The sequence below is a fragment of the Lichenostomus cassidix genome, chromosome 2 (genome assembly GCF_008360975.1).
Source record: "Lichenostomus cassidix isolate B80296 chromosome 2, HeHo_3.0, whole genome shotgun sequence".
NCBI lineage: Eukaryota > Metazoa > Chordata > Aves > Passeriformes > Meliphagidae > Lichenostomus > Lichenostomus cassidix.
Genome location: NC_139482.1, coordinates 103,683,343 through 103,755,431, shown reverse-complemented (window position 1 = coordinate 103,755,431; position 72,089 = coordinate 103,683,343).

The window sequence follows — 72,089 nt, the reverse complement described above, 5'->3', positions numbered from 1 at the left end:
TTTACATCCAAGAAAGGGCAAGATCCTTTCTATGTGCCACTTCCTGCGGCTCTGTTTTCTAATTAAAGAAAAAGCTAACACGAGTGAAGCCACATGCTCACGGTGCATAATTTTTGGAAAGACAGCAGCATTTTAAACGTAAATTTCACACTAGCTCTGAGACTCATGTCAGATGCTGCCTGCTCGCTCTAGTTCATGAAGGCCATTTATATTCTAAATTTAAAAATAACTTGGTGCTGGTACATTCCATTAATAAATTAGGACTAGAATTTTATGTTTTCAAAGGATATGGTGAGGTATAAATAGACTTGCTAAAAACGGCTGAAACTCTGAGTGTTTCTCTTTCACCTGCATTTATTTCAAGCTTGTGTTCCACTATCTGCCTTCCCATTTCTGAATGAGGGTCTAACTCTGAAATTCCTTCTGCATGGTGATGGAAATTTTGAAGACATTATCACCTCAGAGGAGATATTTGGTGAACAGGACCACCAATAAATCCACTCTCCACCTCATTCAATGACAGAGAGGTGCTGCTGTGGTCTCAGGATGATTGATAGTTAATTGCCTTGTGCAGTCATGGTGTTTAAATGGCCAACTGGAACAGCTTTGCATGCCAGTGGCTTGAAGTGCACACTTCTACTTGCAGTACTTTTAATCAATGCAGCTCCTTGCTTTTTGGACATATGCCTACACCACAGTGAACATTTCAATGCTCTGCTTTCTATTTTTAGGTGAAAAATTGTAGATATCTGGTCTAACCTAACAGATGCCAGGGAACTTTTCTGTACTTAGAGGATGGTTTCAATTTCATTCATTTCAGTCATGAGAGCTGGGGATCTAATGTTGGGACAAAACCCAAAGTCCTCAAAAACTCAAAACAAATACAAAAATTAACTATCCCTGCATAAAACAAATAGAAAAAAATTCTTTTCAATAAATCACCTCATTTTGATTTTTGAAATATTTCCTTTGAATCTCGACATTTTCAAAAGACACCCTCTTTTTTGTCCCAGTGGAATTAAAATATCTCACAAAGTTTCTTCAGACCAGAAATCCCATAACATAGTCCAATATTCTGACAATTTCTAAATGCTGAAAACTATGAGCAGGGAATTTTTCCACAGGCCACCCATTTTCCCAAAATGTTTTTCCTGTTTGAGATGTATGCCTCCACCTATCACAAGATGCTTTTATTCAGACTTGTGGTAGTGCACACAGGTTTTATGGATGTGAGTATGGACTTTGCACATCTACCTGGTCAGACATGTGTGTTCTTTGATGTTACAGGATTTTCCTTTAGAGAACAATTTCCTTTGAAAAGTATCCTCTTACATCTTAAAATCTACAGAGAAGAGATTAAAGTCAGCACAGAGATACTAATAAAAGGATAGTGATCAGAAATTATAAACCACCAATTAATATAATCACTACTTCACTCAAAATTCCTCACAATATTTCCAAGAAAACATGTTAAATTGGGTGCCTGGGTTTTTGACTTTTTGCCAACCTTTCCCTTTCATAATCTGAAGGAACATGACTACTTTCAATGAATAGGGTGAGACAAGGTATAGGGGCAATGAAAAGAGCAGGTTCCAATTTGGGACTTTATCTTTTGTTTTCTACATTCTGGGTGGTGCCAAGATCCCAGGAGGATTTCTAGCAATGTATCCTGTACCAGAAGTCATAACTACTTTGTCTGCACATATTTGTGAATGGAAGCATTTTAATGAGTACCAATGAAAGAAAAACAATGTCCTGTGTTGGCTGACATAAGTAAGACATAAGAAAGCCAAAATGGCCTTCTCCCTCTTCATAAAAAAATCTGAATCTTTGTTCTGCTCATGCTTGGAAAACTAAAAAACCCCAATATGCTGTTCATGGTGCCATTGAGCAGAAATACATATAAATGCCTTTATTGGTGAAAATTATTAAGTTCTGCATGGCAGTGAGTCAACACAGCCTGTGCATCCAATGGCAGATATTAGCTTTCCCTTGAGTTTTTCCCCAGACATTACCTGTAGTTGGGATTTAATGAGTATTGTTTAGGTTAGTGCTCTGACACTTTGAATGACTACACCATGGTAGATCCTAGAGTAGTTTACACTCTGTTCATGATTAAAGCTTCACATCAAAGGCTACTTCCCTTTTAAGAAAGGTTACAATTGAGGTGTCCAAGTTATTTTAGGATCTATTTAGGAAACTAGAACAATATGTTCTTTATACAACCAATTTATAGAACGGCCACTCATTTTCCAATTAGTGAAAACATAGAAGTCTCTATGGAGCAAATAATTACTTTAAAAGCAGTCCACATGAGACATTTAAATGCATCTATTTGTGTCTCTAGGGCATATATAGATCTCTGAGTCTCCAACTTGCATGTCTGTTTTGTGGATGTAGCAGTGAGACTGCAGTTGTGGATAGAGTGCTGGATCTCAGGTCTTACTCCCTATTTGGGTTTAATCACAAGTGTGATGACTTGCTTGCACTTTTGCAGTTACATGCCTTGCTACTACTGGGTGTCTTGCTGAGCAGCACACAGGAAGTGTCTGATCAGCCACTGCCATAGTTCCTCTGCTTAAATTCAGCTTGGAGCTCTTACGCCCCCACATGCAGATTGTATCCCAGATACTCTGTCTGGCTTTTGTTACAGCAGTTTGGGCTATAAACAGCTTCCTTTACTCTGTATGATGTCATGAACAGAGTTGAAGGGTGTGAGAGGAAGATAAAAACTGCTTTGGCTGGTTTTGTGTACAATCTGTTTGTCCTGAATAAGAGTAGAGAGCTGACCAAATCACATCTCTAAGGTTTTTAAAAGTGAAGTGTTACTTTTAATTTGTGCCATGAAAAAAGGGTGAGTTCAGCAGTATAGCACTCTGTGTGCCCATTTATCTGTAAAGATAAACAAATAGTGAAAATTTCCAATTTTTCTTTTAAGCAATGTTTTCTTTTTCCTGTAAGTTGAATGAGGGGATGTCATTTCCTTCGAAAGAAAAAAGCCAGTTTAAATTCATATTTTGACCCATTTTATGTGTCTGGTAAAATGTACTTTTATGTAAGAGCTCTTCTTTAATATTTTTCTGACATGCACCCTTTTAAGAACAGACCAAAGTTGCCTGAATTCTGATGGGTGGTCATCCAGGCCTTTCCTGTGCCTACAACCTGTTCCCACTAGCTGCAGAACAAGAAAACTGCAAGACTGGCACAAAACCCCTGCTAAAAAATAGTTAGGACCTCTGTAGGGAAGAGGAGAGGAAGATAAAAGGAGAAGAAGATGAAGGAATATTTTTATTCTGTAGTACATAAAGAACATCATTACCCTTTATCTCAGGAGCTGATCCACAGGCCCTTAAATCTCTAAATTAGGGAAAACTGTTACCTCTAATCAAACTATTTCTGGATCTGCATGGAGATGTTATGCAATATGCAAAAGAGAAATCAGCAAAACAGGGACCTGCAAGTCTGTCATACATTCTCTTTTGTTTGTTTATTGAGGAAAACAGAGAAAGATGAAAAAATCAGAAGAAAACTTTTGGTTTTTCCAAACATTTAATGGCAAAAATCACAGGACTATTTGAATTTGCCTTTTCTATAGGGTAAATGCATGGTATTTTATTTCACACCTTCTGTTGTGTGGAAATCTATGAGTATAAATATTATACATGATTTTCAGAACTAAACATACAACATCCCTTTAAATCCCACCCTTTTGACTATTCTTTCATGTTGCCAGGCCCGTTTTCAAAAGAAAAGCAAAAAGTTTGTTTTGAAGGAGTATAACTGGAAGCTGGTGAACAAGCAAACTGCTGGCTTTTGTTTTGCTCCACACTGTTTAGCAGATGCCATATACTGAAACTGGCTCTGCATGAAATTCACCCAGGTCAAGTCCCACGCTTACCTCAGTCCAAGGCAGATGTAACAGCAGTTGTGCTGTAGCTGACTAACTGTGATGTAAAAAGCATCATCAACTTGTCAGCTTATCTGGGATGTAGACTCAGTACACAGAGAGTGCTTTATTTCAGAGGCACCTATCAAATTTGGTCTTGGTAGGCTCCTGCTTAGGTTTTGGTTACTGGTTTTGCTAGCAAACACCAACAGTGTGTGTCATTTCCTCATGGTCAGAAAACTCTTCGCTGGAGCCAGATCTGAAGAGCCTGGGCCAGAAGAATTTCATCAAGTTAAGGAAGACAGTAATTTTTATGGACTGCTACTTTTAATAGAAATACAATATAGTGTAGTAGTAATGGTGGTAATAGTGACACTGGCAATAATTTATAATCATGAGAAAAAGAGCCTCTTGCAGAATCATAGTGGTGTGGATTACTTTAAAAGGGAAATTTGAATAATTTTTGACCTTGTCAAGATTTTGCAAAATTCCTAAGATTTATGCTTAGAAGACATTGCATATAGCCCTGTGTGGATCAGGCAGGGATGGACTCTCTCTTTCCTGAGCTTTTAGTGGGAAGCATATTAGTGCGTTTTAAAGAAGTGCATTATTTAGTGCTCCCCTTTCTCTCTACTCTCTGGAGTAAAGAGCTGAACCATTTCAGTGAGGGGAACTATTTCCTTTCTCTTTGCCAGACTGTGAGGGTGTTAGACATGCCCTGTGTATGAGAAATGTAATTTGAGTCAGAAATCAACATTTGCCAGGTCTTTGCAAGGTGTGGCTCTCTTTTCAGCCCCTACTCCAGCATCCTGAGTGGCTCTCCAACTGCTGGAGGGAATGGGCACAGCATTGCTTGCTACAGAGTGGATGAGAGATGATGAGGAAGAGGAAATGGAACAATTTATTACATTTTCATTGAAAATATACTGTTTCAATTTTCCCAGAAAAGCTGTTCTGCCAATTCAGTGGTGACCAGCAAAAAAATAAAAAGTAAACAGTGTAATGAAAATGTCATTAAGGGGAATATAGTCTAAAATATGCATAGGAATTTATTCATTGTTACTTCTGCTTAACAAGCGGCACGTCTGAAGACATATTACAAAGTTTAAGCCACATCCTTCTGAGTCCTTGGTAGAGCAACATTCTCTGATGAAGTCAATGGTTCCTTTTGCCAGACTCCAGAATAAGGATCTGTCAAATGTTGTCAGCTTCTAATTTGTTGTTTGATACCATTGTATGTATTTGCATGTCTGGAGAGCTCGTTTATTCTGTGCCATTGCTACAGAGTTGTAACACCAGTCAGCTCTCTGCTCACAGCCTTTATCAGTTCAGTGACAACCTGGGAACCCACTCTGTAATGTCTCTGATTTCTAAGCAGGAATGTTCAGGTGATTGGGAGCACAGAGTAACATAAATGAATTTTTCACCTGAAGAAATTGTAAAAGCAGCATGAAGTTCTCTAGTCTGAAGTTGAATTATTTTTTGCAAACAAACAAGTCTTCAATTAATTTGCTCATAGAAGCAAAAAAGCATATGCTTAATCGTTTCTACATGTGATTAAGGTGCTTTGAAGAGAAAGATTGCTCAATATTGAAATATTTTAAAACTTTATGTTGCCTTCAATATTTTCCCTATGTTAGAGAGTATGTGAAGAGACAATATGTTTGTTAGAGCAAATAATATGATGTATTTGGAAAAAAACTGGCAAACCTCTGACATTTTGTCCTTCTTCAGTTCAATGAGGCTCCTGAAGAATTTTGAAGGACTTCAAAAACAGCTCATGTCAATCAGCCATTTCAATGGTTCTTGTTACACTTTGCTTATATGTTCTTAAGAATTGATCAAAAATTTAGACAAAAAAAATGGAATGGGACTAAAAACCTTGGAAAACTATTAATCATGTCCCAACATCATATTTGTTTTTATGCCTCTCTTTTCTTAGTCTCTACTATTCCTTTCCTCTCTATGGCCTTCTTTATGCACTGACTAGCCCACTCCCCTCTATGCACATGCAGAGCAGAGGACCACATATCATTTATATCCAAAGAATGAGATTTCATTCTTCTTGTCAGAGAAAATGTCCCTTCTGTTGAGGAAACATAAGCTTTATAACCTGCAACTGAAGAGCTGTAGCTGACAGGTACATGCTGCTGTATGGGGGAAAAACTAATCAGTATTTTGTTTCTCAGTAGAACAGGAAACTTGTAACAAGTGTTGGAAGTTGCCCAGGGCACAAATTAGTGTTTGGATATAAGGCAAAAGATCTAAATCTGTTCCCTTGCACACATCAAATTATGCTTAAAGCAAAGTAACCTGTCTTTGTTTAAGGTGAGATGTTGCTTGCACAGGTATCATGTGTAAGAGTTTGAAATCCCACACCAATTCTCCTTCTAGTAATATAGAAATACAGGTGCAATTTCTAGTGATTTAAGCATTACATCTGGACAAAATGCTACAGACAGACAAGATAAGTTGGTGCAAGAGGTGGAGTGGCCATGAAAGGTTCATGTACAACTGCTCATGCATAGCCATACCTGCTCCTGCACCTACGTGCACTCCCAATCTTCAGGAAAAAAAAAATCTTCCTTCCAACAAAAGAGGTATTTAAGGGGTTCAGATGATCACCTGGTGAGAGGTAAGGCTGTTTCTGCAGGTCCTCTTTATTTATAGTCTCTTGAAGCTAAGCTTTTCCTGCTGTGGACTGCAGTCATGTTGATTCTCCAGTAAAACTCACAGGGTTAAATATCCTTGTGTTTACCAAGTGCTAAATTTCACCCAGGAAAAGTAGATCAAATATGCTAACTTCTGGTGGAGCAGCACCTATTAGTGATTGAAACAGATCCAAAGAAATTATTTCCTCTGTGTAACTGGTTACTATGCCCCAGAATTTTCCATTTTATAGGCTTCAGGAGGAAAAGGATGATTATTTTTTTTATCTCTAATAAAGATGTAATCCTAGGAATTTCGTGGTAGTATGCACAACACTCTTAAATGAAGCAGGGTTGCATTTTATTAAAAACAGCATAGTATCAAAATCAGTCATTAAAAGTGGGCCTTTAAATAGTTCAGAAATAAATGAGAAAACAATTTTAAGACATAAAATAAAGTATGAGATGCAGTACCACCATTATCCCTGACATTCTGACTTTATCATAATGGCTGATGTATTTCTTAATGCTTCAACTGCTGAAATCAGAATTGAAAAAGCAAATATTAATATATTTAGTAAAAAGTGAACACTCAGGTTTATTTTTAAAACAAAATTGTTCCTGAACTCTGCCCTTGAGGATAAAAAGTGCAATTCAGAAGCACCTTGCAATTTCAAAAGTAGAGAAGACAAATAAATAGTTATAAACAAAAAAATATTGAAGTGCTTGAAGCATTGCTAAATTATTAAATTAAAATGAATTTTGTTTTGCTACTCTGTGAGTACTGAGGTTGCTAAAACTGGATTTTGGTTGATATCCTAACTTCCCCACATATAACCTTTGTGACCTTTAGTATTTTGCACCATTTCTCTGCAACTTGGAGATCTGTAAAACTGGATTATGCTTCCTTACTTCATAGAATTGTAAGATCAAATCGTACACTCACACTCTTAATATATTTGATAGACAACTATTGCAGTGTAGATGGGTGAAGAAGAATCCAGATAGACCATGCTAGTTTTTAAATTTAAAATTTTGAAACATGTTAATATATTCTCTCATATGTATTTAAAGAGTTTCTAAGCTTCTCTTTATGAACTTTCTTTTCTTTGCTTTGTGCTAAGCTCTGGTTTCATCTAGTATTGCATTTTTGCTAAGAAAATTGTTCTACAATCTAACCCAAATAGCCAAGGCTAGGAAAAGGCCCATTTTTAATGCTGTGTATGAAGAATCATGCCACTTTGGTTTGTTTGGCAGGTGTTTGTTGTTTCTTAGGCCTGACAATCATACTGGAAATGATTTCTTCAGTAGTTGTCCTTTAGAATTTTATTTATGGTAATCCAGAAAACACCTAATTTGGACACTTGACATACTTTGAGAATAAGGTTGTTTACAAGTTGTTCTGCATTTGCATGAAAGAATTCTATAGTTTTGATAATTGTCTGGAAGAGCATTAATTTTTGGGGGTCCACATTAAGAGGGTACTAAGAGTCTAATGACTCTTAGTCACATTGTTTCCTCCTGTGTGTGTTTTAACTGGAGTTGAACATCCATAATTTTTCAGTCATAACTGAAATTGTAATTTTAAAATGTTAATTTTTGAAGATTGAAAATTATGTGAAAATGTTAGTTAAAAGTCAATTTTATGAGTCCTTAATTTCTGCTCTAGTGCCTGATGAAACCTGGAGTTTCTAATAAATTCATCATGCTCTGCCTCTTTGTAGCTTGCCTTCAATTCTGCTCCATTACTGTTGTTCATACTGATATCCATTCCTAAATAATTAATTCCTACCCTCACTTATTGCAATGTACAGCTGTCTTGGAGAGAGCTCTGTGTGTTTAGCCTTTCCTTGGGCATACATCTGCATGGTGCCAGCCACACCCAGGACTTAGAGGTTCAACTTTGCAAAAAATCATTGCAGGCTGACTGAAGCTGGGGGTTCTTCCCCAGCTGTCCATCCCTCTTCCTTCTAACAGACCTTACCTCCTTCTGAGACAGAAATGCTCAATATATGCACACCTCTTTGTCAATCCAGCAATTTTAGGATGCCAGGCTGCCACTTTACCCTCTGATCCCTTGTCTCAGGGGTTGAACCAGCTGGCTTTCTAATATTATTTCCCTAGTACCAGATATCATGCACTATCTCAACTAGGAGTTTGAGGAGTCAGGCTGATCTTCCTCTGAAAGTAAAATTAAGTGGAGTCAATCAAAACTCTTAATGCAGGGATAGAGTGGATACTGGCTTTATTTCTCACTAACACATTGCCTGACACTGTTGATCAAATCAATAGGTGGGCTAGACAATATAAAATAAATTCAATTTCTGAAAATTATTTTTTGGAGCTGAATAATTTCTATAACATAGACATGAAAGAAAGATCTTTTCTTGTCAGTATTGGCTCAGTTTGAACACTATTTAAAGACACATAAGTCCTGGAAAGACTCCAGGATAAATTTTCAGAGTTTAAGAGCTGCTTAGTGGTCTTATTTCCTTAGTAGATTTGTTTCTTATTTAAAAACCAAACTTTTTATTACTCATGTACAATATTTGACAGAACAAGACAAAATTTTAAAAATCTGCCTAACAGAATAATGTACAAGTGCAGAAAATTTTATGCTAGTAAACATTTTATTTTATTAAAGGTGTTGAGCTGATATTTTACATTAAATTCTACCAAAGATGTTTCTCCCCGGGAGATGGCCATTTGAATTAATTAGAAAAATTGACTACTGTCATCTATAAAAAGTATTTTGCAGAAGACTATTGGTTTTCCTTTTTTTTTTTTTTTTTTTTTTTTTTTTTTTAAGAAAGCTGGAAGGCAGATTTAAATCCTGCTGTATTATTGCCATTCTTTTTGGTTCTTAAATAATGGTATGTGTTTAGCAGGAAAAAAAAATCAAGGTCTGCCATTGTACATTCTCTGATGTGTATAAAGTGCTCCACAGAAAGGGAAAACTTAATTAAAATTGCAAATAAATCTAAGCACATTTAATACCTGAACTAAATAGTTGCATTATGCCATTATTATAATGCTTCTTTTCCAGTTATCCTGTACCTGATGTAGATGAGCATTTGTGAAACAGTCTGTAGATACAATGTGAATGTGCTTAGCAGCTAGTAAATTGACATTTCTTTATTTGAAACTGAGATTCAAATACTTGATATGAAACATTCCTATTTGAAATATGAAATTCATGTCGATGTGATTTTGTTTTCATGAAGTAATCTATGTGATTTCAAGTTCTGATGATTTTTATTATTTATATTATAATTTAAAAACCACAGCTCTGTATCACTGTATTCAAGGATATAATTAAGCTTTAGGTCAGCCTGGTGGTTTCAGAAAGAGTTTGAAAATAAACATTGCTGCAACAGTTGAAACAATATGGAGTAATGTGTGAATATTTATGTGCAAGTCAGTGCTTTCTGATATTGTTGCTCTAATATTTTAATGTTTCTGAAACTGTAATTCTAACACCATTCCTTTGCAATTAATATTTTTTGCTAACTTTAGTGAGGAATATATACATGTAGTGTATATATCTGTGTGAATAAATGTGTAAATTCAAACAAAGGCATTTTCTTGCTATTTAAGCCAATTTTGCTTATGCATGACTTTATTGAACTTCAACGGAGTTCACAGCACTTACAAATGTCCAAAATGTAGTCATGAAGTGGCTATTAAGGGTACCGTAATTATGTATTTCCTTGTATTTACTATGGTTGAAGGTAAATTCAAAATGATAATGTTGTATTAGTCTACAGTTTTGAGTTTAATTTGCTTTGTAAAAGAATTGTACAAATGTATTGGTTAGAATTTTCAACCTCTTTTGAACCTGATAAATTCAGTGCCTACTTCCCCTCTTTGCTGTGGCTGTGGAAAGGAATGATAAATTGCTCTCATTCTCACTTGGTAGTGTTTTCCATTCACTTTGCACAGGTGTAAATGACTACATGGGGACAGAGACAATGATGAAGCAGGAACTGAGCTAAAAGAGGAAACACAATTTTTCTGGCAGTCACCATGCAATTGGGCTAGATTGCCTTATGTCTTTCAGAGCAAGATTTTGGCAATTGTAGTTAGACTTCCATATATTCTCCTGTCCTGCAGAATTACGGAATTAGACCTTAGTTCTTCATTTGGTCAATTAACTGGCCCTTGGAGTATATGTGTAAACTGCTTTCTGAAATTCAGAGGTCACATCTGAATGCTTGTTCTAAGAGTGTTAAAAGAAATGCTGCCATGTGTCTTTCCCTGTGCAACTAGGTGGGGTTTCCAGAAGGCTGTGCAGTATTTATTTAAAAGCTTCTGGAGGTGATGATCCATTGTGTGTGTGTGTGAATGTGTAACTGAAAAAAGGTACCAAATGTACATAAAATTTTTTTCTACCCTAAAGGCAAAGGAAATGCCTTTATCCTGTAGAACAGCTAATCCTAACTTGTATTAATCTGAAAGAGGGTTTTTTTCCTGCACAGTTTTCCTTCAAATGTTTAAAAATTAAGTCACTGCTACTAAACCCAAATATTGAGAAGTGTTTTGGTAGGAAGGCTCAGCTACTTTCTCATGAGTTCATTTTTCTTTATTACCTTCTCTCATTTGATTATAAAACATAATGCTCTTTCTTTCTCCTTTTCTTTCTTCCTCCCAATAATTTTTGAGGGTCTTTTTCCTAGTTACTTCAGAATGGATTATCTTTCTTTTTCCATCTCAAATCAGGATGTTTGAGGCTTCATCTGACAGTAAAGTGCATTAGGATGTGGAAATGCTGTCTTGGCTGGTGAGGGAGAAAAGACCCAGAGGTGGGACAGCATGGTCTGTTCTGCAGAAAAGGTCTTTTGCATAGTTACTCAGGCTGAGCATATGAGTCCCTGAACTCAAATCCACCTCTATTTGCTAAGCCATGTTATTCTAAAATAATTACAATGCTGATTGTGTTGATTGCCTGTATTGGGGTTGATCCACTTTGTCTTTCCTGGCTTTGATCCAGGATTATCCTTTGGCTTCAGTGGCCACTCAGGCTTAATTTTATAATTAAAATAGGGCATCCCAAATGCCTTCTGAAATTGCTGTCAGACCCCAAGGACCATCCGCATGCCACGCTGTGTTGGTGGAGCCCAGGAGTGCACCTTTGTGGGCAGTCCATATGCCAGGCATGGGATGGTGCCAGGCATGGGATGGTGCCAGGCTGCTGTCCCTGGAGCCCAGGGCAGCCGTGGGGCCAGGCACTGGCACAGCCCTGCTGTGCTCATGGCAGTGCTCAATAGCAGGTGCTGCCAGCTCCTCTCCCCCAGCACTACTGCCAGCACAGCTAACCAGCTCCCTGCCCTGCACTGCAGAGCCACTGCCAGAGAGCCACATTCCTTATGAAATCCTGGTTTATAGCTCTCTTGCTAGAGAGAAAGATGGACTTGGCTTTGTAAGGTTAGTGTTTACACACGCTTGTAAAGCCAGTATAGCTTGTGTTCAGTTTGTAATGGTTTAGCAGGAGCTTTGAATAGCTCCACTTAATGTCTGTTGTACTGAAGATTTCACCTAATTGGGACAACTGGTAGATCTGTAGCCAGGCCAACTAAGTGGTCCTAAAGTGTCATGAAGATAAGAGAGATAATATTGTTATGAGTAAAAATATCAGGGTAGAAATGTGACAGTGAATGTAATCTATTATGCTCCTTATTTCTTCTTTTAATCTTTACTTGGATACAGTCTTTATTAAAAGACTGCAGAGCAGAATTTCATCACCTAGTGAAAGCATCAGTTTTCACTGTCCAGCTGCACCCTCAGTATGTGTAATTCAATAAATGCCTTGATCAAGAAGCTGTCCTAGCCACTCACCATTACTGTGCAATATCTTCTCCTCGTTAGATGTTGCAATAGAATCACCATCTAAATGAAGGATAACGTAATTAAGTGGAGTGTTGGGTAGCATCAGAGGCAGAGGCTTTCTTTTCTGGAGAGGGAGTTACTCTGCCAGAGCTGTACATTTTAGTTGCCAGTAATCGAAACCGCAGCCAAAGGCTTATAACTTTATTCCAGGCTATTAAGTAATTAAAGCACCTATTAAAAAGAGTTTCTTAACACCAAGGCAGTGTGTGTGTTAGTAACCAGCTGTTCAATGTTCTTTTTCTTCCCTTTGAAGTTGTAGGGAAGAAGACCTTATGCATTAAAGAAACCCAAACAAAACATAAAATATCTAAATTTCAGTTGAGCAAATAGACTAAAAATATTGTTTAATCCACTTAGATGAAACTGTCTGTAAACAGCACTAGAGGTCAGGGTTTCTACCCTAACATATTGCAGGTACACATAAACCCTAATAACCAAAAAAGAAAGAAATGGCAGTGCTTTTATTAGAGCACAAATGCACCATTTATTCACTGGGAAACCTTGACCCACTACTAAGTCTTCTTATTATAAGCTTCATACCTTGGTTCTCTGGAGGGCTCCTGGTGTGTTCAACAGCCTCACTTCTGCTGGTGGTCTCTTAAGAACCGTGCTGCCACTGTGACTTGAATGTGAATCAAAGCAGAGATCTTTCCCAAGAAAGGCTTTATATTTTCATTAAAACTTCAAGCTTTTAATTAGGGTGAATCTCTATTAACTCAATCTGTTGGAAAAACCAGTTATTCTATTGCTGGCATATGCAGTGCTAGCTAGTTCTAATTATGCTCCTTGAAAAGATGGAGTTGCTTTTCAATATTATAATGCCAGTAGTTAGCTGGTCATATTCTAACTTTGAAGAATTAGCAATCTAACATTAAAAATTTAACAAAAACAATTAGTGATATGATATATTGGACTACCAGATCTGTAAGATAAAATCCAGTAAGTAGTACTGAGTAAATAGGTATGGCACAGGAAAAACAGGGGTGAAATTATAAAGAAGATAGATGGAATTATAACCAAAAAATACCATGGCACTCTGCAGGGAAGGAAGATGAGGACAGAAAGATGTGCCCAGAATTTTAATCTGTTATTTGAGTTCTTCCACTATTCAACTATTATGTTTAATATTATATAATGTATATGGCATATACTATAGTATAACATACTCTCTCTGAACTAAGGGCCTCACACTTCAGGCTAAATACAAAACTTCCCAGTGTCCTCTCTTTGCTCTCAGCAGCACTGTGTTCATGACCAAAAAAAAAGACCTTTCTTCAAGAAGAAGAGTAAGTGGTATTCTTGAGACCAATCTCAGTTTCCAGCAGTGGTTAGCCTAGCAATTGGGACATTGTGGGAAATGGGTACTGTGGGTTCCCTGTTCCTGAGATTTAGGAATGCTCTGAATATAGGTTTCCAATTTCCTGGACAAATGACCCAATAACTAGACAACAATATTAAAAGCAAAGCATCCTCCAGTCCTGACATTCATATCCCCCTAATAATTTGAAAGTAGGATTCTTCACTTTAGCAAACAAAGGTGTAAGATATTAACTAAAATTAAAGCTCATAGCACAAAAATTCAAATGAAATTTGAGATCTGGTGTGTGGGGTTTTTTTAGATATACTTTTTTTCTTCTTTTTAACAAGCAGCACAGTCAGCCCATAGAATAACCTAAATGAGAATTGTAGTGGATTTTCCATTACTTGAAACCTGAAAATTGACGTTGGATGTTTTAGCAAAAAAAAGGCTTGAGGTATATTGCAGCTATTGAGATTTGAAGCAATAATTAATTCAGGGAAGTCCCATGACCTGTCAGACTAGATGATTACAATGGTCACTTCTGGCTTTAAAGTCTATGGAGTTCCAGGCTTCTGTGCTGTGAATGCCAATGAGACTGCCAATTAGTGGGCTTTTTTTTTTTTTTTTTTTTTGATGTGGACACGTGTTCACTGGGAGCTAGGCTGAGACTACTAAATTAATTTTAAAGTCATTAAAATGCTTCATTCCCTGAATAATGATTGCCACAAAGCACAATAAGAATGTAAAAGAGAAAGCATCTTATTCTTGGAACAAAAAAGTAAGCATAAGGAAGCAGTATAAATATAATGCAGCTTTTCTACTATCTCATTCTTTCCCATCACTGAATGCCATATATAACATGTCTAATCATTCATTTCATTGTTATTTTTATTCCTTTAAATATAAAGCACATTACTAAGACAGTGCTTGAAGGGGGTAGGGTTTTAATGCCAAAGGCAAGGATGAAATATCTAAGTAGAGGTTGATCCCTGATCTCTTGGGAGACAGAATGTGTATTCAAAAGGCAGAGACAAACATGAATAGTTAATCATCTTTAGTATAGATGTTTTCTCCATTCCAGGTGCATAATTTTGCTTTCACTAAAATCAGTACACCCATAATTTATAAATTAATGGCAAGTTTGTAATTTAAATAAAAAGGCGTGAAATACTGTTCCTTGTCTGGAATTAAAGATGGCAAATAGGGGAAATATGTTCCAAGTAACTGGAGGTCTTAGACATTAATTTATATGCATGTTTAGAAACATGAGATCAGTGCATGCATTTGTGTCTCTTGGTGGGGCAAGCATGGCTCTGTTGCAAGCAGTGAGGGTGACAGCATACCTCAGGTGCAGCACAGGGCTGTGAGCTTTCTTTACACATTTGTTTTTATTTTAGCTCTACCAGAGAGTGCTGCTGTGCTTGATACCACTGGGAATTCATAGCAGCATTTAAGCTGCTGTGGGGTGGAGCTTCACATAAAGCACCCTGAGATGTTGAGGTGAAAAGGTCCAATCCTTTGCACAATGAAATTAAAGTTCATACTATTTTTTTAACAGTAAGAGCCTTGAGCTCTGGGGTCCCCAGCACAAGAAGGATACAGATCTGCTCTGCTGAGTCCAGAGGAGGGCCATGAAGATGATCAGAGGGCAGGAGCACCTCTCCTATGAAGACAAATGGAGGGAACTGGGGTAGCTCAGCCTGGAGAAGAGACAGCTCTGGAAAGACCTGGGAGAACCTTTTGGTACCTAAAGGGGGCCTATGAGAGGTGGGGAGGGACTTATTACAAGGACACATAGGGACAGGACAGAGAGGAACTATTTAAACTGACAGTGGGTAGCTTTGGGTCAGATATCAGATAAAGAAATTCTTTACTGTGAGGGTGATGAGGCACTGGAACAGATTGCCCAGAGAAGCTGGGGATGCTGCATCCCTGGAGGTGTTCAAGGACAGGTTGGAAGGGGCTTTGAGAAAACTGGTTTAGTGGAAGGTGCTCCTGCCTATGGCAGGGCGCTTGGGACTAGATGGTCTTTAAGGACCCTTCAACCCAAATCATTCTATGATCTATGGATTAGATTCTATAAACATAGTGTGGTTGTAAAATCTAATTTTACAACCCTTCTTTTCATTATTAATTTTACTCTTTCTCTCTGTGTTTGACATCCTGTAAACAGCACAGTAGAAAAGACACATTAAATGAGAATACCAGGTTTTCTGTATTTGATGGCAGTTTAAACTCTGCCATGGTACAATGCAAGTTTAGATTTTCTGTATATTTGTAAGTGGATGCTATCTCTGGGGCTCAGTTTCTGCAATGCAATCTCTCCTCTTTAATGAAGTCTAATATTATTGAGTGACCAGAGAAATAAAGAGCACTTGTGATTGCCTTGAACTTGGCAAACTCCAGCTTGCAATACGCTTGCTCCTCGAAGCCTGTTGACATTCAGTGTACTAAAATTGAATTTGCAATTACTGGCTAAGAAAAGCATCCCTGGTATTTTTAAAATTATGCTCCCTTAGCATAATGGGGCCATTCACTTTTGTTTCCTGCTGGACCAGTTTCTGAGGGACCTTGAAGAAATGAGACAGCTATTTCCCTGTTACCAACCATCTGAATGGGGAATAAGAAAGGAGAAAAGTCTATGCTTTCAGTCAAAGAGATTTCCAAATATACTATCAACAGCTTGTCTTTTCTCTGTGCTAGATTCTAAAAGTTCAGAGAAGGAGAGAAGGCCAGTGCAGGGATGCTGCTTGGAAGAAGCCTGTCTCCGTCAGTTTGCAAAATCTCTGCTGTGTTGTAACTGTGTGCCACAGATCTCACTTCAGAAATCCCAACATAAAATCCTACTGCAGGCCTTAAGAGGGCTACCTTAATCCAAACTTCTCAGTGTTTTTATCTCAGGGCTGTGTTGTCTAGGGATATGAAAAATGGGATGATCTTGTGCAGCATTCCTGCAATATGTCCCATTTTCATTTGACTTGAAAGAGCTATTTTGAACATTCATTTTTGAACATTCATTACTTCCATTACTGTTTTCTTTACCTGCTTACATGTTTGGGAATGGTGTAGAGGAATTATGCTTCATTTTCAGATTTTCTGAAGATCATTTTCTGGTGTTTTTAAACCACATTACTTTATTATTATTCACTCTAATAAAACAACAACAGAGGTAGCTTAGTGGTAAGGGTTACCAAAGATGCAGCATGACAAAGTTTGATGGGCTGCATCAAGCAAAAGTTAGCAATGGAATAGATCCCAATAAAATATATGAAAATAACCCCTGGTTTCAGTGAAATAAAAATTTTTCTCTGAGTTAAAATAAATCATCAGGAATAATGTCTAGCAAATTAGCACTTTGCATTGAAGATGGGTTGATATCTTTCACACACTTGACAGATCAAAAGTTTTCATCAATCTGCTTTACGCATGTACCTGCACACACTTGGACTATCCAGAGTTGTAGGGATGTGTGTGTGTAAGAAGCTATATATTAAAAAAATTAAAATATCAATTTTCCAGCATAGTCAGAGATTCTCTTTTGCATGGATACTGTGAAAAGCTTAGTGTCAGCTCAAAGAATTCTGAAATATCTTTTATTTCCATGTACTCTTTGAGAGGACAGGCTTTGACCCAAGAAGACATATGAGGTGGTTTTATTCATGTTGTTCTGGAATGGTATGTCAGGTCTGTTTCAAAGGATGGAGGACTGGTTATATTGCCTGTATGGATCCTCCATTTCCATTTCAGCTGCTTCTAACTCCTTTTTTTCTTTAGAAGACTGATCTGTGTTCCAAATGCTATCTCTGTAATAATTTCAATCTCTTGGGATGTGTGATAATCTTGTTTAAAATTGACATCTGTCAACTAACTCATTGTCAAGAGGCTTGTTTCTTTTGTCTGAAGAGTATGCTGTACTAAAATACTCCTATGTGACTTGCCTAGGTTAGACAATTCTAGTGAAAATAAATCAGAATATTTGTCTCCTTACTAGAGATGAGGGAATACCTCATATTACAAAATACAGTTGTTCTTTGACCATACTTGGTTAATAAGTCTAAAATATAGAAGCAAAAAACTATTGTTACCCACAAATAGAAATGGAAATGCAGGCACTCCTTTATTCTGTGAAACTCATGGGTCCCATCATACGCAAAATGGGTTGTGAAGAAAGTGCACTTCAATATTTCAGTCTTTTCTAATACAAAGAAATACCACAACCCCATTCAAAAGAAATTTAAAATTAACTTATGCCCAGCTGCTTTTTTTCTAACCCATTCAGTTTTCAGTGTGGTAAACTATAAGTGGAATGTCGGCAACTGAGCTCCTGGTTAACCAGGCCCAAATCACCCTGGTGTTCTTGAGCAGCCACTTATTTGGGCATTGGAGGAAATTTAGCCATTTTATGAACAGAATTGTTTACATCCCTGAAAAAGCCTTTTAACCCCCAAAAGGCGTAGAAAATTGACACCACTTGCTCTGTTACAGCATCAAAATTGGCAATTCAAATTTTATGTTTGCAAAGAAAAAGTGCAAAGTACAAAGTTTTACCACCTAATAAAAGTCCTACTCAAATACAAACTGTAGTTATAATTAAGGGGAACAAGTAATTTCCTTCTTGTTTCTGGCCTGCATAACCCCACACATCTGAAAACATTTGGACTACTCATGGGATTATCTTTCTACCCAGAAGGAACTAAAGTTGATCTAAACAGAGAAGACAACACATTTTTGATTAGTGGATACCTGTCAGATGGTGGTAGGTGGTATTAATTTAATAGCACCTGCCTGAAAGGCATTAGCTTTAATCTGGGATGCATCAGGAAGATGACCTAATGACAATTTACCATTTATAACAGTAGTTACAGTCCCTAAGTAAGTATAAGTATTTAAAGCCATCATATAAATACACCCATGAAAAACACTTTCCCACACACACCAATAAACAAACAGCAGAAGTTCTGGATTCCACAAGTAGTACTGGTTCCCCAGGTACCCACTTATTCCACCAATATCTTGAAAGAAAATTACAGCAACGAGATTAGTGAATTCATTAGATTCAGATGAGAGAACTATTCTGCTTGCTGCATTTTCAATGTTCTACTTTATCACTGCGTTGGAGTGCTCTGAGAAGCCTCCAATCATCCTAATGCCACCCCTCAACTTTGCAACATAACCTGATAAAAGGTAATTTGGGTTTATCTTTTACGTCTGTATCTTCTCAGTGGAGATCACAGCAGGTATGAGTACATCTGCCAGTGTGATTTAATTCAGCTAAGATGATCCTCAGGTCCACCCTCTCTCCTTGCACAGGAAGCTCCACTTCACTCCCCCTTGTTGCCCCTGCCCCTTCCCAACATCTTTCACAAGTTGTCTTGTCATCCTTACTTTCTTGCAAGATACAGCTGTCAGAAGGGGACTTTGCTGAAGGGGACTTTTATGTAGCTAGAATGGGTGAAAAACTTCATTATAAACCCTCCTTGTGCTCACAATCTATTGGCACAGTGAAATTTCAGTTCTTTGAGTTGTCTGCCATACTGTCTGGAAAGGTTAAAGAATTTTTCAGTGGTGTCCCTGTTCCTGTGGGGTGAGTAGGGTAAAAACATAGCCACCTGTGGATGACTCCAGTGGGCCTCTTCTTTCTTTAAATTGAATTTTTCCCTGTCATCTGTCAAAGATACAGAGACAGAGAAACTAACTAGGATGCATTTCAGATCTTGCATTATTTTGTCCTCTGAGATGTCTTCTGTTAGAGGAACAATTGATTTCTGTTATAACATGGTCAGGAAAAACAGTAGCTTACAAATCCCTCCTATGGCTACCCCACAGCAGCTTCAGAAATGAATTACCAGACCAAATATGCTCCTGTTGCTAGTGGTGATAGTGGGATAACTAAAATTCAGAGTAAGATTTTTCTGCTATAGAAAGCAAGGGCAGTAGTAAAGTAAAGCTTGTTACAGCATGAGGGGTTATGGAAGCTCATTTACATCTTTTACCAGTCATCCTGGATATATTTGCAAAAGCTGTTTCTTACCACATTTACATGAGGAACAGAGTTTGTTCTTTCATGTTCAGAACCTTAAAATGGTGTCATAAGCACTGTCCTTTGTGCTGGGTAATGTGCCAAGTTTGAGGCCTCTCAGGCACCTCACATAAAGGGATGAAGAGGCACAGCACTGAAGTTTCCCTGGATGGGCAGGGATCTGCACATCATGGGCATGACTGCAAGCTGAGAAAGCTGGCTCTCATGTGCTACCTAGCAGCTGCACTGGATTGGGAGCCTGGAAATCCCTGACTTCATTTGGGTCAGCAGGGCATGTGGCCTGAGAAGAGTACTTTGCACAGTATTCATTGAGGGAAGAGATCTCTTCTGTATCAGACTGAGGTAGGAACTATTTAATAAAGAATACAAATTTGGGATAATTTGATCAGTGTGCTAATGGTTCCACCCATCTGCAGTGGTGAAACAATCTCTATATTTCATGCCATACATGAAATTGCTGGTCTAAGTTTAGCTCCTAATGGATGACGTTTACCTGTTCAGATGAGCCAGTGTGTTCCAAAGAGGCCTGTAGTTGTGAAATCAGTGCATCCTGCTGGTCAAAATCCAGATTCAGTTCGTCATTTTTCATCAGAGATACCATTTGGTACTTAGCTCTGCACTTCAAAAATTGAAGAGAGGAGCTGTTTTGTAAGATGAGATAGTTCTTACTCCTGTTGTTAAACAGATTTGGATTGTGGAGTAACTGTATAGCTTTCAAGAAGATAGGTGACATTTAATAAAGAGGGGTTTTTTAATATCTTCTAACATAGTATTTTCAAACCTCAGAAGCACTTTCAGCACAGAGCAGACAGGCAGACAACTCAGTATTTGTCCACAGTATGAAGAGAGCGCTGAAGTCAAAACATCATTGTCAACATACAATGAGGGCTCTGTAGTGCTGCTACACTTTACTCTTTCTGCTCAACAGCAATGAACTCAACAGTCTGCAGTGCTTTAGAAAAGGGGATCAATTTGTAAAATTTGCTCTGAAAGTACTTCTCAAAACGTCAAAGCACATTTACTGCTTTGACTTCAACAGAGCTTGTCTACTGCCTCAACTAGGGAAGGAGAGCATCTATTTATCTGTTAAGTAGACATTATTGTTCCTGAGAAGGACTGTAACCTTGATGCAGAGCAAAACTTCTCACTTCTTGCTGATCATGTGGCTTTGGTCTGATCATGTGACCTTTATTCCTGTGAGTAATGTATTTCAGAAGAAAAATTTTCTTCAAGTTGAACTAGATGACAAGAGAGACAATTAGGAGTGACATTTTAAGGGGACATTCTTCCTGACACCACAAGGTTACAAATCACCCCAGCACTAAGAGACAGCCCTGGTATCAGGCTGGTTGTGCTGAGAAAGTCTGCAGTAGTTGGCTTGGGAAGGGGAGGAAGATGTTGAGGAATTCATATACTCATGGCTGAAGTGGAGGAAATCCCTTCTTTAGAAGATTGCTCAGCTATTTTGCCAGAAAAGCAGGAGATACTTGTGTGCAGTGAGGAGCAGGCTGTGTTTGCAGGCTGGCTGGCTTGGTAAGGGCTGGACTTGCTTTGCATTCAGTTTCTGAAGTGGGTGAAGACTCAGATAATGTGAAAGGACATTGACAATGGGCTGGTGGCCTGCAAGGTAAGAAGGGCAAACATCCTCAAATAGCTGGGATAGGGTGGGATGCCAAGATGCTGATGGTTTACCACCAAAGGTTGCCTCCTTAAGAGGCAGGTGTCCAGGTGTTTTAATCTCATTCTCTACCTTTTGTTAAGAGCAGGGAAACTGTTCTTAACACATGTTTTGAAAGAACAGATTGCTATTTGTCTGTTCTTGTGCAAATGATGCATGTTTTTATCTGAAAAATACTTTACTACTTATTTTCTTCTATTATTTATTTCTCGTTTATGAAATATGTTGAAGTACTCTATCAAAAGCAGACTTTTATAAGTTGATTTTTCCTAAGAACATATATTTTCTTCTGTATCCTTTTCAAAAGAGTCTAGTCTATTTTTGAATCACTTATGACGTACAGGATGGAAAATGGATGCCTCCAGGAAAACATCACAAAGTACTCTTCTTTATGTCACTATAGCTCTGCATGCCAGTAGTGTTGGATCTTTTATTGTCATGGTTTCATCACAGGGGAGCATCTCAACGAAAACACTTGGCTTCTTAAGAGTCCATCAGCATCTGTGACTAATTCCCTGTTGTTTGCAGCATCAAATGTAGTTCTAGTAAAATGACTGTCATCACGAGAACTATGACTTCATCAGGGTAATCATCATGAGAAGAGACAGATGAACTTCTGAGAAGCAAAGATGTTGCTTTTTATATCAATGTGTCAAAATGGAAGAAAGATAAAATATAGGCCACTTGGCAGAACTCCTTCTAAGCTGAATGTTTTTCAAGGTTTCCTGCGAGCATTCAGCTGCTCCAGAACAGGTGCATTCATTTCATGAAAACTTTATTGAATTTAAGTCAGATTTTAACAAATCTGATGACTGCCAGATCTTCAGAGCTTCCCTGAAGTGGATTTTGTTCCCTTGAGTCATGACTTTATTTCCCAAGGATTTCTTAATCAATGTTTCACTGCAAATTTTTGAGTAATTCCTTTGCAGCTTGCTGTAGGGAACCTTGAATAAACAAATCTGGAATACATAAATGTTCTGTTAATTTCAAGTTTTATATCATGTAATTAGACTGAAAGTTAATAAGCCGACAAGATTAAGAATTAGCTGATTACTATATTGTATTTCCACAGTGAGCAGAAATAGATAGTAATAGTGTCAGTTCTGCAGTCTCCCCTCTGTCAAATCTGCCTCTGGTCTGTGCTGTACATGCTGATGCCTTACTTTCCATTGCTAAAATTCTTTATGCCTTTCTCTCCTGCACTGTCTTTTCCTTTGGTGTTATCAAAACTCAGCTCTCCAGATATTGTGTGTGCTGATCAACACTGCCTTCTTTTTCCAATATGCAAAGTACAGCCAATTTATAAATTCCTTCCCTCCTTCCACCTGTGCCTTCAGAATGCTGCCTTCCACAGCCCTGCCTTTTTGCCTTGTGTGCCACTGCCTTTCCACATCTCTTGCAGCCTCAGTGCCAGAGGTTTAGGAATGGGAACTACCTCTGCAACAGTCAATCTGTCCTCAAAATCTGCCAGCCCTCCACTGCCTCATGCCATGCACAAATGCCTCTCTGTCTCTTGTCTGGCTGCTTTATTTCCCTCCCTCCCACAGTGACTCTGCTACATCTCTGACAAATAATGTGAGCATGAAGAGGAAGGGAGGGTACAACTCCCCAGTTATGGCACACCAAATGCACGTTGGTGTGCATGCTCTCCTTGGAGCAGGAGTGCTCCTTGCTGCTTGTTGGTGGCACCTTTCTTCAGCACTGGCCTGCAGCTTTGCACAACTTGCATTCATGGCCCCAACTTGTTCAACTCACAAAGCATTCTATGGTGCAGAATGTGGAAATAGTAAATGAAGGAAGTGATGATTTGGACTGGTGTGCATATTTGGTATTTAAATGCTTGTCATGATCAGGAAGCCAGTTTAAATTCAGCCTTCTTAATAGTAGTGATTTGAGTGTGGATTATTTTAGGCAAAATATCTACTTAGTATCCTTTAAAAAGGGCACTTTTTTGGTTCAAGAAAGAATTGACAAAAGGTAATTGAATTAAACTGAAGTAGGGTAGGTTTAGGTTAGATTTTAAGAAGAAATTCTTTACTATGAGAGTGGTGAGACAGTGGAACAGGTTGACCAGAGAGATAATGGATACCCCATCTCTGGAAGTGTTCAGGACCAAGTTGGATGGGGCTTTGAGCAACCTGGTCTGGTGGAAGACGTCCCTGTCCATGGCAGGGGAGTTGGAAGTAGATGATATTTACTGTCCCTTCCAACACTGATCATTCTATAATCCTATGATTCAATGAATTAAAAATAAGCATGGTTGCATTTTTATTAATTTGAGCTCTAGAAACTTGTTTTAACAGAGATGAAATTGCAGCTGCTTCTTCCTTGACCAGCTTGAGCTATGATGATACTGTACACAAGTTTCTCTAAATACCTTCAGCAGACTAAAGTCTTGATTACATAATGCCATGATTATATATTTAGTCATGGTTTTAAATGACAAAAAAGCAGGAAGTAACCAAGCACAGGAGATTTCTTTGTCCAATCTCTTTAAACATCTGGTATTCATAGTAAATTCTGTGAATGGAGCTGTGGTGCTATTGAGAGGCTAAAATCCATGTGAGGCATCAATGTAATTTTTACTGGCAGGAGAAGAATTTGATCACTAAGTGACATGCCAGCCATGTGACAGTGCTTAAACAGTTCCTGTCAATCAGCTGCTATGTGTCAGTACCCTTATTTATCCTTTCAGGGTATATATCAATTTACATTATTGTCATCTGAAAGAGCATACAGCATTACTGAAAATAAAAGCCCATTCTGGTAACCAAGAGAAAGGGAAACAAAAGATTTGTATCACTGTAGCATATGCATGTCATGGTAGGGTTTTCTGGTATCTCTTACAGGAGAAGATGGTTAAGGGAAAAGTGCCCTGAAACCATGAAAATATTTTATAAAATTTAGGTGGGAAACAGTAAGAAACAGAAGAGATAAATGTGCACTAGAACTTGGGGCATCTATCACTGCCTGATTACTCTAACCTTACATAGCTAATATCCTCATATATGAAGATATCCTTCCAAACCATTTGCTTGATTTTCCACTGTAGCTCAAATTCAGCGAATCACTTAAGCATATGCATAATTTCAAGCATGTATTGTTAAGAGATTAGAAAGCAATTACAGCTTGTCAAACCTCCTCAGACATGGTCAAATCCCTTCTCTTCATCACAGTCCTCTAAAAATAGCTGCATTTAACAAGGGAAGAGATTCAAAACTGCTGGACCCCACTTTTGTATAGGGAAAAGACCTGCATGGGCACCTGTCTGTATCTCCCACATACTTTTCTTTCCCTGTGAGGGACACCTGCACATATAGGCCAGAGGACAGTGCCAGCATAGATTGAATAATCAGGATTTCAGGGCTCTTAAGAAATGTACCTGGAGGTTGTGTAAATCTCTGGATAAAACTGGCTAAAAAAGACATATTTCCAAAAGTTTTGACATTTTCTCTGTTCTGAGAGGACCGTGAAGACAAGATAGCATCTTTGAAAAGCTTCCTTCCTCCTAATTTTTTTGTTTTGTTCAGGTAAGTCATATTGGATTCATATATTGAGTTTAATATATGCCTTTTCTCCCTGTTTGCAGTCATGTTCTGTATATAAAATATACCAAAATGAAGCAACAACCCTCCCTCCATCTCTCAGCAGAAGTCGGCTCTATACTTCAGCAGTGTCTTGCTATCCAGGGTTTTTTTGAGAAGATGTAGGTGCTGAGGGACACACAACTATCTGTGGAACAAGCTGTTTGAAGGTGTGATTGACACTCTTGAGTGACTTTGTGTATCATTCCTTACTGTGACGCTGGAAGAGTTCAGTCATGCAAGCTTTCATTCAAATAGTTGGCAGGTAGCTAAAATTGCTTACCAGAGGGTCACCAAGTAGATTCAGAACACTCTGGCCTCGTTTATTAATTTCTGGTGTAAAAAATATGGCAAATGAGCTGCACAACCTTTACTGAGCAATCAACTGAATCACAGGAACAAAGCTGTTCCTTGCAAATGAGGAAAGGTTATTTGACTCACTCAAACTCATTAATCCTATTGTCCTAATATTGCTCTTATCCAGCACTGAGTAGATAGATGCATTGCCTAGCCTCAATACTTCATCCCCCATACCATGCCTTACAACTCAGTTTATCCTCAGTAAGTTCTTTTGGAAAACAAATAAAAACTATTGCAACGAGAAATCTTTGGAAAAAAAATGCAAAAACCCCCACGAATCTCCACAGTAACTTATGTTCTCTTTGGGTTAACAAAGTGGTTTCTGTTAGCATGAAAGTGGTACTATTACTGTTGTGAAACAGTGTTGTTCAAGATAAGGTTTTGAAAAGCATTATATGTTAGTCCAGCCACAACGAGATGTAGGGTGAGATGAGGAAAGAAATGGTGGGACCTATTCAGAGCAGGAATGGCATCTACAGTGAACTGAAGTGCTCCACTCTTATCTGTGATAAAACATTCCTCGACATCAAAGGCAGCAGAGGATAAGAACAATGAAGGCTGACATCTCACTATCACTTCTCAGCTCACTTGTTATTTGAAATCTGTAATTTGTGATAAGAAATTCTAGCAGAAACTAACAGGTGAGACAACAACTAAGTCACATAACAATGAGGAAAAAAGGTGAATTACAAAGTGAAAAAAAAGTTACTTGTAGCTAAGAGAACTGCCTTCAGGATCATAGAATAGAATCATAGGATCATTAAGGTTGGAAAAGATCTCCAAACTTTGAGTGAACACCACCATAAACTAGACCACCATTGAGTTCAAATTTTGACTGGGCACCATCATATAAACTAGACCACATCACTAAGTCCCATGTGCAGTTCTTTCTTGAACACTCCTAGGGATGGCAACTCTACCACCATTCCAATTCTTGACAAACCTTTCAGTGAAGAAATTCTTCCTGATTCCCAGCCTGAATCTCCCCTGACACAGCTTGAGGCTGTTTCCTCTTTTCCTTTCAGCAAGCCCACACTGATTCCAGAAAACCTGACTCTCTGGCTACTACTAAGAACTCAGCTACTGAAGGGTGTGCTGAATTTGGAAAGCAGCAGGAAGTGTGTTATAAGAAGCATGTTGGATGCTGCTTCTGATATGTCAGCTGGCCATCACTGTCACCACAACTGCCTTTTATGCACTGACAACTTGAATCCTAACCAACAGTCTACCAATATGAGCAATTGAGGTCAAAATTTCCAAATGTAGTTGCTTGAACTAAGGCATTAAAAGAGGACAGGCTACCTCAGCATTTTCTAATTTGTTAATTTTTGCCACTTAGCAATAGAGAGCCAGACACAGAAACAGAGACAAAAAGTGGAATTAAAACACTTGAAGAGAATAGATGTAGTAAATCAAACCAAAGGTCAATCTAGTCCTTGTCCTGTCTTTAAAGCTCAATGAATTCTTCCAGGAGAGTAAGAAGAGGTCAAGCATACAGGATACTTCTTCCTGCTGAGCTCCTATCTTCCCTCTACTTTCAGCTCTGAATTTCCCAAGGGAGATCTCATCCTCTTAATCCTTTATCTTGTCTCCTTAGATTGCAAGCCCTTAGGGTTTTGTTCGGTTACCAGCACTCTGGTGTCACCTGTGGGTACACTAGATGTACATGTGTGAGTGTGTGTGTACAGACATGCCTTGGAAAAAATAGAAATTGCAGTTTTCCTGAGATGAAACCTCTAGAATTTCACAGAGCCAGTGAGGTGGCATTTCTCAAAGCAGAACAAAATAATAGAAAGCTTGTTCTGGCTCAGACTGTTAGGGTTTTTTCTTCTTTCCCTGAAAACCAATAAACAAAGGATCTTTACCCTTGAGTCTCCATTTGCCCTTATGAAATATCAATAATAGTTCTGCCCACTTGCTTGTCCAAGCTTATCTCTTTATTCTTTTTCACTGAGGTCTTTAGGGAACTCATTTAATGTGTAGTAGGTAAGAGGAGGAGAAGATTTTGGTAAAAAAATAATGTCGAAGGTATTTTGATGTGGATCCTCTTTCCTGTCTTTGCTTTATTACTGATCTTCCCAGGGAGAGAAGCCTGAGGAATACTCTTTCACATTATGTAGCAAATATTACTGTAGCTGATTTGTCTGTGTGTTGTTTCATGCTTCTCTCTTTGCCTAATCTTTTTCTACTGTTTAGCTATTCCTTGTGCTGAAAACTTCTATGACCTGACTGCAGCAGAGGTCTCCATGGATGGGCTGCTATGGAAAGGCTTGGCACAGTGATCTTCCTGTGCCTCTTCTGCTGCTTTCTCAATGAGCCGCAGGGGGTGGGCAGGCAGAAGCTGTATCCTCCCTACATGTATTGCACCCTTTGTGTCATCTTCCCCGGCAGCCTGCACACTCTTTGCTCTGTGCCTAACCCAACCTCACCTTGTTCCTGAGCAGGATTGTCAGAGATCAACAGTGTCACTCTAAATGACAGACTCTTCACTATCACAGCTTCATGGTCAAGAGCCCCGTTCAAGCACAGGGAGGTGTACAGCCACGAAAAAGGAGCTGCCAGGAGCCTTGCAGCACAGAGAGCTACACATAGAGCAAGGGAATGAGATGCCTTTGGTAAAGCCAGATTGCCTTTTGCAGATGCATGGAAACATCAAAGTAATTTCTAAAAATACAAAGAGAGAAGAGAGTACTCTGGTGGTCTTACCACAAGGTTGATAGATATGTCACCAGGACAAAGGGTTACCTGACAGATGTTTGTGAAGATTAATACTGAATTTTGAATGTCTTGGTATTTTGAAATCCAAATGTCAGAGTTTGGAGAAAACCTTTTGCTGTTGACCTAGGCATTGGCTGGACATACAAAAATCAAACATCCCTGTTCATAAAATAAATGTGTTTTGGCAGTAGTTTATACAAAAGTAAATAAAACAGAGCTGATGTGAATGGATGCCATAAAAGATCTCTGTGTATTTTAAGATATAGTTTAAATGGTTATTTGGTATATACGTGTTTGGGATTTCTCTTACAAAAAGATTTGTTTAAGGAATAAACCCTGCCCTAGAGGAGGTAAGGATAGTAACAGGTGGCACATCAATCAAGATAATTTAACTCATTCAACATGAAAAAAAGAGGAGATCCCATGAGGCTTCAAAGTAGTTTTAAAATCTGAACCATTAAAGCCAACGCTTCTTTTAATTTTGTTCTGTTTGCTTTTCACTTAAGCAGTGAGTAGTTTTTTCTACTGAATACCATGAGAGGCTGTGTAAAAGGTTCTTGGGTGCCAAACCTTAAGTCTCTGTGTCCCAGTCTCAGTGTGTGGGAAGCACATTGCACAAACCTTATTATAGTCTTTCAGACTCCTTGGAAAAGGGGTTCTTCTGCCCTCTCTTTACCATGTTCGTCTCAGATGTTTGATTCTATTGGAGGTCATTAAAAGCAAAAGCTTATTTTCCTTGTATTTCACCATGAATCTAAATGTGACTCTAATCTGAAGAGTGAATTAATATTATTCCTTTACTGCTGCTGTATGGTATGAATTACTGTATTTTCTATGTCTTATGCCTTCTGAGTCACTTTTGCTGAAGGGAGATGTCCTTTGCCCTGTGGGGGTATGTACTGGGATGAGAAGTTCCTCAATACCTATTATAATGCAAGAACATTCTGTTCCTGCAACCAGAGGGACGAGAGGAGCAACTTAGGACATCTGAAGCAGATCATCATGTCTCTTCCTATATCTGCTGGCACTGGTTTGAGGAGCTCAGAGGATTGATGGAGAAGGGAGCAGCTGGTCTCTTCCCTCTGAGATTGCAGCTGAAAGCAAGTTAGTGGCTGGTATCAGGGATAGGGGAAAAACAAAGAAATGAAAAAAGAGAGACTGCTGTGAAGCAGAAAAACCTCAGCACAGAGCAATGATCATGCATTGGGAACCCAAAGCAAGGCACGAAGACATCAAATTGAACAGCAGTTGTGGAAACAAATCATCAGTTTGGCAATTTCAGCAGTGGAAACAGTGACAACTTAATACTCAAGATATAATACAACATCACATTTTCAGTTGCACTGTACTTTGAGCTGGCCACATTAACAACATTCTTCCTGCTAAATCCTTAGTCCCTAATGCACAGCCTACTCATTTATAAAGAGCAAAAGCAGTCTCTGAACCTTCAGGCAAGAAAAATTGCCATGAAAGTTACTGAGAAAGTGGAAATGAATGCTTTACTTCTGATATTCTCAGAAACGAATAAATTTACTATGCAATTAGTTAACTAATTTTCTAGCTGGACAAAGCATGTACTGTGGTGATCCTGCTCACATATTAACTTCCCTCTGTACTTAGGGAGTTGAAAGTTGGGTTCCCCAATAAGAACATTGGAAGAAGCCTGGGGATATAAGTTCTTTTTTTCTGCATGAATTGCTATAAACACAATGTGAATTGCATGAGTGCCTTCAGACATTGACTGAAGTTTAGCTCTGAGAAATTAATATTAATATTGCCTTTTTTCCAAGCTAGTAATTAGCAAGAAATAATCCTAGTTTCTACAAACTCATTTTTATAGGGTGATTATATTAGTACATAAATTGTAACAGGAGCCATTTTAAAATGAAATATCTTGTAAATAAAAGTGGGTGGAAAACTATGCTGTCTCATTGGCTCTATTTCCTGTAAAAAACAGGGAAACGTCCAATGTGCCAATGCTCTTCCCCAAAATATTAAAAGGAGTTGTGGAGGTGATTTATTGGTTCAGAAAATTACTTGCAACAGATTACCTTCTTTCTTTAATAGTTTTGGGTTACTGTACATGGTTCAGTCAATTAGGGCTTTGTTTCTCATGGTAAGCACTGTTGCTATGGAAATTATATAGCACAGCAATAACTAATGGTTGCTGCAAATAAGCTTTTTGGAAAACAGTTTAAGGGGTAAAATGATCCTTCTTTCGTAGTTGGGAGAAAATATAAAAGATGCGCTAGCTCCCTGTCTTCAGAAGGCTGCAGCTAACCTATAAAAACAATTTTATCTGAGATTTGATGTGAGATAGACTCTATAAACTAGAAAAAGTGCTAGTAGGTTTACAGATACTGTAAACAGGGGAAAGTGTACCTCCTATCAATACAAATTGTTACTGACTCAAAAGTTAGGCTACCATGGGATAATAGTTGCTCAACACAGTTTTGTAGCTATTACTGCGAAAATGTTAGCAAAATGCCATAGCTGCAACAGTATTTATCTTTCAAACAGGAAAAAAATTAATATAGTGTGATATCTTCACTAAAACTTGAATGTATTCAGCTAATTTGTTTTGTTAAACACAAAAGGCACTACTTAAAGTTATTTCAAGTTCCAAAGCTGCAAAGTTGATATACTTAAGTAAGTCTGTCCTTGTGAGAGCTGAAAAGTTTCTGTGAGAAACAGCTTGTCCTTGTGGTGCTTGTTACTGAAGTAAATGTGTTTTGGTGTACTTTGACAGCCCAGCCTGGGCTTGCTTGCCATGACAAGTCAGGCGACAGCCAGGCACATGGGAATAGCTTTCTCAAGAGCTTTGTGGTGGATTAGTCTTTACTCTGAATGGATGTTTACTGCCAACATTAATAATGGAACTGCACCAAAGATGAGAATTTATGAGACTCCTGTTTTTCATGTTCATCTGCTGACAATTAAGTGAGTGTGTCCGACCACAGCCTCAGGGAAGGTCATGCCTGGTTTGGCGACTGCCCCCAGCCCTCTGCTGCTCATGCTGAGCCCAAGAGAAGACTAACAGAGCATTAGTGCCACAAGCATTTCCTTGTCCCACCCACAAAATTTTGGCAGTGAACTCATTATATGCCATCCATTAAAACTGTCTTGTTCGGCTGATAGATGACCCACCTTAGCTGCCAGAGCCTGCAGCCATCAGAGCCTCCTGTCTCCCCACTCTGATATCAGCTTTTCTGGACTGCTGCCAAGTTCATTTAGTCATACTGCTTTAACTTATTCTAGTTCTTTCCTTTTCTCTTACAACCTCGTTATTTCAGCTCTTTAGAAAGGAAAGGATGTAGGGAAAAGGCACAGGAAATCAAAAGGGTAACCTATAGATTCCATAAACCCAAGATGGTCTATCCTACAGTTACTGGGAATTGTCTCACTGGTTTAAATTTTCATTCATGTAATTATGAATTATACCCAGGAAAATGGTTTTGCAGTTTTGTTTTCTTGTCAAAGTGAGAGCCTCAGTTAATAGTGTCAGGTAGTGCCAATCTATAGCAATGACTGTTTTAATTCTCTTTCCCAGGTCATTTTGCTTTCTGCCTCCATGGGTGTTCATCTTAGCCCTCTCTAAGTGTGAATTGTTATTAACTGAATAAGAACTGTGAGCAGGAGGATTTGTTACGAGGCCCACGCATTGTGCAAAATGAGGGACAGCTCATGTTCAGAAGGGCAACGTGTGTGTGCACATTTACTTTCTTTGCCCCACTGTTGATGAGTTCCCTGTTTAATGAACTTCCCAGCAGCCTGATACTTTTATGCACCTGAGATACAGCAGTGATATGCCTAAATGCCAGAGGTTGCCTCTTGCAAAAATTATTGCCTGCAGAGTTCGGAGAAATCTGGGTGAGGAATCAAACTCTGCTTTGAACAGTTGAGGCTGTGAGCATTGAAAACAACTTTTCCAACAGAAAAGCCGTTGTCTGAAGAGCCTTTTTATCATGATGTAATTATTTATCACAGTGTAATTATTTATCATGGTGAAAGAGAAGGGGAAGCTACATTAGGAAATGTTTCCTTGTTTCTGCACCCAGACTATAAACATAACATTAGCTTTGTCTTGAAGGTTCAATGCTCTTCAACAGAAATAATAAATATTATCTGAATAACAAAGCAGCAATGACAAGATAATGGATAATGACAAGAAAATAATATTGCAATATAATGAACTGGTCTCCTCGAATACCTGTAGCACTTAGATTTAAAAACTGAATGAGGTTTTAAAACAAATAAACAAAGGATTATTCCTGACTGTATTCCCTTAGAGACCAAGGGATGAATGCTAAACCAGGAAAACTGTGTCTGTATATAAGTTTTTAGATTATAGTGCCTTTAATTCTGTTGCTAAGGTGGCAGTGTCTTAAACAAGCACTATTGCCTTGGTGGTTGTGCATGTGTACCTGTTTGCTGGCATGTATTTCTATCTGTGCTTTCATCCAAGAACCTGATGAGAAGGGCTCACACAAACAACATTTTTAATGGAAACCTGGGGATGTGAGCATAGCAGATATGCAGGAGACTTCTCTTTTGTCTAGCATATCTCCTGTTACACTTGCATTTTTTACCAATCACAATGAAATTTAATGTATCAGTTTTATAATGTAATCAAAATTATTATCAGTAGTAAGGGATGGATTATGGGAAGTCTAAAGAACATGTAATCCATGTTCAAAATTTTCAGTTATTCATGTGTCTCCTATGTCATATATCATATCTAGAGAATTATTAGTACAAAATTATTGAAGGTGGCTGTGAAGAAAGTATTCACTTGTGCAGTGAGGGACAGATCAACATGAGATTGAAGGCTGTAAGAAGATAAGTTCTACTATTAGATACACAGGTGTAAAAACAAAGGAATAGAGGATGAAGCATGTAGGATGAAGTAGGGTTGTCACTTCCCAAGCCAAGACTTTCTTAGAAAATGAGATTCCAGCAGGTGTGATGTCAACTTGTTCAGGTAAAACTGATAATTGCAAAAGGAGAAAGAAAGAGATCAATTAATTGCATGATGTTTGATTTATCTCTTATGAATCAAGTTTTCACTTCTTTACTGCAAAGCTAACAATCTTTTTCTGACCAATGCAATCTTATCAATGAAAATGTATTTGAGATGCAAATCAATGCAAAGTTTGCATGAACAGGGTCTTTGAAAAGTCATTATGTGCCAGGGTTTTGAGGAAGACTAGGTTAGAATTTGATAGAAGACTCTAACTGTTCTTTTCCTGACACTCAGGAGTCATGTTCTTATATCCTAGTTTGCTCTCCTGTACATAAGAATGATATCAAGCAGATGGGACAACAAGAACTATAAGAGTGATCATGTTATTACTGGAAAAAGTGTGGTGGTGCCATTGTAGGTAGAATTACTAGTTTTGTTTAAGTGACTTTCAGTATGTCTCCAAAGATGCTCAGGTCAGATGTAGCTCAGAGCTTTCAGTTACCTGCTTTATCAGAGTACCAATTATGAGTTATTCCTAAAGACTTAGGCAGTGAACAGTCAATGCTATAGATGTTTTTGAGTGATGTACACCAGTGTCTGTTGAAAGCAGTAACAATGCTAATCTAAAATGTGAAGGAAATACCCCACTATGATCTCACAGTGTTAGGTCTGTCTGCTTGTTAAGTAGGCATCTTACATTATGCTTTGCAATATAAGGGTGCCTTAAAATGAGTTCATAATGTTTCAAGAGGAAATGAGGTTCACAAGATTGAGTTTTGGTTTATGTCTTCTCTGTTATTAATTTAAAAAATTTGTATAACACCTTATTACTAGAATTACTGCTGGGACTGCAATCAAAAGAGTTGTGACCCAGAGATTGCAAGTAATAAACTCTGTATACCTGGTAGGTAAATGGCTCATGTGGGATATTCAGAAAGAAGCTGTTGATTTTCTGTTTAAGTTAAATTTTTTCCTTTGCAGAGAGGAATTTTTTATTTATTTAGCTCCTTTTTAATATCAGTAAATCCTTTTCTCTCAGGGCTGCTGTTATATAACTATTTGTGATTACTTGTGATAACCACAAAATGGACACCTCAGAAAACACCTTTCCAAGCTGGCAAACCCTTTTTGATATCACAGTATTTAATCATTAATATTTTGCTGCTGAAATGTTTAGGAAGTCCCAAACCAGCCTTGGTTATGAATGTTATTAGTCTACTACCAGCTTACCAACTTTCTAATAAAAGTGAATTTTAAGGTGGGATTTGAACATAGATGATGAGTTCCTTTGTTTTAATTAACCCTGAGAAAGCAGTAATGGAGCAAACAGTGTATGGGAAAGCACAGAAGAACCAGCTATATGCTGTGTAGAGAGGTTTTTAATCTGTGGAAAACAGATACACAAATTAATTTGAGCTCTATGCAGGCATAATTATGAGTGTCTGCCACTCTATGCCTCTAAAATCACAAATCATTCATATAGCATGAGAAAAGAAGCCAGCAATACTAAAGTCAAGGGCCAATTCACAGCTGATTTGAAGTCCTTAAAGAAATTGCAAGGATTAAACTAGCTGATGATCTGATGACCCATGGTGGTTTATGCTTCACTATTAACTTCATTTTCTAAGGGAAAATAGTAGATGCACTCATATTGTTTGTTGTCCTTCCTTCTTCCTTTTCTTGACCATTCACCACCTTCTCCCAATAACTTGTTTGCCAACCCCCAAGGTATTTGATAATTGTCCTAGGTTACAATACAGGTGTATTTAGTATTCTATTACCACCAGCTGTGGGGCATTAGCTGTTATCTCCTGCTATGACCCACCCCTGATAACAGACAATTGGCCATCAGGACCCACCACATGACTCATGGACTTATCCTATTGTGAGATGCTCCACCCAGGAGGGAGGAGCCAAGCATTCCCACCTGGATATAACCTGGCCTTGGAACTGCCTGAGCTAGCCCTGTCTACTGGGTTACCAGAGGACGAGAGCTACCACTGGATCTTCAGCTGGAGACTAGACCTTCACAGGGTCACCGCTTGAACTGAACTACTTCAGCTGGACTGCTACCACCACCCTAACAGGGTGTCAGGTTGTATCTGACTTTATCAGTGCTTTTTCCTTGTATTATTGCACTTTTTTTTTTTTTTTTTTTTAAATTTTCCTATTAAATTTTGATCCTGACTTGTGATCTCCTACTGGTTTGTTTTCAAGCTAATACAGTAATTTATTTGGGTATTTCTTGAGACTTGAGGAAACCAGAGATTCTCAAAGGTTCCTCTGAGGCTGCAGTTTGCATTACAGTCAGACAAGAACCCACACACTCTCCTCCCTGTTTCCAAACCACATGAAAACTGTAATTGGGTTGCATGTCTTGACAGATCCCAGAGAATTCACTCACTGGTCAAAGATTTTTCTTCATTAACTAAAGCAGTAACTAAGGTTAGACTGTAACCTTAATAAATACACACATTAAAAAAACCCTAACTAACAAAAACCAAGCCACCAAAGAGAAAAGGATATAAACGAAAAAGCTACAGGGATGTAAGCCAAAAGGATTTTCTTCTACATCTGACTTAACCACAAATATTCTCTGCTGCACTTTAGAGTTACATGAGGAGAGGTCTAGGCTTCTTAAAAATATCAGGATAATGCAGTAGTTGAGTTTTTATTTCTATGTTTTCCTCCTTAATGCAACTTTGTAATTGAAATTGTGAGCCATCAAACATTACAATATATAACTCTGGGGGGCAGGTGCAACATTTTAGCCATTCTACCATTTTAGCAAAAATCCTAACAGAAACACACACAAATTCTTGTTTAAAACAAACTTTTAAATAAGATTTGAACAAATGTGTCTCATCAACACATTCTTTAAATACAACATATATTGCATTTATATAGCTTCAAATGAAAACACCAGACTCTCTGTTTTCATATAGGGTGTGCCCACTCCTTTGAATAATTGGATTATGTTCCTTGAGTCACAGGAACACAGATCTTGTCAAAGTGGATTACATCCATGATCCATCTAATCCACCATGCTTTTTCAGAGTGGCCAGTGCCAGATGCTACGGAGCATTGCACAGCAACCTCACGCTAGACAGATGAGGTACAGCCTGGCACCATGCAAGTCTCCTTCAACTATTAATGAGTGTGGTTTTTTTTTTTTTTTTTTGGCTGACATCAGTCTTCCTTAATTCCATGGGAACAATGCTATGACAGTGGAACAAAAAGTGTCAGTGAGATTTAAAATAATTTTATCCACAAATGGAAAAGAATAAAAGAAAGGAAAGAAGGAGAAAACAGACACTTGAACATCTCAATGTACCTTTCATTCAGATGCTTTGGGAAAAAAGTACTTTTGGCTGTTATCCTCCCTGTCTCTGTTGAATCTGTCAAGGTTTTCCTACTAAGGTGTTTTCAAACATGACTGCTAGAGACCAAGCAGAAATGCATGAGGTCAAGTGTTGATTAAAAACATTGACAGACATTTTTATTTCTTCTCAAGATGTTTGTGGATCAAATGTTGACTGTATGGACTGTATTTTTCTGAAGGAAAAATGGAGACTTGGCAAACAAGTGGTAAGAGGGCAAAGAGTATATATAAAATAAGTGCTACCTGGAGGAAATTTTTCTGAATGGGGAAGCTACACTTCCTTTTGAAGCCAGATCTGGAGCTTTTAATAAAATGTCAAGATGTTTTTTATGAAGATTTCATATGACACATTTTATAGCATAGCTCTCTCATAAAAGCTGAAAAAGACAAAGACTGGACAATTTCACTGCACCCATGGCAGTAAAACTAATTTTTTTTTCATATAAACTTGTCGATCAAAACTTATTCTGCTTCTCTTCATTGAGGACATCTTTCTGTGCCTCAACTTAATGCTGCTTTCCAGCGGTGGTTCGTGGGCTTTACAGATCTCCAAAGATGTGCGTAATACGATTCTACAGATACTGCTTCCTTTATTGGTTTTATTTGCTGTACTCTGTGTTATGGCTCTTCATCCCTTTCCCTCAGGCCACATGTAGTAGGTGGAGAAGGACTACTCAAACGCATTTAAACCTGGAATTGTTCACCTCGTTGCTCAAGTTAGCTGCTTTAAAATTACCTGACCTTACTCAAACCAGTAAAAAACCCCTTGCTAGCTCAGAAGCAATGTAGGAGTTAGTGAAACTATGCTGATTCACACCTGCTGTCCCAAACAGACCTTTTAGCACTACTTTTTTATTTTCTTACAGAGTACCTTTTGCTTTTGTTTGGAAAGACATTCTCAGACATTTTTATAAGACAGATGAAACTGCCATAAATATTAAATGTATAACAGTCCCAGTGTGAAACACTCGATGGCAAAACTCATTCCCTTCTCTTCATGTAGAAAAGGATATGAGAATGCAAATGAAACTGCAGGTGTTACAAAATTCCATCCAGTTATTATGAAAAAAGAACTGACTGATGAAGAAGCCATTGGAGCTTTAATGTTTACTGTTGCTGCTCATTAAACTTAGCTATCCCAAACTTTTATACTTTATACTTGCTGATTTTCTCCATTGTATGTATAATCAAGGGCATAGAGAAGTGAGTAAATTCATATTTTAATAATATATTTTACCTCCTTTTAGCCTGAAATATTAAATAGGCAGTTTTACCTGTTTTTAAAATTTCTCTCGTTATCTACTGGAAAATCCAAATATAAAAATATATCGCTGAATGTTCTCACTTTTTATCAAATGTCGGTGAATTTAGATCAAGTTTGATTGCATGGTAGAAAGATGCAGTAATGAGTCAGGCAAGGAAGTCAATGGCCAGAAAGTGTCCTAAGGACTTGGTAAATGTTCTGTATTTTAAGTGTTGATGCCACACGTAGGAAGAAGAATGAAAAAAGAAAGTGATGGTAATGACAACTGACAGGAAGGCACAGAATGATACCAGTCACTCATACACAGCAATGCTGCAGGTGGTAGGTAGGTCTGTAAGAAAGTAAATATTCAGTGCCCAGCCTAGAGGTAGAACACATAAATCCACCTCCTGCTGCTTTTTATCTGGGTGGCCTGTGGATATTTCAGGCTTTCTTCATTTGGTCTGTATGAAGATTTTTGACTCTGTTGCATGAGAAGAAAACAGTACCCAGCAAACAAGGCATAAGCAGAAGGGAATGAGCCTTAGCTCATATTTTTCCAGTAGTGCTTGTTAAACCTACTCTTTTCCTCTCTGAAGTCTTCAAGAAAATCTGCTATGAGCCCTATGGAGCCACTTAACTAGTTCTACTAGAATCATTGCCTCCCTCTTGAGATATAAGGCTCAATTTACTGTACATCTTAATCTATTGATTTATTATGATTACTTTTTGGTCAGCTATCTTGCAAAAAGTTGCAAAAACAATTCCATACATTCTCTGTGCTTTATTTCACATATGCTACCCAGACTATCAATCCCCTTAAACACAATGTTGTGTGATTTTAAAATAGATGTTACAGCAAAAAAAAATGCACCATGAGATGGAGAAAATTTCTGAGACAGGAGGTGAGGGATCCTCATGGGATTACTGCAAAGCCTTTTAGATTTGGAGGTATGCTGGGTATCTATTAGCAGCTCTGGCCACAGGCTGTGGAGAAGCTGCATATCACTCTCCCACAAGAATCTGTGTGTCTAAACAGCTCACCTCAAGTTTAATGGCCAGTAAAACCTATTCAGGATGTTATTTTTTCCTCCTAAATTTTTCTTTTATTTCTTTTCTATCTAATCTCCTCTGAGATTTTTATAGTCATACCATGGCTGAGTGCAGCACATACTGGTTTTTTTGTTTTTGTATTTTACACAAGGAGATCTGGACACTGCTAAATATGTTATGATTCCAAGGTTCAGACCCAGCAGAGCAGTAACATGAGCTTGAAAAATTTAAGTGGCCATGGTAAGTGTAGCTCTCTTGTGAACACAGTTGCCTGTTGCTGCACTAAATGTACAAACCCCCTATTATTTCCCAGGGTGAGACAGACACAATAGCAACATTATGGTCTCAAAACTGTGTAATCCAAGAGTAAAAACTTAGATTGTTTTAGTTTATTGAACACATGAAAATGTGTGCAACCTGGAGGCTAAAATGTACAGTTTAAGGAAACAAAAATGCTGAAAGTATGACACAAGGATGAACCAAATGCTTGAAAAGAGGTCTTCTTCATTTGAGGAAAAACAACCTTCTATGAGGGAAAACTGTCTTCTATAAACAAGAGTCAATAAATTGACTGACAGAGCTGGTGGATGAGAAAGAATAGGTTACAGTGGATAGGCCTTCTTTTGTTCTGGCATATTTCCCTTGCTATATATATTCCCCAGGCAAAAATCTTTCACATTTTGCAGAAAAGAAACAAGTTCCTTAGAAGCATCAACTAACGTTTAGTGTAGTTGCACTCTCTCATGAACCAGTACACTTCAGAGGTCTGTGCTCTGAAATGGAGGGTCTTGATCAGCTCTGCAATCAAATGTTCCTATAGTTCAGCACATATGGTCCAATTATTTAAATTTAATTCACTAGTCATCTAAAAAGGAAAAAGCTCACACAACTTTTATGTCAGGAGAATATTAAACTGCTACGCATCAGTGTGCTTTCTTACATAAGTCACTAAAGAATAATGATAATTTCTGCAACAGGAAGCCTTGTTTGTGGTGTAAATGAATTGTTCTCATAAATTTATTATAGACTCCAAAGGATTTAATTGACTGACTTCCACTGATCTGTACCCTAAACTACCTACCAGACCATTGGGCATTCTTTAGACAGCCTTGGTACTGGTTAGCTCTTTTCTAATGTTTCTTCATGGTTTGGCTCAAGTGGTTCAAGCCTATAAGCAGAAACATCTGATTTTCTTTGTTAATAAGGCAGACAAAATTAGGCAAAACTTAATCTGTCTGAATATGACTCAGACTGTGCGTATTGATGTGTATTTGAGATTAAAAAAAATTATTTAAAAAGAGAATTATAACCATTCCCATGAAGTGAGAGAGCTGCTCTCTGGATAGCAGCTGTCCTGAAATAGCTTTCAATTTAATTGCTGTAACTAAAGATATTATATCTACATAAATCTTTATTTTTACAAGGAGAAGATTGTTTCACACATTAGATTTTTTTCACTGTAACATGACAGCCTTTCCTTATTTGAGCATTCCCCAGTAAATCTTTATTCACAACAACAACTGAAGCATGACTCCAGATATTATACTAGACAGCACAAAATGAAAATAGTTTCACACAAAAGCATCAAACTCATGTACTAAATATATATAAAAAACCCAGATACTAAATGGCAGGATTTGACACAGTCATAAAACTAATAGGTTCTGACAAAGAAAGAATAAAATATGTTGCATTTTTTTTCTGTTCTGTCTGATTTATAAAGGGGCATCATGGTTCAAAGATGGAAATAGAAGTAATAGAACAGATGTCTTGATTTTTGATTGAGCAGAGTTTGTTCCAAAATGTGGACAATAATTTTATCTCACTCACTTGTGACATTTTTATTACTGTAATTTAAACCAAAACAAGATTAGCTTAGGTCTCCAGGTAATTTTATTGTTTATTTCCTGCTGCATGCTTGTCCCTTGATTTTGACAGCAAATGATGGATTAATTTTTTTTTTCCATTAGATAGTGTATTCCAGTTTAACACTGAAGGTCCAAATATATTCTTTGTTTTTTACAGTCTGTATTCAGGTGGGTTCCTGTTCTGCTACTCTGAACTAGCTTTGGTTCAGAGTCTGAACCCATGCAGACCCCATGAGTTTAGGGGTTTGGCTATTAAGCTGAGCAGCCCAGATGCTCAACCCTGGATTTTTAGTCACTAGTTCAAATTGCACTAGTTTCAAATAGACTCCCACTCTTCTCTGGCCTTTTTTCTTAGTGGTCTATACATACCAAAGGTGACAGCACCATACTTCTTGCATCTTGAGAAGAGCTGTGCTGGAGTCAGAAAAGTGCCTAACTGCAGGTTATGGAAGCCAGGAATGAGATGCCAAAGGAGAAAAACTAGGCAAAATGCATGGAAATGCTGTCTTGTTCTGCACTGTGATACACCTTGCATGAGTGCAGAGGTAACCCACCCCGACACTTGGCCGAATTTCTGTGCTAAGCCAGTGCTGCTATAAATTTTTCATTTATGGTTTCTCAAAATCCTTTGGATCATAAACAAACATAAAAGTGGTTCACTTAAGTAGGCAGGCAAATCTCAGGTTATACAGGCAAGAAGTATTTGGATGCACAGTGATAAAGCTCTTCATCTTTTGTCGCTCATTCTTATGGCAGGTGAAATATATAGTGGGTAAAATTGCAGAAACAATAAATTGTTTAGTTCTGCAACCAAATATGGATGTATATGCAGATAGGTGATTTTGATGCTCTGCCTTTAGACAGACTTACTTGACATGAAAGAAAATTATTTTCTTTATTATGGTGTCAATTTTAATAATCCAAATGGAAAACAGATACTTTGCTATATAAACTGAAAGGTCATTGGAACATGTTGATTTTTCAGAAGTCAAATGTTTCCAGTTTTTACTCCCCTCTTGAGATGCAAAGTTCATTCATGGCTTTGGAGGTATGCATATACCATTTCATTATAAAGACCAAGAGAATTTATTGTAGTTGCATGATAGGTCTGATTATTGAGAGAGATAAAGATGAACTGTTGACAATATAATCTGAAAAAGAACTGTGAAAATCTATTCAGTTAAACAAATAAGATCTGCTTTCCTCAAGGTATGACAATGCCATCAAACACAGACAAACATGAACTCCCTCAACTGCACATTTATCCTTCCAGGTTTTTAAAACTAAGAATCTGTCCCAAAAGTCTGGAGTCAAAAAATCTTTTATTGAGAACACCTATTTAGGTGTCATACTTTGGAAAGTGTGGAGAAGAGGGTGATATCTCTTTCTTGAGTGGCTGAAGGTTCTCCTCCTGAATTCTTTGCAGAGCTGCAGCACACTGATCTATTAGATAGGAGAGAAGAAGAGGCATAAGCATGTCAAAATGAACTGAAAAATACTAAAATAAAATCAGCCTTATTGTAATTTTTTTCTCTTCACCAAGTTAGGAAAAACTCAGACATACTAAATACAAATGACTGTATGCTTATGAACAAGAAACTACAGCTTATGGCTTCTAAAAACACTTCAGAAGAGCAGCCTTTTTCTCCAGTAATAACTTAGCATCATGATTTTTTCCTTAGAAAGTATGTGCTTCAGAATAAAATATTTTTTTAAGTGGTGTGCCTAGTTGTGGTGTTCCCCATTTTTAAAACAAAAGGATTTTAGTGGAGCTCCACTTCTGTTGATTTTCTCTTATTTAGTAGAAACTCAGCTGACTGCAAGTATTCAGTGTAAGCAGCTTGAATCATATGTAAAAAGTTAAGCCAATTTAATTACATCTGAAGTCAGCTTATGCAGTAGGTTAATTATGAATATTTATTACTAGAATATTATCAGTGGTGTCTTTGATTGGCACAAATATTACCACTTTAAATTAGTTACAGCCTGGATGAGGAAAAAATAAATATAACTCCTGTCACATCTATAACATGACTGTGGGTCAGCTGAACACTAATTAGGAAATGAAAACAAATAGTGGTTCCAGTCCAAATAATGAAGAAGGAAAAAAAAATTTCAGCAATAGACCTGTCAAGCAGATGACAAAATATTGCTTGATATGTCTGTAGTTTGAGATAAAATCAAATCAACCACAAAACAATAGGAAGTCTGAGATAGAGTTTATCCCCTCAGACTGAAGTATTGATTGCATTAGCTATACAAGGCAATCCTTTGAGGGTGGGGAGAGAATGATAACACTCTATAGCACATGAATGAGTGATTGAAACATAAATGAATGTAAGCAGCAAATGAATTCCTGAAAAGGGCAGACTAAACAACATATGGAAATTTACAAAATAAAGCTCTCCCACCAGTTTTGTGGGGCACACTAAACAATGGAACAACCCCTTTTTAGAAATAAAGATGCTCCCAAATCCCAAAAATACAACAGACTATCTGGTTATTAATACCAAATCCTTTGTTCTTCTTCTGTCTACTCATTGTTATGAGAGAGGGTTTAGCACTTTCTGTTACAGCACACTGAATGAGAAAATGAAGCCTGCAGCAAATCTAAAGGACTTTCCCCAATTTAGCTTGTGTGTTTCATAAGCTTCCATCAGTTTCCAGTTAGAGAAAATGCTATAATTTGCTTTTAGTCATCATTTTGAGAAGCTTCAATTATGACTTTATGAGTGAGTTTACTCATTGCAATTTTATTTCCTTGCTGTCTGACTAGTTCACAAAATAAGTTTGAAATAGCATACACTTCTTCCTCTGGAAATTACACTTATAAACAAGGATGTTTAAGGTAGCAGGAAAACAATGGCCTTTTTTTCCCCATTCTTCTTTATTTGTTTCAGACAAACTTTGCTGGAATTTGTCTGTCAGTAGCACACATACAGGTTCTTTTTTTCTGGGGAGTTTGTAGTCTGTTGCTTCAGGAATCAAAAGTAGATAGAAATTGGTTTGCATTAGTTGTTACAGAAGTGCTGCTGCTGCTGCTTAGTGGAGCTACTGTCTTTGCTTATATGGTTTGTGCTCAGTTGAAGTTTGGGCTACTAGTGCTTTGTTGAAGAAGTTGCACGATGCTCTATAGAGTTCATGAATGTAGTAACAAACTGCTCATATTTCCTTCTAGCTAAAATGATCAAAGATATTTCTGTTGTTGAGGTACATCTGTCCCACAAAATCTAATGAAAAGGCCATATAGACATAGTGCATATTGACAGCAGGTGTACTAACTAATTACAAAGTGTATTTGTTTAATGACTGTTACACACTTGCCAACCATATGGTAATCAAAAACTCTCCTGGCACTATAAAGACAGGCTATCACAAACCTAGATGAAACATCAGCTGGCTTAACCAGAAACTGAGTAACATCTGGATTAGTGTACAGGAAATCTTAGTCCCTTTGAGGATTTGCATTGATGAGGATAATATTGACATTGCCTTTGTTTCAGTATTATTTTTGAACTACCTAGAATGTGCAGTGTCAATGGCATCACAATCCACGTTTGAATTAGGCAGATTGCAAACTTTTCAAAGCTCATCTCTACATTTCAGAGATATTTATGGCTTCAGAAATGCTTCCATATTTATTTCCCTAGTAATCCACTTAATGTAATAGCATTCAAGAAAGCTAAGAAGCATGATCTTCTTTAATGACCAAATGTGGAAGTGCTTAGTCAGTTGTTCACACTTCAAGTTCAAAATATCCATCTTGTGAGCTAAGGGTGAAATAAGCCAGACGACTCAAAAATCTACAAGAGTGTGCAACTGTCCTTTTGGTAAACGCTTCTGTTATGTGTCTGGCAGATTTAACCCACTACTGCCTTATTTCCAAATCTTCATTATGATCCTAATCTATAGCTTTTCAGTATCTCTCTGCCTCCTGCTTGCACGGGAAAACAGTCCTTTTCTGGTCATCTCTTCCTCTCCCTGCTGTCTGTCATGTGTGCTGTCTTCTCTGACCATCCCAGCATAATGCTCCATCCTTTTTGCCAGCTGGATTTAGGTGTAACACTTTGCTTTTGGCTTTTCTGGGACTGTGATTTGACCATGTAGTAATTGCTCCAGTCTGCTTTTTCGTCAGGTCTGGATTCTTCCCCCTGCCCAGCTCAGTCAACAGCCTGTGCTGAACACCCTCCTCCATCCATGTTACTCATTGCTGTGCAGGTCCTGTCACTGCCTGCCCTGCTCTCTGTATCTCCATCCAACACCCCTCTTCTCTAGCTTCTGGGGCCTTCAAGCTTCTCATCTTTTGCTCCTTTTTCTGCTGCCAGGGAGAAACTACCTCTGGCCATTTCTACTCACTTTTTGGGAGGACTTCAAGGAAGTTGAAGCAAATTAATATGTTGGCTGTGCTCTCTCAGTGGAAATACTAGTGGATCATTTTGCATTAGTTCTCATTTTTCTTTGATAGAGGCTAAAAAAACACCCAATGAGAAAGTATCTTGCTTTTCCATTTGCTGATGACAGTAATATCCTGAAATTTTCTCCTAGGAACTAATGGGCCTTCCACTCCCAGACTCCAGCATACCAACCACAGCTGCTTTTTGTAGAGACAACTCCTGAAGCCCTAGGGCTGGCATCAAGAACAGCAACAACACTGGTGTTTTGAGGAGTCCTGAGGGAGGAATAATGTGGCAGAGTGTGTGGAATAATTACCTCTAAAAACGTCCCCCTAAATGGGCAGCTAAATGGCTTTCTTGCAACGCATGCACAGGGTTTTAAATGTCAAAAAACTGAGCTACTTTTCACCTCTTACTGATGTCTACTACCTTTTCATTTTAGCACAAATATGAGGAGATCTTTGTTAGAGCCATCATTTGGTAACACAGCTTTGCCCTAGCATCATTGCAATGATATACTAGTTAATATATGTGCTGGAGCACTCGAGCACTCCTAAGTGAATGCAAATATAGAGAAAAATGAATGAAATAAACGATTAATGTGTTAAACTAATTAGATTTTGGGGTGTATCCAGCAATGTATACTGGTTTTCCTCTGAATTAGAGAAAGGGCTCAGAGGAAAAACGTGTTGATGGCCAAAATATGGATGGAGTCCTGTCCCGCTCCTGGAAGATGTTAGGCAAAGAGAAATTTACTGAATCTGCAGTGAAATTTCCAGCTCAAGGAGGAAATGTGGCAGGAAATTTGGAAGTGCAAAAACTACATCAAAATTCTCTGCCTGACACTGGTCTCTGCTGCAAGCTACAAATACTCTCCATTATTTCAAAAAGCTTGTTATTCTATTACTCTTGTTCTCCAGCACGGTGTTTTTATGCATATGGAACTCAGCAGGAGGCAAAACCAAATAAAATAGATCAGCAGTAAGAACCTTTTTCCTCTCTGCCCAAACCCACTCATTTCAGTGCACATAAGCACGACTCACTGAACTGACTTGTTCAGGGAGATGCCAGAGGAACAAAATGTGATACTTTTTTATCTGTGGAAAGACAAAATTGTATTGTACTGTGGAATGTGTTGAAATGTGTATGAAGTAGTCTGAAAAAGAGTTATCTGTTTCTGTAAGACATTCTGAAGTCATCAGTTCAAGCAACTGATTTCAGGAATGGAATCTCCAGAAGGGCAATGCATAGTTGTGGTAATTTTCAAATCTTACTTGAAAGTAAACTTGAGAAAATTTCAGTAAGTTGTATATTGATATTCCTACATGAAAGAAATTATGACCTAGTTCATGCAAATTTCTACTTAAGTCTATGGATATGCCAGTGGGGTATGTTGCTGCTAACTTCAGATTATGGTTTAGAATTTGGCTTGCTGAAGACAGCCTGGCTCTTAAAATAATGCTGCTGACTGGGGGAAAGGAAGCTATAGGTTATAGGAAGCAAGGTGGAAAGATCAGTTTAGGAGTACTGTCATTTAACAGTTCTAAAGAACAGTGCTTTTTTAAATTTATGTATTTTCTCAAGATTCTATGTAACTGAGGAAATTTAAAAGGTTATATTTTTCATTGTGTAACTTCTTTTTTCAACAAACAAACAACTTTGGATTTCATTTTTCTTTTTAAATTTGTTTTTCACTATGCATTTGGGCTGCCAACTCATTGGTTTGGAAAAGTCATATTTGCAGGAACTAGGTTATTGCTGCAAATAGTCCTAATTCAGATTTCATATCTGATAGCATAAATCAAAGAACCTGCCCAGAGTGCAGAGAAATCACTTCAGAAAAAAGGAATTTCAGGCTTAAAGCTTTCACCAGCAATGAGCTGGTGCCATTTGATGATATTTAAGAAAAGGACTTATAAAAATCTTAGATGAAACAATGGGGGAGGGGGGGGAGCAGTGGGGTGGTCTCCTATTACCTTGTAGGAAACAGTTGAATTTTCTTTCCAGAAGATTTCAGATATTCGATTTTTTTTTTCTTTTTTTTTTAATGCCAGAATTTGCCATGCAAGTTCTTACTCCTGGTCCTCTAATAGTGAGGCTGTATTACAATACACCACAGAGCACTGTTGTGGTAAAATTCTTGGTTGTATGAGCTCTCTCTCTCACATAAGATAATATGAAAATTAGGAAAATGTGCTTGTATTTGATTAATTTAAAAGTTTGAACGAGCACATTACTTAAGTCTTGGCATTATTTAACAGGAAGAAGGTCACATTATAGCAGCACATTCTTGCAGCAAAACTTTGCAGCATGTTGTAATGAATCAGTATCAAAGGGCAGGGTTGGTCTTCCAGCAAAATCTCACATTTTTGGAGATGTGAAAAGGGCTAATAGACATCATAAGGGGCATGTTCAATTTTTGTTTAGTAACTTGATTTTTTTTAAATGGGCAATCAAAGTCATCTAGTTACTGTAATTGTTTTTAATACCTCTTGTTTTATTTCTTCTATAAATAGGTAACAACACTGACTGCTGTAATTTATAAGATAAATATTCCCAAACTGATTTCCTACTTCAAAATAATTTTTGGGAGGATTTTGTTTTGCACCTTGGACTTTGTCTTTCACCAAATCATGCTCTGTTCACAGAAAAACTTTTCAATGAAAAAATGTATTTTAACTGCCAGTTACATGTTTCCTGTCTTTTTGCTGTGTAAAAACACAGCGTTTAAAAAAATTGTTTGATTTTGTTAGAAATATCTTTCACAGAAGAACTGCAGGATGGTTGAAGATAGAAGGAACTACTGGAGATCATGTTTTCCAATCCTGCTGCTCAAGCAGGGCCACCCGGTGCCAGTTCCTCAGGACCACATGTGAATTTCTTTTTTTTGAGGATAGTGACTCCACAACCTCCCTGCTTAACCTGTGCCAGTACTTGGTCATCCTCACAGTAGAAAAAGTTTTGCTGATGTTCAGAGGGAGCTGCCTACATTTCAGTTTGTGCCACTTGCCTCTGGTCCAGACACTGGGCACCACTGGAAAGAGCTCCATCTTCTCGGCACTCTTCCGTCAGGTTTTTATCTCATTAACAAGGTCCCCCCAAGCCATTTGCTCACTAGGCTGAGGAGTGTCAGGGTCTGTCTGATTTTTCTAATGAAAGATGCCTCAAACCCTCAGTCATCTCTGTGGCCCTCTGTTGAATTCTCTTCAATATGTTCGTGTGTCTCTCTTACTGAAGAGTCCAGACACAGAGACTGTTTTCCAGCTGTGGCCTCACCAGTGCTGAACAGAGGGGAAGGATCACCTCCCCTGACCATTCTGAAGGCCAGCTATCTCCTTTCTGCTTGATGCTAGCTATATTTTGGACTGTTTATTTCTTTTTTTTCTGAAACTTTTAAAAAATGCTATTATTCTGTTAATATTTTTGATTGCATTGATTTTTATGAAAGTCTTTTTATAACAGACTTTTTATAAGTGGCAGTCACTCTTCTGAAACCATGGCTTTGATTTAAAGAAGTTAAATGAAGAAAAATTGAAAGGAAGTTAAATGAAACAAAGTCCTAAATGGACATTTGGAGGGTGCAATTTTACTTCCAAATGTTTAGGGAAGGTAGAATTGGCAAATGCTTATTGTGTGAAAATGTTTGTGTTCTATTTCCTTCATCTTCTACTCTCAAAGTCTGTTCTTTTTTATGCACAACTCTGCATCTGCCGCTTCCCTCATATTTGGAAATGATCCTCTTTCACCTTAATGGAAGAACTAAAAAAGAAGATGGCATAGTTAACTCTTTTCAAGTCTATGTATTCCTGCTGAAAACCAATAAATTGGTTTTCCATTTCCTTCACATCTCAGCATTTAATGACCATGAAGTCAGCTCTGCCTAGTGCCTGGCAAGGTAATAATGTAGCTACGTTTGTGAATGTCTACAGTTTCTTTGAAATTCTCATTATTAGAGCAGGTGTGCATGCCCTTCTGAGTATCAAGTAGGACCATCATGTTCTCCTACCTGGTGCATATATGAGTAGAAGCTCATAGTATTTTTAATATCAGAATTACATTTTATTTTACAGTTTACCATGATATACAAGAGAACTTCATATCTTTGTAAAGTGGAAGTTAATATTCTCATATCTCCCTGGAGTAAATCTTCTGTACTAATATATTTTCTTATACATCAAAACATAATTTGATGCCTCAGCATTAAGGAATTTACTTTAAGACAAATAGTAAAGCACATTGTTCTGAACCAAAAATCCATATTTATGGACCAGTTTTTAATGCATCTGGTGCATCATAGTTGATTAAAATTGAAAAAGTAAATTGATATTCAGTTTGATTATTTTTACTAATTATTTTTCCCCAGAAATTTTGAATAAAACCAATATACAATCATATGTTTCACTTTAAATATGAAATTAAACATGAACTGAACAATTTGAAATTAAAATATGTATTGACTTTTCATTTTCTTTAACTCAGAAGAGCTTTTTGTACAATCATTTTAGCTGTAGTGAGCTTTTATTAAATGCCTCTACTACATTTATAATGTCATCATTTTCATTGGGTCAAAGATTATCATTTTCATTGGGTCAAAGATTATCATTTTCATTGGGTCCTTTTAGTTCAATGTTGATTTTGCACAAGCACCAGTGTGGAGAAGAAAGCAAATAAGGTGAGGATGACAATAAATTAATACTATTTTAACATCAAAGAAAAGACACAGCTATGTTAAGTTTAGAATCACAGATTGTCCTGTCTTTTCAGAGTGATGACTTAAGTTTAGGAGGGTTTATGGATGAGGACTGCTGAGACAAAGCATATAATTGCAGACTGACAGCACAAATTCCATGCTGATCCTGTGCTCTTTCCTGATCCTCTGCTGTGCCTGTGACCTTTCTTCACCCATCCACAAAATCTCCCCAAAGATTTCTGGCATTTTCTCTTCCTTGCCTGCTTGAACAGCGCAGTGGGTTTGTGAGGAACATATGTCTGACGTAAACACATGACAGCACAAAAAGTGAGAAGAGGAAATCTGAATAAGTAGGCTACGTGAGCAAAGGCTAAAATCATATCTTGAGAGGCAATGTACTGGAGGCAAGGGATAGACAAAAACACTCCTGTGGTTATGGTCACACAACAGTCTTACTTTCCTCCTGTCAGCAAGGAAAACATTGCCTATCCTTATGACAGAAAATAAAGGATAACAAAATCTGGCTGATGCAATACTCTTGTGTCTCTGCCTGGGATTTTTCTCTACGCAGTTGCAGTTGGACACGTAGTGCATCAGAAGAAGGAAATCTTGTCCAAAATGCATGTGAACCTTGATAAAATTGTAGAAACCAGCCTTTGGCTTCTCTAGCATGCTACTTAGTATTCATTTGCAACCCTTTACTTTTAGCTGCAAAGGTTCTAGAAAAGGAATTTGAAATGCAAAGTGTGCATCATGCTATAACACACTCTTCTGGGACTATATCCAGAGTAAGTGACATGGACATTGAATCCTAGAATTTTTGCTGTCTTACAGGGATCTTCCTGCCCCTCCAAGATAGATTTAATCTGATAACTTCAACTAACTGCTAATAAATATCTTTCCTTCATGCAGGCAAATTAACAGGAGTGAATAAGGCATCTTAAACAGAGAGAAAAAAGAAGCATCATTTAATTTTCTAAGTAATAGACCCGAGGGGCAGAGGTGTCTAAATATCTCTGCAGGACATCCATATTTGGAGGCAACATAGCTACAGTGAGTGTGGGAACTCTGGCTCAGCTCAGTACTGCACTAAGAATCCATGTGCTGCGTTTCTGTGTGGCAGGGTGTTTCCCAGGCTCTAGCAGGAGCATTATAGAATCTCTCTTTGCTCTTGTGTGTGCTGTACAGTCTTTCACAGCCTGATAACTTCCTGCAGGGCCAGTGCTGCAGGATTGGGGTAATGGGAGTGAGTCATGCCAGCACAGTGAAAGAACTGCTGCTGGTACTCATTTGCCTGAGCCTCTCTCAACTTTGATAGGTGTGTAATGAATGAGCAGAAGAACTGAAAGCATAGGAACGACACTCATTCTGCATCTTCTTCCCCCAGAACACTTTCTTATTTACTTTAATGAGCAGATTGAACCAATGCAGATCTGGTTCTTCCAGCATTAAAATTGAATTAAAAGGCTCTTAATTCAGAAGGATGTTCTAAAGGTGACAATAAAAACTTATTTCAAGCTTTGTTAAGCTTTGTTTCAGTTTCCCATAGTGGGAGGCCAGTAAAGAGACCAGAGTTTCCAGTTACATTCCATTTGTGGAACTTTGCACACAATGTGCTACAAAACAGCACAGGGTTATTAACGTGACTCAAACATCATTATACTTTCCTCAACTCTTAAAATATGTCGAGAAGAGATAAAGAAACATATGGCCATAGCTGGAAAGGGACTGCCACTCATTCTCTGTGACAGATCATTTATAAAGTGCACCTAGGGAGAAGAGAGGTCTGTTGGGACTTCCCTTTGTTGTAGTGTATTACTGTCTGGGAAACACAGGCTCAATTGTCCTGGTAAAAGAAAGCCATATCTACATTGCAAGCACATCATCAAGAAAATGTTCATCAGGAAAGGAAATAAAATTTCATAATGCACATAAAGTTTTCCTGCTACAGCTCTGGAGTATTTAAAATGTCATCTCCTGTTCTGTGTGGGATTTACTATGCTGACAGAGGAACTGTGTGTAATGACCCTAAAATTCTTGTAAGCAAGCAGGCCAGATAGACGGTGAAGACTCCCAGGCTCCTACCTCTTGTTTCAGGATCAGCAGACATATTCCTTTTCCTGAGCTGGAAGCAGAGTGAGTGATCTGAACATAGGCCACAGATTCACTGCCATTGTTTTGCACAAGCACTGCTTTACTGCTCCAGCTGTCGTGTGGATTTTGGCAAGGTGGGTCCCAGCAGGCCAGAAGATGAAGTTCTGTACACGCATCAGCAGCTGTGACCAGCCATGGGCTCCCCATGCTTGTCAGCTCCAGAGTCTGGCCCTGCCTAGGCATGATTGTCTGTGCCTCTACCTTTTTAAAAAATGACTGAGGAAAGCATTCCCAACTGTCTTTTGGCAGGACACAATACAATGAAAAACTTCGCTGCAAGAAATTACTTGTTATGGAAAAGTTGTCACCATCTGAAGCCCTTTTGGCTCAAGGGGCTAGTTGAAGGTTGTCACTGGTGGCCAAATAGCGCATTAAAAAGCACAAAACTCCATGAACTAGTTTACATGTCAAATTAGAGCCTAACAAAAAAAAAGGAATGACCACAACTGATAATAAATAAACTCTCCCTGGGGAAATGTAACATTTTCTTTTACATAAAAGTGAGCAGAACATCTGGAGGTGATCTACCATTCTCGCATATGGCTCAGCTAGCAATAAAGGAAAGCACAGGTATTATTGCAGGGCAGTATGCAATAGGAATAGGATAAAGCTGGAAGTTTCAGAAGCTGTTTCCTTATATGCTAAAACAGGTTTTATGTCTCTTACAGAGCTTGAGGAGGAGGATTGACATATGGAAAGGGATGGGCTGAGTCAGTGCGGAGCTGAAGAAGAGAGGTTTGAATGTCGCAGTGAATGACACAGCGCCCAGCCTGAACTGGACAGACTGAGTGTGAGCAGCTGGCACAAGCATTGAAGGCACAGGACATAAGTGACAGAGGGATTGCTACTGCTGAAATGTGGGGCTGAAGCTGAGGGGCTCTCCAGCTTCAGTTACCCCCCATCCTTCAGAGAATCTCTGGCCTGGCCAGTGGGCACCCGGGGCAGGTACTTGTCCAGGACTTTGCATATTGTGTCTGCTGTGTCCCTGAGACACTCTCACCCTGTCTGCTTTAGTTCATTACTCTGGGGCCACCCCACCCTACCCACAGCACAGGAGCCCATGTCAGCCCTCCAGAGCAGTCAGCCCCTGTCCCAGTGATGGCTGGACCAGTGATGGACCCCTCTCCAGGTCCTCACAGCCCTGCCCTGCTCAGCTTTATGCCTCCTGAGACAGGACCACCTGCAGCCCTGCATCCCAGCCTGTCACTGGTCCCAGGGGTAGCTGGGAATGGGGCTGGCTGAGAGCCCTCTGTCTGCCCTGCTTCTGGCTGAGGTGGTGGCATGGGCTTTGGCTGCCAGAACCTGCCTCTGGATGGATCCAAGGAAATCTCCAGTGCTACTGGGGGTGCCCTTGGCCCATGCAGTGCCCTGACAGTGTCTTTGAGAGCATTTCCCCAAATTACTATTTTCTCTGTCTTCTTTGATCATCTACTCTCAGTAAATCTTAGTTAAATGTTGGTGTCTATTTACTGACTTCTTTGGGGAACAGTATGAAGCAATGCATAAAGCCAAACAAGGTGTTTGACTTTGCAGGATGTTTTTGTTCACGAGGCTCTGTTTCCATCAGTACGACTTTGTGGATCCAATTCTCTTTCTTTTCAAGGATTAAATGGCTTTAAGAGAGTTTGACAAGCAAATTCACAAATCACAATCAGAAAATAGCTCATCCTACCATCCTTCTCCATTTGCTCCATGACAATTGGCAGTTATGTGTCTACAGCAAAAATAAAAAAGAGTAAAAACCTTTTGTAAGTCACTAATCTGAGCTAACCTTCTTCACCTGAGCACAACAACATATCCTTGCATGAGCTGTCTGCAAGTTTGGCAAGCAGATGCTCCCTTCACATGAGGAGCACCCATGCTTTGTCCTCTCCTCTGTGTTCCAGACATGTCTGGGTGACCACGGTGTAGACTTTTGTATACTGAAGCAGCAGAGGGCAAGCCACCTCTGGTACCCCATTCCAGTGCCTTAGAAATAGTAGGTCCTGCTTCAGTGGTGATGCCTTAATAATTTTGAGCTTTTTACTCTTCATGTATCTGTAACTTGGTGTGGTTCTGTGCTTCTTATAAAATGCTAAAAACCTCAGTTTCTAGCACCTTTAGCCAAAACAATCCCTCTGAATAGAAAGTCCAAGGACACATTTGTTGCCCTAGGGCCTAAAAATATGTAAATAGCAGTGAAATGAAGGGAGTAGGTCCGGGGTGGTTAACACCATCGCCTAAGGGTGTGATTGGAGAATTAGGGGCCAATATGCTAATAGGACAGAACTTATAAAAGGTGAAGGGCTCATGACCCAGAGTCCATTTTGGGTCTAGTCCCTCCAGGGGGACTTCGCTTGCCTGAATGTACCTTGAAGGTCTTGAATAAATCTGTCCACTTTTTATACTCCTAATTTGTCTTGGCCTCTGTTTCAGGTAGCCTGCTTTTAGGCATCAGTGGGAACAGTTATGTTGTATGCAATTGGCAGGGGGCTGTCCCTGTTGCCTTTGCTCAAAGAGAAAGAAGCACATACTGATGGCCATGCCTGCCCAGCTCTGAGGCCAAGAAATGACACTTTTTGGCTGCCCAAGTCCGTGTTAATATGGTCTTTTATAATGGAGTGTGGGCTGAATGAGACCCTATCTTCCAGGGTTTCTTGTGGAGACAGACCCTCATGAGGATTTCTTAGAGCATTCCCAGTCTTATTGGCTGTTTGTCTGTGGGACTGCAGCTGCCTCACCCTCTTATTAAAGCACAGGAACTGATGTTTGGTGCCCCATATCTGGTTACACAGGTATATAAAGCTATTCCTGGCTTTTCTTCTAGGGGAGGAGAATTTCCTTATAGCTTCTTCTTTCTAGTTTTCCTGACCACAGATAAAGAGATATTATTCAGGGCTGAGTATGATCCCTTCAGTAAGAGCTCCAAAGCTGTTTCCTATAGAAAGCACATAGCAGGCTTTTCCCCAGCAATGAATAAAGCCTTTTCCACTCTAGAGATAACAGCAGCAACTCAGTAGGACTGATCTTCACATCTCTTCTGAAGTCTGATGGTAATGAATTCTTCTCTGAGGTTTAATATTCAACAAAATAAATAGCTCTTTTGAAAATGATCTTGCTTCCTGTTAAAACAACTTTCATATAAAATAAATTCCAGGATACAATGCTTGATATCAATTACCTCCAAAACTACCCAGGAATTCAGTTATGTGATAGACCTGTGTTAATTTAAAGCACCTTCATCAAACTCTTTAGAAAATGATAATAATGTAGGTTTTATCTACACCCCCCCTTCTGCTTACTCTAAGACGTAAATCAAGCTGAGATAGATTTCTCTGATTCTTGAAGCCAAATACTTTTTTCTTTCCTTTGTTAGACACTAGTTTATAGTGATGCTATTATTCTATTTGCCCATTTATAAAAAGGGATGCAAAGATGGCTTACAGAATTTATCATCACCTTCCACATAGCAATTGTGACTCAATTTCAGATGTAGATATGTCTCCGAAGTTTTCTTGTAAAAAGGAGATTCAAAGAGAAGTCCTCTGAGCAGGAATGCCAGGTGCAATCTACCTCTAGAGCATGAGTTTATGTTCTCTCCATGCTGCAGAACAGCACACAAAGAAGTTTCTTACAGTTGCAGTTTTACTTGTATTTAATAAAGAGTGTCTTTCTCAGCTTTTTCTGCAGATTAAAATTTCCAGACTTTTCAGTCAAGTGGAATTGTGGCTCAAATGAAGTAAATGGGGAAATATTTGGTTAACATGATATTGTTGTATTGGAAGATGACATTCAGAGATGGTCAGATTATTCAGCCTTGGAATAATGAAATCTGGTTTTAATATGTTTAAAATATATGTGAGTATTAGCACGAGAAGTTTTAATTCACAACTAACAAATATAGTTTTTAAAAAATATAAGCCAGAGAAAATAGCTGCCTTATTTTCATGAAGATAATTGTATTTGGTGTGTTTCTAAATATAAACATTATTATGATGAAATTTTCTTTTATCTTTTGAGTGGGAACAAGTCAAAAAGAAGATTTCATTTTCAGCTTTAGTCTAAAACTTGATAAGGTAAGTATTACCGTTTAACACCTTTGTACACTTACCATTTATTAGCTGCTTACTTCAAGTCAATTAATTCTGTATCAGAATAACACTGACTCAGATATATAACTCAGATAACTGAGTATCATTTACATCTTGTTCTTCTCCCAGATAGTCATGACTAAAGAGAATCTCAGAAAATTTGTATCAGTTTCCAAACTAAAATGCAGTATCATAATGCGTATGGCATTTTCTTATCTTTGATTTTGAAGACAACATTAGGATTTTTTGTAACTTTTGAAACTTGGCTCTTAGGATGTTTTTGTTTCCCAGCAAATGAAATATTTAATTAAAAATACAAAGTGTTGCTTCATATTCTGTAATTGAATTAATAATGTATTGTGGAAACTGCTAGCACAATTATTATTGAAAAACAAATTATGTTTCTTTTAAATACAAAGAAACAATTACAGTAGTAAACAAGAATATTCTGAAAGACAGCAATGGATAGCTCATACAAAGCAGAACACTTATTAAATGAGGCAGCTGAAACTCAAAATTGATAAATATGAAGTCATGCATATGGGAAAAACAAACCTAAGTTTGAATATGAAAAGATGGGCTCTGAGCTCCCATCATCACCCAGGAGTGAAATCTTGAGGTTATGACTCATATTTCCGTGCAAACATGAACTCAGCGCTGGTGTCAGTCTAAAAGCAATTCAGATTTTCACAAATATGAGGAAAGGAGCAGTGACTAAAATTAAGAACATTATTATAGTGATTCAGTATAAACCCATGTCTCACTTGTGGCAAAGGTCTATGAAGCATGGAAGTGTGTAGAGTGGGCAGAGAAGAACCTGCTGCTCCTTGTCTCATCCAGGCTGGAAAAAGAGATTATGGTCCTTGGAGCCATAATCAAGACAAGTATCACAAGCTTGTTTCTCACATGGAAGGCAGGAAAACTGTTTTGCTAGTGATATTAGAGGCTTCTGTGTGTCCCAAGAGAGACTTTAGAGGCCCATGAAAGGGAAATCTATGGAGAATTGCTGCAACCGTAGAAATCCCCACTAGCTCAGCACCCTTTTGAGCAAAAATTGGTTGGATGGGAAAAATTTGAAATGCTTAGCTTCCTCTTAGGTCCCTCCTTAAGTACTCTCATATAGCATTTGTGGGAAAAAGCACAGTGGGCTAAATAAACCTCTGGTCTTACCAAACACAGCCACTTTTACAGTCTTGTGTTAAGGAGCTTGCAACTCGACTTGCAGCTGGATTCAAAGAGTTTGTTTTGGTATATACAAAAATCTTCAAGCTCCCTGAGAATCCCCCCTTATCTCTAAATCCTAGTGCCTTCAATGTTACATAATATGATCAAAACCAAAGGGAAGAAATTCACAAAAGATTTAAAAAGGAGCATTTGTAGTATTCTGAAGTTCCTAGCTGCCATGTAATGTTTCACCCCACCCATTTTACACCAGCTCGAGATTAGAACTTTACTGTTCAATGTACAAAACAAAGAATATTGAAAACAAAAATGTACTGGTTTATGTTTCTTTTTGTATTTAAGAGATCTTTTCCCAAACTGTAAACTCAAAACAAAGCAATGAACATAAAACCCAGAGAAGGAAATGCAACTGTTTGGCAGTACACAGACTTGCTTTTGTACGACACTGTGGTTTTGCGTATGTTTTTAGTGCTCTAATCACATTCTAATCTCCCAGAACGTCCCACTTGCTCTGGCTGAGATGTTTGATGTTTGCCTAAGGTCACATAAAGCACTTTGAAGAACTAAGCATAAGGTTCTTGGCTCGGGGCAGCCTGCTCAGAGCAGACAGCAGCACTGTCTGCAAAATCTTAACTTCTAAGACTGCCTGTAGTCCACCTTGACTTTGGCAAAGTAAGTAGCAATCAGGCTGCTTTTTATGGAAGCATATTACTCTGTAGGAAAATCCCCACAAAGCAGATGACTAATCCCTTCTTGGTACAGAGAGGCAAACTAAAAAGAACACATTTCTTTCCTAATTTTTTTTCCTTTTCTTTAACTTTGGATGCAAGTGCTTTATGAACCAGTATCTGCTTCTTTAGTGTGCTTGTCCTCTTTTCAGAGATGTTTTTCATGGGTGAGGAACTGAGGTTCCTTCATGGATCTGGCTGTGGTTGTGGTGATTCACCTACCCTCTCTTTTTGGCAGTCTCTCTGGAGAGACAGCAGTCTTAAAATCAGCAGAAATGTGGAAAATTGAATTTAACCTGAATTATAAGCAAGATAGGTGAGGAAATTTGCTTTAAAAGGAATATTTTCTGAATTATACCAGCAAGTAAATTGATAGCAAACATTTTTTTTAAGTATACTTTACTAAGTATACTTAATAAAGTAAAAAATACTTTATTATTTTTTCAAGCTTCTATGCAGATGATTTAGACATGTTTTCAGTGTTTCCATTTTCAGACATTTTAGACTATAAAACTTCCAATTTCTTTATTTTCAAAAATCATTCAACAGATTTTGGCTTTTCCTTTAAGCATTAACATGTGGCCTAGGATCCTTGGCCTCTCCAGCCGAGTCCAGCCCAGTTTTTTGTGTTTTGAATGAAAGTTTAGTTCAAAGTGAAGGAGTACTGACTTGAACCCACTGAGTGGTAGCTATGCTTGGTATATTTCATATACCCCTTAAAGGAGGGTAGAATTGCTTTTCCTCTTCCATTATAGGGGGAAAAGCTATTAGCAGAGTGCTCTGGCGGCTAGATTAAAGAGGAAAGATTAATGTTGATTTCTAGTGTCCATCACCCCTGAGAAACACTATGAACTTATGTGACAACTACATGGGGATTATCGAAAATTCTTAATTTATGGCCAGGCCCTAGTAAATTGGGTGAGTCACAGATGGAGGGAAATTATTATTTTTTCACCCCGTGACATGAATGCTTATTTATCCCAAGCAATGAACATGGCAGGAAGTAAGCACCATTCATTTCACATCTCTGTGTGTACCTCTTCATAATCTCCCAGGGCTGAAAGAACATCTGACATTAAAAATAGGAAAAAACCAAAAACTTCTCAAGGAAGGGTATGGCCATTTCTGAGAGGTGATTTTTCAATGTACAGTGGCTTGAACTAAAGCTGAAAAGGCTAAGTTGCTACTGTTTGAGAAATTTTCTTGTATTTGGCTTGAGCAGTCTGGGATCTGAATTTATGGCCCAGTTTGTCTATGGCTCTATGTTGCCATGTTAACAAGATACGACCTTTTTGTCTTTGTTTTTGACATGGGCAATGATTATAATGTCTCCTTCTTTTGTTTGACTTACAAGCTCTTTTGGGTAGTGACAGAGATGTTGTCTGGCTGTGTATCCATAGTTTGGTGCCTCTGGGTGTTATAATTAGAATAATGTCCCTGGTGCCAGAGAGAAAACCATTCAGTAGGAATGAGAATAATGATTTTAGCAGTATATTACTGTACAAAAGAATGTTTCCTAAATCCTAGGAAAAGCTACTTGGTACCTTAAGAGGCCTGTTCTAATGAAGAATCACTTGGCAGCCTGAGTTCCTTTAATCGACCTTACCAACTACAGTAAGCCTCACCATCTGCTGCACCCTCCAATTACCAGTGAGAAAAGGAGACTTCTCCCTGCTGTACCACACAAAGAGATATGATTTAAATGTGTATATTACTTATTCAATGTAACATACATCTGTTACGTTCTCTCATGTTTTAGAGACAAATTTGTGAGGAGGTGCAAATATCCTTGGCTGGGAGATGTACATCCTTTTTGCTGTACTGGCAGAAATGTAATCTTACATTGGGCAAATCTATAATTTCCTTTCCTCCTTCTTCCCTCTACTTAAGTAATTTTGCTGGTGATCTTCCCCTCTGTTAATATGTGAAGTAAATAGAGTGAATTGAATTTCTATTTTATAGAGTTCAGAAGGTTAGTTCAGAGAAAAACAAGTCAGCCCTGGAAAGTCTTGGTCCTTCCTGTAGGAGATGGTGCCTGGAGAGACAGAAAACAAGTGAGAGGCAAAATAAATCACAGTCCTTTGTGGGACTTTTCTCTTACCTAAGTATGTCTACAGACGGGAGAAAAATTCCTTGTAGTTTCATAACCCAGGACATGGTGGCAACAGGTTTGGCCTGGTTTTATGTCTCCTTTGTATGTGTGCAGAGTGGGCACTGAGTAAAGGAGAAGGAAAGAGCCACAACACAGAGAAGGTCATGCAATGCCATTCCATCTTACTGCATCTGATCTGTCTCTCAGAAATAACTGAGAGTAGCTGTGGAAATGATGAATTTCATTTTCTTTTGCAGAGAAAGAAAAAGATACGAGCCCAGATTTGTGGATAAATATGACAAAACAGAAAAAGCTGAAAAGCCTTGTAGAGGCAGGGAGGTCAACAAATGAAAGCACCTTGAAGATCAGGCTGACCATTCCTTCTGCAGCTTCACTGTTCATGAGCCTTTGCATTGTACCTGTGGCACCATTAAGTGTGCTCAGAGGAAAAGTGTGGCCATATTCCAGCTCTGATCTCTATGTGGAGAGAAGGGCACTGATATTTTTTAGATCTTTTCCCCAAGAAGTTAAAGATAAAATTGCCAAATATGTGAATTTCTGATCTGTTCTTTAGCTAGGCCAAACAGAGAAGAAATTCTGCTTCATGGAGTGTGTGCATATTTCCCATGCTTTTTTTCCCTAAACAGCTGCCTATTTTCCCAGTGTCCCAGAAATGCAGCTTAATTTCTGACCTTCTTTTAATTATCACCAGTCACCACCATAAAAAGCTCACACGATGCTTTCAAGGTTTCTTTTGCCTTGATGTCAGGAAGCATGATGCTCCATGAGGAAAGGGAGCAGAGAATCACAGTAAGGAGTCAGCACCATGAGCTCCCTGAGAAATGGAGCCATCACACACTGCCCAGACTAGAAGTGCAGAGCAGCTCCAGATCTGGTGACTAGGGCCAGTCAAGAGGTCCATTAATCCCTGGTGGGTTCCTAGCAAAGAAAGAGTTATACAGAAAGGTCAGTGGTCCAGATGAGCCAGTACCTGGTCTGACTGCAAATAAGCCCAAGTAGAGACCACAGAAGAGGACTGGCCTCGACCCAAGGCAGCCAAACCCCAAGGCTTTAGAAGGACATGGTGTTATGATAAGGCTTCACACTGTTGGAGAAGTAAATTAGGGTCTTCCCTGTTACACTTTTGGTGGGACAAACTGGTGGAGATGCAGCAGGACCCAATGGATAACTATTGTAAAGCTGTGAGGAAAGTACACTGTTATTCAATGGAAAGGAAAATATTATTAGACTGGAAAAATTGCATGAATTTGCCTCTGAATCTCCTCTGAATCAAGTCTTATTAATATTAGAGAAGCTGTTCCATGTTTGTTTCTAAGTATGTTTTCATTGGTGAGCACATTGCTTTGAGTATGTTCCCACATCAAAAGTGCATTTGAATTACAAACTTAAAGAAAAAAAAAGAAAGAATACAGCTTTTGAACCTATAGTTTTAAAGATTGATTCATGTTAGTCCAGGGGATGACTGCTATAAAGAAAGTAGCTTGTGGGCAAACAAACCCAGATGTTTTAGAGGTGCTCATTCATGATTCAAAGATTTCAGGAGTCCTGTGATGGAAAGGCAAAAACAATCTGCTTCAGTGAATACTTCATATTGGATCTAAGACATGCTTTGAGATCCAATAAATTTATGAACACAGCAAACCTTAGGTATCTTTCTAATCCTCTGATTCTTCCTTTGGTCTGCTTATCTGTCCACAATAAGGGCACAGGGCCTTCTTCCTGTCTTCTTACTGTCTTTACATATAAATATACTTTCCTTTCAAATGCTGAGGAACTACTGGTCTTTAATTACTATAGGTAAAGTGTCTTACATTGTTTTTGGAAGTATTACTCTTCTTTCTCATGCTCTTTTCTAGCAAACTGTCTATGGTCAAAACTACAGTGTTGCAAAATCTTATTTCCAGTGACATCTTATGAGGCTTAGCTCATATCATATTGTAGCTCAGTTCACATCGTAGGCTAAAAAAAATTCCAAATATTAATAAAAAACCCCTCAAATGCAGAGAAAAGGCTCTTTGTATCTAAGCAAGCAGCAGCTGATATGGTTGTTTGAGAGAAGTTTTTATGGACTGGCATACAATTTTCTTTTTTTTGTAGCCATACTTTTTTCCTGTAGAAGTAACCTCTGTGTACTGAAAATGAGTGTTAGTGGTAGCACTGGAGATAGATAAACAACTTGTAACTCAGTTTCATAGTCTATCTTTTTTGTAAAAAACTCCATCATGAAATCCTGATATTTCTCTGTTTGTTGTTTATTTGTTTATTTTTTGGCGAAGCAAACAAACTGACATGAAAAATATTTTTACTTTAACCTGGACTATTTATTTAACTTGTTTTACTAAAATATTGTTTTGAAGTCATCTATATTTCCAAAATTATTAATATATATATATGAATATATGTTTTATTATATACTTATATATAGGACATACATATATATATATGTATATGTACACACACACAAATATATATATATATATATATTTCTTATAGATATAGGAAAACCATAAAATACCAGGGCTTGCTAGAGTCAACATGAGCATGAGAAGTAAAGATGACAAAAAAAAATTTAAAATTGCATTGATAGGAAAAGGAAATACTGAGCAAATCCCAATGAAAAGAAAAAACTATGGTTGGATATTGGGAAAACTGGAGTGTTTAAGTGGCTTTTTGCTTCAGTTTTACTTACTAAGATGAATGGGGCCAGATGGCTAACACAATGAACATTGGTGACAGATGGGTAAGTGCTCTAACTAGCATCAGGAAAAACAGGTTAGAGATGCTTATGAATTGGCAGGGCCTGATGAAACTCACCCTGGAATACTTAACGAGGTAACTGAGGCTGTCCCTGTTGCTTCAAAATGGTGTGGAGAGTGGATGAGGTTCCAGGAGACATAAAGGACAACAGTAATCATGGTTTTTAAGGAGAAAAGAGGAGAGAAACAGAGAAGTAAGAGGGGAGGAGGACCCAGAAAATCAATGAGCAATCAACTCAACTTCTGAACCCAGAGAAATACAAATAAGTGACCCACCTTTCAAGACCAGCAAGTGTCTCTTCAAAAGAATAAATCATGCCAAAGTAGCTTAATTATCTTCCGTAACATCATGGAATAGAGAAAAGTGAGACACGTTCTAAATAATGTGTCTTTAATAAAGCTTTTGATATGGCCTCAGGTGGCAGTCTCCAAAACAGCCAAGAAACACAGAGGTTAGGAAAAATACAGTCACAGAGGTTACCAGCTGCAGCAGTGCAGAACCAGCAGCTTGTGATCAAATTGAAAGAATTGATCTTGTGGGGTTCATCAGGGGTTGGACCTGAGTCTGGGTATACGCGTTATTTTTACCTGTGGTGTGAGAAATGGAATAGGGGATACTCATATTAACTATGCAGGAAATGAGGGTAGAATACAAGCACTTTAAATGGCAGGGGTGTAATTAACAACAGATCTTCAACATCTGGAATGTGGCTAGGGGAAAAGGTGGGTGGAAGGATTTGTATGTAATGCAACCTTCTTCTTCTCACTGGGGTAGTGTCTGCTACCTTGTTTATTTTTGAGTGAGCTTTGTGAAATCTGCTCTCAGAAGTCTTTGTGGCTCCTTTCAATATAACATTGAAAAACTTCTATAACAATAAAATAGATGCTGATGGGCATAAAAACTCATCTTATGTAGGTCAAACGCTTTAACTTTTTACAATATTTTGATGCAGACTTTGTGTCACCTAAATTAAGGGTGATGCACTTCAGACAAGGCCTGGGCAAGTGGCAGAGACCCCAAACAAGAATAATGAGAGAGGTCTGAGGCCTTGAAGATTTTTAGACATAGGGAAATACTGTGTGTTGGAAAGTACAGTGGAGTACGGGAGTAGCTTTGCTGAGGGAGGCTGAGGAACCTGTATTAGCTGTGGCATTTAAGAACAGTGAGACTAATAGCTGCTGGGGACAGTTTAAAGAGGAAACTTTCTCTGGAATTATTGTAATCTGTGATCCTGAGGGCTCAAAATAAATGTTTTAACCAATGTTGAAACATTTGAGGTGTTTTTTTTCCCCTATCATATGTCTTACCAATTTTGATCCTAATTTATTTTAGTAATCTTTCAGTAATCTAAGCCCAGATCTGGTCAAGACTTAAATCTGTTACCTCCATGTTAAAGAAATCAGTATGCTGCAAACAATCATAGTTCAGAAATTTTTCTGTCCAGTGGTGTAGTGTGGGAACTGGATGATGTGATTCTAGGCACCAGGGCAACCTTTGCCTGAGATGAAAACCATAACTTTCTGTGGTTTGGAAGAATAAGCATGGCCTTTCAAAGTAATGTGGAACACTGACTGCCCTTTTTATACAATACCTGATCTACCAAAGCTGCCATGGCAGTCATTAGGACACACTTCTTCTTCAATGTATGTCTTAAAAACCCTAAATGAATCATGTTGCTTACTTTAACGCTGACACCAGCAAGAAACATATTAGTTCAAATAACACACCATCTATGCAGACTCTTTAAGCACAGTTTCTGTAGTATAAGCAGTGTCTCATAATTCAAAAAAATTTTATAGCTATTTTTGCATTAAAACACATATTTGTAGAGTCAAAATGTAACGTTATCAGAATGAAAGTTAGTCTCAATATACAAGAGAAACAGCTGCTCTTCCTGAATGCAAATAAGAAACATTTGTTTCAATGGTTAAAACATTCTTGTAGTAACTGAGCACACATCAATGTACACAGCACTTTTATCTTAATATGGCCAACGTAGTTTCTTATTGTAAACAGTATATTTAGAAAAATGTGATGAAATCTAATCTGACAGCAAAAAACATCCAGTACCAAAGGGAAATGGTATGACACAGCTTTTGCATTTCCTTGCTTTCCTTCTTTTCACAACATGCTGTTTGTTTGCACAGCATAACTGTCTTGTCAAAATGAGATTTCAAAGCTCTTACAGATGATGAGTAAATTTTTTTACAGTGGTTAGTTGAATTTTCCATTCTTTGTTTTATTTGAACAAATACACAGAGAATGCAACACAAGATTTAAATTGATCTTTGTGCTTTAAAAGTACAATTCCAGAGGCATTTGGAAAGACATCAGACTATGAAAGTGATGTTCAGGTCCTTCTACCCCCTAGTTTCTCAATTGTAATTTGAAATATAAATCTGGGACAGTAGTTTATCCAAAGCTTATGCACTCTCTCTTGTGTGGAAGTAATTTTCTTGTTCTTTCAGAATGCAAATCTTCCTTGCCTCACTGATACTTGTTTTGTGTTGCACAGGTAAAATTATCTGCATGGTTACAAACAGAGTCTTTTCTCCAGCTTTCACTAAGCTCAAAACTTGTGTTCAGATACTTCGTCACTAAAATGTAAGGTGTATGAACCCATGTGTCTATGGACTATATCTTTCACTTTACAAAAACTTACAGTTGAACAGCTAGTTAAAAACTGATCTACAGGAGAGCAAAAATAATACAAGGACAAGCAGCTGGTAGGGAACCAGGTGGAGCAAGGTCATTGCTTGTTTTTGCATTTATGTAGTGCACAACATGAGTTGTAACATTTAAGTAATGTGCAGCTTGAGTTTGCCAACCTGAAAGAAATCTCCATAAGTTCCTTGTTCCCCTCTTCATGCTATCATTCAGTTTTCAGCATACTTTCAGGAATTAATTTCTGTTATTCAGATATTCTTAATTTTTAGAGTTTTCTTAACTGTAGAAGAATTAATTTTAAAGAAATCTTGGTACTTATTTAATCTTTCAGATTTTTTTCTATATCTTCTGCATGTTAAATGTTACATAAATTTTATTAAAGTCTTTGTCTACTAGGTAGGAATTTTTGTTGTTTTGGTTGGTAGTCTGATTTTGTTGGGGCGTTTTTATTTTGTTTTCCTTGACATTAAATCTGCTTTTGTCAGTAAAAATGGCTTTAGAGAATTACAGAAAAGTAGTGCTAGGTCTCAGCAATAACCAAACCTTCCTGCCAACCTGAGGGGAGATATTTGTAGTTCTCATAAGTTCTTATAAGGAACAAAATCCCTTTATGTTCCCAATTGAACACTTGTAAAGATTTGCAGAAACTTAAATGAATAAGCAGTTGAGTGGCTGATAGAAATCATTAACAGTTCAAGTTTCAAATGAGCCCACCTGTCAGGGGAGCTCTGCAGGAAATTGCCCTCAATTTTCATATAGGACTTTGGCAAGAGAATAGCAGGTGACTCATGAGAAAAGTCTTTTCTGAGTCTGCTATCTTGTGGCATGTTATGGGTAAGAAATAAGCAGATTCTTGAGGAGAATTATGCAGAGAATTAGATGTGGAAGATATGAAACTTAAATTTCTTTTTAATGATGAGAAAAATTCCTTGGAATAATTAAAAAAGGATCTCAACATGAGCCAAAAAGTAGGTAAAAATCCTTATTTCGGTGATGCTATCTAAATATACTGAAGGAAAAATTGGGTAAGCAATTGTAAAAAACCAGATAACCAGCTAATGGAAACATGTAAGTTTTAGACCAATATGTTTTCAGTAAAGTCAGAAAAACAAAGTGGATTTTATAAAATGGATGTAAGAAAAGAATCATCCAAAAAATACTAATGTTTTATATATTTAGATACTAAGAAACATATGAAATCTAGGGCAGTTACAAGTCTCAGGTTACCCCTAAAAATGTTTGACTTTCCCAGCTGATGGTCCATTGCATTCATGCACCTAAAATGAGGTTTTTTCAGCATCAGCCACTTTTCACTTTTTTTTTTTAATACATTTTCCTTAGTTATTGAACTATACAATGTATTCAGACAGTATATCCCTGTGCAATACATGAATATATTCTAGCAGTTATGTTTATAAACAGATGCAATTGTCTGGCAGCATGGATCATTATTTGGGGGCTCAGATGTTATTAATTAACACCAGGAATCTTGTGAAATAAGCTTGAAGTCAGACCTCCCCCCTCCTGATGCAGTGTGAATGGATAAGTACTCTTCCTTTCAAATCATAATGGAATCCCTTCTCTTACTATGATTTGAAGCAGTATGAATAATCAGCTAGTCATTAACGCAAATAAGTATGGATGTAAAAATGCCACTGTTTTTCTTTTTCCTCTCGCTGTCAGATTTCATTTGGCAGAAGGTTGCAAGGCTCCAAACTTGCTGAATAAAATCAGTACTTTAAATATCTTAAAAAAAAGTTATAGTTTTATTGTCCTTTCCCTCTCCCTCATCCACCCCAGTACTTCATGCTCTGTTTATTTTCTGTCTTTTTATTTACTATTTTGTAGGTAATGGGACTTGACAGAGATGCTCCATTCAGATTCTACCAAATTTATTGCTATTTGCCTATTCTGTGAATGGATAACGGGTGGATTGCTCTGTGTAGACAAGAAACTGTTGCATGGGGTCAGACAAAAGGCTTGAGTAGCCTTGTCTCCTGACACTTTGGTGAGGCTACTTGGCAAGGAGTTGAAGATATGGACCTAATATTGTATCCCTTCCAGGCTCCAGCAAACAGCTGTCAGGGTCTGCTTGAACTGGTTTCAAATTATAATTATCAAACAGCCTGAAGGATGTATTTTCCACCAGTCTTTCGGCACTCTTTTATTAATTTGGCCTCAATGTGGCACTATTATGTTCCAAACCTGATTGACACACAGTGTGTTTAAAAGAATAATTTTAAGAAGTGATTTTTCCTCTTTTTCTCTCCTTATTTTTTAAAAATTTAATCCTGGTAGGAAGTAAAATAAATAATAGTTTCTCACTATTTTTCATATGTAGATTTTGTCAGTCGGGGCTGCTTTCTAAATTAAAGACTGTTATTTTATTCTCTCTTTACACAATTTTTTTCTCCATGTCTCAGATAATTTTTGTTGCCCTTTTCTTACTGTTGTGGAAGTCTACTACATGGTTTTCAAGATGGAATAAGTGGAATTACCCTCAGTATGCAAAGTGTGCACCCTCCAGAAAACCATGTTAGATTTTTATCCCCCACCCCTTATCCACACTGACTTGATGCTCCTTCACATGTAGCAATTCCAACTTCAGAGCCTATTTGCTGCACAGAGCTAAGGATGCTTTGCTCTGGGTGAATTTCTTTGTGTTTGCTGTTCCTGAGTGGGATCTCTGGCCTTTCCTTTGTGGGCTCTCCCTCTCCCTAGTGGTGCCATGAGAATGTGGCAAGGAGACGAGAGGCAACCTCTTGTGGCAAAATATCTTCAGTGCTCTGCAGTCTTCAGCATTCAAAAATAAGAAGAAATTGAGATAGTTTCCTGTAGTGGGCCAATTCTACTCATCCACACAGTCTTTTCCTATAAAGTACTACCTGTCAGGAAGGCTTTCAAAGTTTCAGAATATCCCCTGATATGAAAACAGGCTGTGTTGCTCTCCCTTCCTTTCCTGAACTCCTGAGAAGCTGTGTGTCAGAACAGCTGCATCTGAATTTGAAAAGCACAAAAATTAACATGACATCACTGTATGAATGAGGACCTCTTCTGGTTGTTTCCATGAGCTTTCCCCAATAAGAGGCACACTGAAAATATCTGGGTCAGAAAAGTGCAATTGAAGATAACACCGTGTACCAGAATGATACTATAATAATCCTGGTCCCTGTTGTCATGCTGTTAAAATGGTTGGGTGAACGGCCTCTATGGTCTGCATATTTAATATGCTTAGTTTTCAAGGCACCTTGCATTTTGCTGCTTGTTATAACAGCTCAGATCTTATTTTCTTTCCTAGATGTTATTGTAATAGCTGATGTAAGGCAGTCACCGTGCAGAACACTTACAGAATTCAAAGGCAGTGACCTATGAAAGCCAGCTAGTGGTAACCTCCTAAGAGATAAAAACAAAACCAAACCTCATGTCTTGTATATTATCTACCACACTTTATGTTGTTTTTATAATTCTTTCAGAATGTAAATATGCGTAAGCTTCTGTAAAGCAACAGGACAGAATCAATTTGCATAGTCCAAGGCCGTAATAGAAAGTAAACAACACTTTTGTCTTAAAATAGAGCTATCTCTGAAAGTAAGAGGAGAAGGATTTTGCCCATTATTTATGTCCTCAGCAACTCCACAAAGCATGCATCTGCTACAGATCATTCAGAAATTGTTAGCATAATTTAGCTGGACACTTCTTTACTGGTCTTGTGACAGATGGTGGCACGAGAGTGTGGCATTTAAATGATTTGCTTTCCCTGCGCAGGCCAAGCAACTTGTGTTTAAGGAGCTACGTTCCAGACACTCTTGAGATTTTAGCCAGAGTGTGAGGATTCTCTGACGAGTTACTGTTTCTTTCCCTCTGGCTAGAGATTGATTTGTACACTGAATGCTTCTCTTTTATGAAAGTTCAAGGTACAAATTTCCTTTCAAAGAGTGAATCACACAGAACTTAATTTTTTCATTTTACTGACTATTATTGTAGTTTCTTATTAACACTGCTAGAGCAGGCAAAAGCTTCAACCAGATTTTGAATTTTTTTGTGCTGGAAACCATATAGACTTGATTAGAAGGAGTTTTTGTCTGGAACAAGACAGTGAGGTCACCCAGCAAAAGGATATTTTTATTCTGTTTATTCTCTAACATTCTTTTAAAAATACTCATCTATTGTGTACAGCAAGGGAGTGATTGGTCATTTCTCATCATTATAAATTTCAGTTTAAAATGCAAATAGTGAAATGTGTTTCTGAATAATAAGCATTAAAGAGGCTCCAAACAGCACATGGTAGGAAACAATCAGTTACAAGTTATTTGTTTCTTCCTTAATTACAGAGAAGTCAGGATTGCAGATTGAACTTGTAGCTCACAAACTAAAAGTCATTCTTCTGCTTAGGCTTCCAATAATAGCTGATGAACACTCCAGCTTCTCCCCAACTGGTCGTTTTGCAATGATAGCACAGAATTATCATCAATGGATTAGTATTTTTATTAGACAATTGCAAATATTTTGCCCATATGGATCATTAAGCTACTGTGAGCTGGGGAGAACTTGTTCTGCAGTCAGAGGTTTGTGAAACATCACTCTGTACCCAAGCGTAATTCCTAACAAATGTAAGTGGGAATAAATGTTAAATTGGAATTCCACTGTGGAATTTTGGTTTTGAGCAGGTTTTCTTATTTCCGATTTCTGAGCTTTTAGTCTTCTTTATTTTAAATTTAATTTATTCAGGCTTTACATCCCTGTTCAGTTGCATTATTTATGTGCAGATGACAGGAAGGTAGTTAGGAAAATAGCAGGAATGAAAAGCCATTTCCAAGTAAGGATAATAAGGAGCAGACTGGAAACAAAAAATTGCGGTGAAAAAGATTGAAAAGGATAAATGTAGGCATGAGCTGAAGTAAACTCTCTTAGAAGAAGCAAAGTCCAGTCACAAGTGCTTGACTTAGGGACTGGGGCTTTTTGCTATTTATTGCCTCTAAATTGCTGAACCCTTCTTTAAAAATCATGCTTTCTTCTGCCTTTCCCATTCTGCTACTTTGCCCATAGAAATGAGGTTTATTCATGGCCTCTGTTACTGGTGGGGGAAACATTGGTTTGAGTTTGATTTGGAGGCAGCAGAAAGAAGGATGTTGAGAGACAGGAAGTCTTGTAGAAACTAGTCCAGCAGAGCTAACCTTTAAGTGCTCAGGGGGTTTTTTCCCACTGGATTCATTATTTTTTTAGAATTCCAAATCTGTTAACTTGGCATGCTAAACATGACAAAGCATTTATTCCTGGGAGTAGTTTTTCATATGGATTAGATTTTCCATATTTTACCACTGCTTGTCAAGAGTTTGTGTATGTGTTTATTCACACACATGCATAAGTGTGTGTCTAAATTTTGGCAAAGCTACTCAAAGATGAGCTGCATCTTGAACAGCTGCAAAGTCTCTGAACACTGGAATTATTCATAGCACATAAAGGAAGTAAACCTCTTGAAAATAGTACAAACATAACACAATTATGGGAAGATCAGACTTGAATTTTTTATTTGAATGAACCAACTCCTGAAGGAGCCTGTAAAATGGGAACATGGGTAAATGGGATTATTGCATAGTCCTTTTTACATTTAAAAAAGAGACAAAAATATGACCAAAAACCAGAAAGCAAAAAGCTGAACACAGAGACCTGTGTGCAAAATTTATCTGTTTACTTTCTCCCTGGTGGTGTAAAATCAGGAATACTCAGTAGTACCTGAATAGACAGTGCAATATTATTGGGACGACACTCAGCAGGCTAAAGTCTTCAATGTATATAAAGGTCTGAAACCACACGGATGGTTCAACTGTGTCTGTTTTTTTGCTAGGGGCTACAGACTTATTAACTTAATGACACTAATCCACAAATCATCCTTTTTGGCGCAGGGATTAAGCCAGAGGGTGTCTATAATCCTGAAAAGACTATATCTAAATCTAATGCTCTTGTATAGATTTTGTGCAGTCAGATTGTGTGTCTTCCAATGCTTCTTTTACTTTAAAAAATAATGAGAAGCTAAGGAATAAAATTCTCCAACTACAGGGGTCAAACATTTAAAAAGGAAGATGCCTTCTGTGTTAAAAGTTATTGACTTGCTACTGGTTATGCTGTTGTCCACAACTGTACTGTTTGCCTTTACCCCTTTGGGTAGGAAGTGACAACTCTCAGAACAAAATAACATTTATGAATATATTTTATTCATAGGGAATTCACATGTTCGATTTTGGTATGCCTCAGGCAGTCAGCTGGAGTGCAAAATGAGTTTTCTGTGGCTTCCCCTTACACCTGTTGTTGCAGATAGCAGCACGTTCTTTCTCAATGATACCAGCCAGCAACATTTCTGATCAGGCTTTCCATTCCCATGTGGCTTTTCTGTTCATTTAGACTGGGTCAGATACAGAGTAAAATACTTATTCAACCCATGAACTCAGATGTGTCTTTAGAAATACTATGGGTGAGAGAAAGTGTGTGTGAGACACTGCTGTGTAGGGAGCAAGAGGCACAGAGAGAGCTGAGAGTCATCACATTGCTCTTTGCATGTGTTGTGTCATCAGGGTACAAAACCTGCAGAGCACACAACAAAATGCTCAGCCAAAACTTCTTACACTGGAGCAAGAAAAAGATACTTTTTTGTCTGCTGTGTAATTAAACTTTGACATAAATTTTTTAGGAGCTGTAAGAGCAAGTACATTAAAAAAAAAAAAACAAAA